The 64,905-nt window shown below is 48.6% G+C and overlaps 1 long non-coding RNA gene and 1 pseudogene across 1 annotated transcript; one reads left to right on the plus strand and one right to left on the minus strand.

The window, feature by feature from the left end:
* Nucleotides 1–30,005: 30,005 nt before the first annotated feature.
* LOC109028203 (suppressor of cytokine signaling 5-like) lies at nucleotides 30,006–47,377 on the plus strand (annotated as a pseudogene).
* A 1,340-nt stretch (nucleotides 47,378–48,717) lies between these two features.
* On the minus strand, nucleotides 48,718–57,248 carry LOC129524684 (uncharacterized). The gene is made up of 2 exons (XR_008668544.2): nucleotides 54,039–57,248; nucleotides 48,718–50,835 (listed from the first exon to the last, which is right to left on the minus strand). It is a non-coding gene; the product is annotated as an uncharacterized lncRNA (long non-coding RNA).
* Between the last annotated feature and the right edge of the window lie 7,657 nt (nucleotides 57,249–64,905).

The following is a 64,905-nucleotide window of genomic DNA, read 5'->3' on the forward strand; positions in this document are numbered from 1 at the left end:
CTTCAGAGCCCAGGGTCTCCCTTCCCTTCCCTGGAGAGCAGCAGGTCCCAAGGATCTCGAAATCTAGCTTCTGAGGTGACTGAGGACTGAAAGGGATGAGGTGGTGAAGGCTGAGCCCAGGTCTGGCGCATCTTAGGTGGGCAACAGATTTTAGCTAAAATTATTCTTATTATCATTATTAATTTCTCTCTGTTCCTCACCTGGGTCTTCCGCCAGACTGAAAGCCTACCCAGGGCAGGCCGAACCTCAGGCACCTTGTAAGTCCAGAGCCCAGTGCTGGTCTGTCCAGAGCCAAGCTCACTGGGTGCACCACAGCCCGGGCTGCAGCTGTGGCAGGCCCTGCCTGCAGCCGCCTGTGGCCTCCATGGACAGACGGCCCTGGTGACCCCCACCTGAAAACCAAACTGAAACCTGGAGGAGGGGCTGCCCGGTGCACCAATTTCAAGGAGCGGTTCTGGAGTCGGCCTCTGGTCACCAGGGGTTGGTGCATTCCTTCCTTCCCCAAGGCACCCATGTGGGAGGTCAGGTGGGAGTCAGGGAATCAGGGAAACACTGTGGGACCCCAAGCCAGCTGAGCCCTGGGAGCACCAACGGGAAATGCCAACAAGCGCTGAGCCCTCCCGGCACGATCCAGGAAACCCTCTCAGCTCCACCAGGCGATGAAACACCACATCTGCGAATCTGCGTTCCAGGGCCTGGGGCTGTCCGACGGAAACACAGCTCAGCCACATTTAAGGAGGCAAAAAAAAAAAAAGCAGCGGAAATTCATCCTGGTAATATATTTTTGTTAAACCCAATATACTCAAATATAAAGAGTTATTAATGAGATTTTTTTGCATTTGTTTTTCTACTAAGTCTTCAAAATAGGACCTGGTCTTTATACCAGAACACCACATCCCAGGGCAGACCAGCCCCATTTCCAGTGCTCATGGGTGGCAATACCCCTCCCACACAGGGTGGATCGATAAAAATAAGAAAACTGTGAAAGCACTTTTTTGTTTTGACAGGGTCTCATTCTGTCACCCAGGCTGGGGTGCAGTGGCACACTCAGCTCACTGCAGCCTCCACTTCCCAAGCTCGGGTGATCTTCCCACCTCAGCCTCCCAAGTAGCTGGGACTGCAGGTCTTCGCCATCACACCCGGCTTATTTATCTATTTATTTATTTATTTATTTATTTATTGAGATGTGGATCTCACTATGTTGCCCAGGCTGGTCCCAAACTCCTGGACACAAGTGACCCTCCCTCCTCGGCCTCCCAAAGCGCTGGGATTAGAGGTGTGAGCCACCGCGTCTGGCCTGACAGAACTTTTTTTTTTTTTTTTTTTTTTGAGATGGAGTCTTGCTAAGTCGCCCAGGCTGGAGTGCAATGGCACAATCTCAGCTCACTGCAACCTCTGCCTCCTGGGTTCAGGCGATTCTCCTGCCTCAGCCTCTCGAGTAGATGGGATTACAGGTGCCCGCCACCACGCCCGACTAATTTTTGTGTTTTTAGTAGAGACGGGTTTTCATCATGTTGGCCAGGATGGTCTCGAACTCCTGACCTCAAGTGATGCACCCACCTCGGCCTCCCAAAGTGCTGGGATTACAGGCGTGAGGCACCGCGCCCGGCCTATGAATGCACTTTTTTTCCAAAAAGAAGCCATAGGTCAGCGCAGATGTTCTCAGTCATTGGTGGGAATTGAACAATGAGAACACACGGACACAGGAAGGGGAACATCACACTCCGGGGACTGTTGTGGGGTGGGGGGAGAGGGGAGGGATAGCTTTAGGAGATATACCTAATGCTAAATGACGAGTTAATGGGTGCAGCACACCAACATGGCACATGTATACATATGTAACAAACCTGCACATTGTACACATGTACCCTAAAACTTAAAGTATAATAATAATAAAATTAAAAAAAAAAAAAAAAAAAAAAAAGAACGGGGAAGCTTCCAGGCCTTCGCGAGCCCAGCGCAGCCTCCCCGGCCGGGTGAGGGGTTTGCAGCTGATTCTCCGCGCGTCTCAGCCTGACCCGCCGGCTCCGCGCCGCTCCGGGAAGCGCGCGCTCGCCCCCTGCTGGACGCTCGCGGCCCTGCGCCCAGCGCGTTCGGTGGAGGGACCCTGGCACCCAGCGGGCGGAGCCGGCATTTCTGCAAGCAGGAGCCAGGTGGACGCCGGAAAACCCAGGCACCAAGATGAAAACACGTAATACACCTGGTGTTCAGATCCGAAGTAATGCAGGAATATCCGCGGGGCACAAAATGTCAGATGCTAAAAGCAGCTCTGAATGGTGGGGTGGGGTCCTTCTCCGCTGTGGGGAAACTGAGGTAATTTGACTGACTCAGCTGCCCGAGGTTCTTTCTGGAAGATTCTTTCTCAGTCAGCGCAGACTGCCACAACAAAACGCCACAGACCAGGGCCTTAAACATTCAGTTCTGACCGTTCTGGAGGCCGGGAGGTCCTAGATGAAGCGGCCAGCTGGTTCCAGGTCTGGTGAGACCCACGATTGCAGACTCACGGCTGCCCCACTGCGTCCTCACGCAGCCTTTCCCGGGATGCTCAGGGGGAGAGCTCTGGCCTCCCCTCCTCTTCTGAGAAGGTCATTAACGCTGTCAGATCGCGGCCAACCCTTACAACCTCACTGAGCTGCATCACCTCCAAAGGCCCTGTCTCCAAATAGCCACACGGGGTCTGGGAGCCAAGGTCTGAACCCGGGGACACAATTCACTCCACAGCACAGGGACCTAAATACATGAAGCCACTGGCGCAGACCTGGTGGTGCAGTCGCTGGCGAGGTGGCTGGTTCCCCAGAACCCCCCCTAGAGCTGCTCAGCAGCCTCCAACCCCACGCAGGTCAGGTCTGCGGCCCAGCTCCAACGCTGCACCGGGACTGCCTGCCTGATCCGAGAGGCCCCTGCGGCGCACGCCAGGCTTCACTGCCTCTCTTAGGGGACAGGCCACAGGGCCACCCGGCGTGGCCACCTCTGGCCCACAGGGTCCAGCCGGATTCGGGGATGACAGTGACCCCTCCCCACGGAGGGCCTTCTGCTTCCAGAAGAAGGGTCCTTGAAGAGGCCCTTGCAGGGCCTCTAAGCTCACGGATGCTTTATCCCCACAACTCCCCATAGAGGGGCCTGCAGTCACCCAGGGGCCAACAGGAGCCACGGGCAGCCTCTGTCCACACCCAGCTGAGGCCCTGCCCCATGGGTTGGAAGATGGACAGGAATCATTGGTTCCTTCCGGCACGTCCAGCCACACAAAACTGATTCCTTTGGAGATTTTGCAAAAGGTTCTAGTCTGTCCTCAAAAAAGTGTGCCGGGGGGTGTGGGGAGGATTCTGTTCCTCTTTCTCTTTTAAACAAGGCAGAGACGTCCCCCTTCATAGCCATCCCCTACGCTGACCAGTGGTTTCTCATTAAAAAATGAAAAGTGCTTTCCCCAAAGAACTGAAAACAGGCATTCCAGCAAAATCCTGCACACACATGTTCCTAGCAGCATTGTTCACAATGCCCCTGCAAATGTCCATCCACAGAGCAATGTGGTCACAGCGTGTGGTCCATCCATACAGTGGGATATTACTCAGCCAGAAAAGAAAGGAAATTCTGGGCCATGAAAACATTACGCTAAATGGAAGAGGCCGGTTACAAGAGGACACACGTGGTGTGATTCCTTTTCCACGACATGTCAGGAGTGAACAAATCCACGGAGACAGAGGGAGCAGAGCTTCCAGGGGCTGTGGGGGCGAGGAGTGGGGAGCCACTGCCTCATAGGGACGGGGATTCGGCCTGGAGGCCTGAAAACGTCCTGAAACTAGATGGAGGTGGTGGTTACGCAACATCGTGAATGTCTAAACGCCCCCAAGCTGTGCACCTGCAAATGATTCATCCAATCATCCACTTTAAATACGTGCGGTTCTCAGACATCTGTTCTACCTCAATAAAGTGGTCTGTAAAAACGGTTAATTTTATGTTATGTGGACTTTACCCCAATTTTTTAAAACAGTGCTTCCATCCCTTGCAGGACTCTGTCTAGCAAGGACCCAGCTGTGAAGCTTGTGGTGGCTTTTAGGGGAGCGCCAGGTTACTTGGGGGTCTTTGAATCCCGACACCCCTCCTAGTGTCCACAGCTGGTCCCTCTCGCCCCCTAGACACAAAGGAAAAAGGTGTGCGAAGCCAGGCGCGGTGGCTCATGCCTGTAATCCCAGCACTTTGGGAGGCCAAGGCAGGCAGATCACCTAAGGTCAGGAGTTCGAGACCAGCCTGGGCAACATGGTGAAACCCCATCTCTACTAAAAATACAAAAAGCTAGCTGGGCGTGGGGGCACACACCTGTAATCCCAGCTACACAGGAGGCTGAGGCAAGAGAATTGCTTGAACCCGGGAGGCAGATGTTGCAGTGAGTCGAGATCGTACCACTGCACTCCAGCCTGGGCGACAGAGTGAGACTGCATCTCAAAAACAAACAAAAACAAATTCAGCCTAGGCAATATAGCGAGACCTCACGTCTAAAAATGATAACATGGCCCCAAGTCCTTGCCCCTCTTCCCATCGAGACGTGGGGTCTCTACCCCCTACCCCCACTGCCCCTCTTCCCACCGAGACGTGGGGTCTCTACCCCCTACCCCCACTGCCCCTCTTCCCACCGAGACGTGGGGTCTCTACCCCCTACCCCCACTGCCCCTCTTCCCATCGAGACGTGGGGTCTGTACCCCCTACCCACACTGCCCCTCTTCCCATCGAGAGGCGGGGTCTCTACCCCTTACCCCCACTGCCAAACCTGGACCAGCTGTGACTGCTTTCAATGGCAGGCAGTGGCAGTGAGGCCAGGTGTGTTTGGAGGCTGGACAGCACAGGCCAGTGGCCTCACCTGACACTCCTAGAACACCACTCCCTGGACACTCCGACTCGAGAAGCTCCCTTTCAGAGCCCGGTCATCATGCTGGGAGAAACCCAAGCCACACAGGAGGCCACGAGCTCGTGCTTTGGTCGACAGTCACCACTGAGCCCGGCTCAGCCCACATATGTGATGATCCAGCTTCAAGTCCCCTTAATGTTGGCACCGTCCCATTTGACCCCAGACAACATGGAACAAAATCAAAGCCACTCCAATGCGTCCTGCGTGAATTCCTGACCTCCAGCTCCGCAAGCATAATAAAATAGCGGCTGCTTCATCTTACCCAATTCAGCTTGCGGTGGTTTGTTACACAGAAGCCAATATTTGACTTTATTTGACTGATGGCTGTCCAAAAGCTTACAATTTGAACAGCCTGACATGGATGCTGTTTTCTGCCTAAAAACTCATATTTTGGAAACTACTGAGTGCAAGTTTACTTTAATGACCTGTGTGAGCTTGGCCGTGTAAAGACTTGCTGAAAGCCAGCCGTATTATCAGAAAGCACGGAGCCAGTTTGCAAGCTCTCGTATTGCTCAGAACTCTTTCAGTGGTAAGGGGCAGAGATGGGACCCACGCTAGCTACCAGCAGAAAGGAAGCTACCGGCAGGGTGGTACCTCCGGCTGGCTCCAGAGGCACATGCACGCACACATGCACGCACAGGCACACACATATGTGCACACACACATACATACACGGGAAGCATTCTATTGCTATATGGTGAAACTTATGGTCATTTTATTTCCTCATGAGCTGCAATTGTGGGTTTATCAGATGTTTCTGCCACTTTCCTTCTCTCTCTCTCTCTTCCTCTCTCTCTGTCTCTCTGCTATCATTTGAATAAACATATCGCTCCAGAATTCATATACTGAAATGTAATGGATTAAGAGATGGGGCCTTGGGCAGGAGACTGAGTCATGAGGGCCTCCCTCATGGATGGGATTAGTGCCCTTATAAAAGGGCTGGAGGAAACTAGCTAGGCCACTTTTGCCCTTCCGCCCCTTCCGCCAAGTGAGGACAGAACGTAGCAACCAGACACCATCTTGGAAGCAGAGAGCATTCTCATCAGTCGCCAGACCTGCTGGTGCTGTGATCTTGAACTTCCAACCTCCAGAATTGTAAGCAATGTATTTGTGCTGTTTATAAATTACCCAGTCTAAGGGATTTTGTTAGCAGCATGAACAGACCAAGACACTCTCTCTCCGTTTCTTGGCTCTCTCTCTGTTGGCCTCATTTTCTCCTGCAAATGAACCTCGTCCATTTGGCCAGCAGGAGGGAGGATGTGGCTGCAGGCCACCAGGCTAACAGCCCCTCAGGTCAGCAACACCCCCATGGAACCTCTTCCTCACTTCAGCATGTGTCATACATGTACACACATGCACGCACACATACACGCGCACATACACGCGCACATACACACACAGGAAGCACTCTATCTTTACATAGTGAAGCTTGTGGTCATCATTTTATTTCCTCGTGAGCTGCAATGGTAAGAATTCCCTGAAAATCCCCCCACTGGCAGGCCACAGCGTGCTTAAACAACATCAAATCCAACGCATCTCACTGTATCACTGAACTATAGTTAGAGGTTTTGTTTTGAAAATTAGTTGACAACTTCAGCGCTTTTGTCATTTTTATGTTCACCAGCACAAAGATGAGCTTTTAGGTGCTCAGGAAGGGCAAGCCAGGTGACCGTCTTCCATGCAGCAGGGACTCTATTTAAATTCAGTGTTTTTCCAAAGCCCCTTTCTACCCCAAAAGCACCCATCTTATAATCAATATGCTGGGAGCACTCAGTTTCTCTCCCGGCACGACCAAGTTAACCAACAGCAGAGGCTGCATTAATCAGCTTTGTTGCAGTAACAAACACGCCCAGAACGTGCCCCAGTGCTGGCATCTCAGGTGGGCTCAGATGGGCTGCAGGTCAGCCACTTGTTTGCTCATTCCTGGAGCAGCAGGAATTCCTGGACCATTCCAGTCCCTCCTGGAGACATGCTGGTGGCAAAGTCTTCCTTACCAAGCTTAAACAAGTGTCATGAAGTCTTTTTTCTTTAACACTGGCCTCTGGTAGCCTCTGCTCAGATGGGCTTTTGTCCTGGCATCCCCCTGACATTGGCCAAAGCTGGTCTCAGACCAAGCCCAGCAATGGGGTCTCGGCACGTGCCTCCAGGAAGAACTGCAAACTGAATGTCGATGATTCGAATGCATAACCCCTGCGGGGCTAGAGGACGCACAGATGCACACAGTTCACCGCAGACCCTCTGAGGGGCCACCCAGACCAGCCGTGTTGGGAAGGACGCTGTTGGAAAGGCTTCCTCCTGGGCTGTGGTTTGAGCCTCTCTGAGGTGTCTCCTGCTCTCTCCAGAATGGAATGGAAGGGAGGTGGGTCTCAGATTTCTGAAGAGCAGCTGCCTAAGCCTGGAGTTTCAGGTGATTGAGTGTGTTGGTGGGTGGGGGGTAGTGAGGAAAGCAAAGGAAAGAAATAAGCTCTTGGCTTGGACTTGAAGGGCTGCCTGGCGCTGTCCTGCTTCGGGGCTGAGGGGAGGAGCTGAGGCAGGTGAAGGCCGTGGTGGCCCTGGACCCACCAGAACCCAACAGCTCTCCATGGCAGCACCCGCCCCAGCCGGACCATGAGCCTTGGCTGAGACCTTGCTTCTGGGAACGAGGTCAGGCCCTGCTGTTCATGGGGGTGCCCCAAGGCTGCTCCTGCCTCCCGCCTAATTCAGCCCTATTTCTTAGAGGGCTCACCGTGACTCAAACACCCCAGCAAGCAAGACACTCACGTTCCCTCCTTCCTTGACCTGCACCGCCAGCCTCTCTCAAGAGAAATGGCCGCCAGTGGATCCAGGGTCCCCAAGGTGTTTGTTTCTGGAAATTTCCGCGGTGGCCAGCCCTCTAAACATGAGGTCAAGATGCCACCTGTCCTGGCTCGTCTCTGATTGCGTTTCCCTGTGGATGAAGCGACCTTCCTTTGATCCAGAGCACAAAAATGCATGGAATATTCTGCAAGGACCACAGGGAGACTTTTAGTTTCTAAATGTCAGCTGGAAAATAATAATATGGGAGGTAGGATAAAACATCCATTGCTGGCCGGATGTAGAGGCTCACGCCTGTAATCCCAGCACTTTGGGAGGCCGATGTGGGTGAATCACTGGAGGTCAGGAGTTTGAGACCAGCCTGGCCAACACGGTGAAACCCCGTCTCTACTAAAAATTAAAAAATTGGCTGGATGTGATGGCACGAGCCTGTAATCCCAGCTACTGGGGAGGCTGGGGCAGGAGAATTGCTTGAACCCAGGAGACAGAGGTTGCAGTGAGCTGAGATCAGGCCATTGCACTCCAGCCTGGGTGACAGGAGTGAAACTTGAAGAGAAGAGAAGAGAAGAGAAGAGAAGAGAAGAGAAGAGAAGAGAAGAGAAAAAAGAAAATCCATTGCCCAGACCGGGCATCAGATTGCTGGCGAGGTGAGATCATCAGACACCCAGGGGCACCACACCTTCCATTCCTTCCTGCCTAAGATGAGCAAGCCCTCAGAGCTGTCCCCGTGAGGGGCCTGGTCCTAGCCCGCCAATCCCGGGAGGGGTCACACACCACCCCTGTGGAGGATGGGCTGAAAACACACCAAGGACCACCCACCACTGCCCTCTCCCTCCTTTGGAGCTCATCACACCATCCTGGAGACTCTGGTGCCCTCGGGGTCACTCCAAGCCAAGGTGTTGGGGAGCAGGTTACAGAACCCCCCAGCCCTCACTACCCTCCACTGCACAGCAAGACCAAGACCCAAGCCTGGGGAGCCACGCTCTCCATCCCTCCCTTCCCCAGCAGGCAGCACAACTCGAATCTAATTCAGGCAAGGAGGGGCTGTCCAGGGCAAGAACATGCTTCCAAAGGAAACCTCCCTGGTGCACAGAGACACACACCAATGTGCACACGTGCACACACCCACGCATGCACAAACATGCATGCACACACACATGCACATACACATGCATGCACACCCCACACACACCTGGCTTGTGACCTTCCACACTACCTGCCCGGCTGCCTTCCTCTCTCTTCTCCCCACCTCAGCCCCGGCTCCCTACTGGCCATCAAGGAGTTTGACAACCCAGGCAGATGGGCTGACAACTCCTCCATCGCCTTCTAAGACACATTCTGTGAGGAAGGCAGGTGGGTTTTTTTTTTGTTTGTTTGTTTGTTTTTTGAGACAGAGTCTCTCTCTGTCACCCAGGCTGGAGTGCAGTGGCGCAATCTCTGCTCACTGCAACCTCCACCTCCCAGGTTCAAGTGATTCTCCTGCCTCAGCCTCCCGAGTAGCTGGGACTACAGGCGCCTGCCACCACGCCTGGCTAATTTTTTGTGTTTTTAGTAGAGACGGGGTTTCACCATGTTGGCCAGGATGGTCTCGATCTCTTGACCTCGTGATCCACCCACCTCGGCCTCCCAAAGTGCTGGGATTACAGGCGTGAGCCACCGCACCTGGCCCCAAGAGGCTAGGCATTCTTAGTCACGGGATGAGATAGGAGATCGGCACAAGATACAGGTCACAAAGACCCTGCTGATACAACAGGATGCAGTAGAGAAGCCGGCCAACACCCACCAAAACCAAGATGGCGATGAAAGTGCCCCCTGGTGGTCCTCACTGCTCGTTATATGCTAATTATAATACATTAGCACGATAGCAGACACTCCCACCCAGGCCATGACAGTTTACAGATGCCATGGCAACGTCGGGAAGTTACCCTATATGGTCTGATAAGGGCAGGAACCCTCAGTTCAGGGAAATCTCCACCCCTTTCCTGGAAAACTCATGAATAACTCACCTCTTGTTTATCATAGAATCAAGAAATACCATCAAATAGCCAACGAGCATTCCATTCTGCTGTTCTGCTATGGAGTGGCCATTCTTTTATTCCTTTACTTTCTTTTTTTTTTTTTTTTTTTTTTTGTTGACAGAGTCTTGCTCTGTCGCCCAGGCTGGAGTACAGTGGTGCGATCCCACTGCACCCTCCAACTCCTGGGTTCAAGTGATTCTCCTGCCTCAGCCTCCCAAGTAGCTGGGATTACAGGCACGTGCCACCATGCCCGGCTAATTTTGTATTTTTAGTAGAGACAGGGTTTCTCCATGTTGACCAGGCTGGTCTCAAACTCCTGATCTCAGGTGATCCGCCCGCCTCAGCCTCCCAAAGTGCTGGGATTACAGGTGTGAGCCACTGAACCCAGCCTATTCCTTTACTTTCTTAATAAACTTGCTTTCACTTTACTCTATGGACTCTCCCCAAATTCTTTCATGAGGTCCAAGAACCATTTATCGGGGTCTGGATCAGGACCCCTTTCTAGTAATAAGACATTTATCCGCATGACTGGCACCCACCCACCAGATGCCAACAGCCCCTCAGGGTGACAACCACAGATGTCCCCAGCCATTGCCACCTGTGCCCTGGGGGCAAGGTCACCTCGTCGAGAGCCACTGATTTAGAGGGACTCAATTTCCTAGGGGTTGGCTGTCTCCTGAGCCTGCTTAGAGAAACGAAGGGTCTCATGCACAGGCTGTGGGAGACGTCTTCGCAAATCACTTGACCAGGAGCGTTTTCTTCAGGGAAAAGCCCCGTGGAAGACGACAGTTTTACCAGGAAATTTCCTGATGGCAAATCTTGACAGTCTTCCTCCCCTCCCCATCCATGCCTCACACTCTCCACAGTTATTAGAAATGCTATTGCAGCTTTCTGTCTTTGACTAGGCTTTGTCATTCCTGACACGTTCTCAGCGGCCTCTTCCACTAAACACGGTTGGAGTGAATTTTCTGAGGGAAATTATAAGGGGAGCCTTTCATCTGGGATCTCACAGGGAAGGGACGTTCCCACCACACAGTCGCAGAAACGACAAACAACTTCCCTAATTGATTCAAAAAGAGAAGGCCCTGGAGGCTGCCTGGGAGCGGGGCTTCCTCTCTGAAACGCTGCCCGGCTTGGCATTTCTTATTTCTGTGAGTTCTTCCTGTCCCTAAGCGCTGGTGCCCAGCTCTGGCCTGGAGGATTCGGCTCACACCCACCCAGCCCAGAGCCAGGACCCAGGCTTCTCGGAGGGTAAATGACCCTCGCAGCCTTTCCTCCTATGAAGGAGCAGAAAGGAGAAATGATTATTTTCCACGCAAGGCTGTTATACAAACAAGTGTCATACCAAGCCGCAGACAATGAAAGAGTAAAGTGCCCAGTTCTTTTTCTTTCAAAGGAAAATGTGGTGAAATTCATCCTATTAAAACCACCTTTGCAGGCCAGGCACAGTGGCTCAACACCTGTAATCCCAGCACTTTGGGAGGCCGAGGCGGGCAGATCACTTGAGGTCAGGAGTTCAAGACCAGCCTAACCAACATGGCGAAATCCCATCTCTATTAAAAATACAAAAAAATAAGCTGGGCATGATGGCACGCGCCTGTAATCCCAAGTACTTGGGAGGCTGAGGCACGAGAATCCCTTGAACAGGGGAGGCGGAAGTTGCAGTGAACCAAGATCGCACTACTGCACTCCAGCCTGGGTGAAAGAGCCAGACTCCGTCTCAAAAAAAAAAAAAAAACCACACACCTTTGCAAAACTTATAACAGTGTAACCTCCAAACTGCCCTTAGTCATCCTTGGGTGTGGTCCATGCTAACTTTGGGAGACATTTAGCTCATAGTTTAAATGATAACAGCCCCTCCCCCAAACTCAACTGCCCTTGTGAAGCTAAAGAAAGACCACCAGCTTAGGAGGATGAGAGGGACCTGAATTCTGCTAAGGTGTAGACATAAATGATTATCAGCCATTGTCCCAGAACTCGTAAGATTTGCGACTTCCCCAATTACTCCTGCAGATAACATTATTGGGGAACTTAAGATTGGCCTTTTGAGATGTCTTTTCATGCTTTCCCATCTCTGTCCACTGACAGTCCCACTCTGACCTTGAGTCAAGAGTCCCAGCTCTTGACTCAGCTGGTCCTGTGTCTTCACCCAGAAGTGAACTCAGCGCCAAAGGACTGTTTTCCATACCCTGTGACTGTATCCCCAGCCAATCAGTGGCACCCATTCCCTGGCCCACCAAATTCTCCTTGAAAAACGCTAGCCTCCAAATTTTAAGGGAGGCTGATTTGAGTAATAGTAAAACTCCGGTCTCCCATTCGGCTGGCTCTACATGCATTAAACTCTTTCTCTATTGCAATCCCGCTGTCGTGATAAATCGGCTCTATCTGGGCAGCAGGCAAAATGAACCCATTGAGTGATTACAGTCAGTTTATTCCACCAAAAAACTTGTTTAAATTATTTGAACTTAATAAATCATCACTATATGCACTTTTTTTCCCTCCAGCTTTATTGAGGGATAGTTGAGAAGTAAAAACATGTATATATTCAGCGGGACATGATGGCTTAAGCCTGTAATCCTTTGCAGGCCAGGCACAGTGGCTCAACACCTGTAATCCCAGCACTTTGGGAGGCCAAGGTGGGCTGATCACCTGAGGTCAGGAGGTTGCAACCAGCCTGGCCAACATGATGAAACCCCGTCTCTACTAAAAATACAAAAATTAGCTGGGTGTGGTGGCGGACGTTTGTAATCCCAGCTACTCGGGAGGCTGAGACAGGAGATTCACTTGAACCCAGGAGACAGAAGTTGCAGTGAGCCGAGATTGCGCCACTTCACTCCAGCCTGAGTGACAGAGCAAGACCAAAAAAAAAAAAAAAGTGTATATATTCAAGGTGTGCAATGTGATGATTTGATCCAGTATACACTGTGAAATGATGACCACAATGAAATGAATACATCCATCGCTACACCAAGTTACCATTCATGTGTGCAGGGGGGGCGGGGGGTATTAAGAGGGTTGAGGATATTTAAGAACTACTCTCTTAGAACATTTCAAGTGTAAACCAAAAATAAAATTCTAACCCTAACCCCAACCATCTGAATGAATTCCTCCGCTCTGCCAAGGGCATTCCAGAGCCAACCTGAAAAACTCACTCCAGCCACAATGGAAGGGTCCAACACGCCCCATGCTACCCTCCAGCATCAACATCAGCACAGACCTTAAGTCTGATAAGAAGCACTTATAATCTATTCTCTCTGAAGCTACTTGGAGGCTTCATCTGCATGATAAAACCTTGGTCTCTACGACCCCTTATCATAACCCAGACATTTTCATTTTCTATTGCCAGTCACAAAACTTTTAAATCTTCCTGTGACCTGGAAGCCATCCCCCACCCCCCGCCCCTCAGCCTCCCACTTCAAGTTGTCCCACCCTTCTATGTATTTTTTTTTTTTTTTTTTTTTTTTTTTTTGAGACAGAGTCTCACTCTGTCACCCAGGCTGGAGTGCAATGGCGTGATCTCGGCTTGTGCAACCTCCGCCTCCCTGTTCAAGCGATTCTCCTGTCTCAGCCTCCCGAGTAGCTGGGATTACAGGCGCGCGCCATCAGGCCCGGCTAATTTTTGTATTTTTAGTACAGACGGGGTTTCACCATGTTGGCCAGGCTGGTCTCGAACTCCTGACCTCAGGAGATCCACCCACCTCGGCCTCCCAAAGTTCTGGGATTACAGGCTTGAGCCACCACACCTGGCCTGTCCCACCCTTCTAGATGAAACCAATGTAAATCTTACACGTATTGACCCCTAACGTGTATAAAAGCAAGCTGGCACCCCGACCACCTTGGGCACATGTCTTCAGGACCTCCTGAGTCTGTGTCACAAGTGTGTCCTTCACCTTGGTGAAATAAACTTTCTACATTGATTGAGCTCTGTCTCAGATACTTTGGGGTTCACACAAGTATACAACACTTTGCCAGTAACCATGGCCCCATCGGTTAGCTCCCTGGCACGTGCTCAACTTAGAACTGAAACTTGGTACCTTTGGCCAACATCTCCCCACTTCTGCCACCCAAAATATGTACTTTTTTAAAAGTTAAAATGCTACAACAGACAATCCTAAAACCAAGATGACCCCTAAAATTTCTTTCAGGAGAAATGACCGTTGGCTTTAGCTGAAAAAATAAATAAATAAATAAACCTCGGCCCAGCATGGTGGCTCAATGCCTGTAATCCCAGCACTTTGGGAGGCCGAGGCGGGCAGATCACTTGAGGTCAGTAGTTCGAGACCAGCCTGGCCAACATGGAGAAACCCTGTCTCTACTAAAAATACAAAAATTCACCGGGCATGGTGGTGCGCGCCTGTGATCCCAGCTACTCAGGAGGCTGAGGCAGGAGAATCACTTGAATCCTGGAGGAGAAAGTTGCAGTGAGCTGAGATCACACCATTGCACTCCAGCCTGGGCGACAAGAGCGAGACTCCATCTCAAAAAAAACCTGAACAATCACCTAAAGGATCATTTTTTTAAAAAAATAAAACCTTTAATATTTACCTGAAAAGCATGAGTGTGGGCCTTCTGCTATGAATATGGCTTTGTAAATCAGAATTTGTATCACCTAGAAATCAGATATTAATAAAACAATAAAGGGAAATTTTTAACTCTATTTATAGTGGATACTACGTGTCAGAAGTGTTTGAACCAGAGCAACTCCATCGTGAATAGGGGCTGGGTAAAACAGAGCTGAGACCTACTGGGCTGCATTCCCAGGAGGTTAGGCGTTCTTAGTCACAGGATAGGATGGGAGGTCAGCACAAGATACAGGTCACAAACACCTTACTGATAAAATGAGATGCGATAAAGAAGCCGGCCAAAACCCAGCAAAACCAAGACAGCGATGAGAGTGGCCTCTGTTCGTCCTCATTGCTCATTCTATGCTAATTATAATGCATTAGCATGCTGAAAGACACTCCCACCCACACCACGACAGTTTACAAATGCCATGGCAACATTAGGAAGTTACTCTATGTGGTCTAAAATGGGGAGGAACCCTCAGTTCTGGGAATCGGCCACCCCTTTCCCAGAAAACTCCGGAATAATCCACCCCTTGTTTAGCATATAGGATAGAGCATAGCCATTCTCCTGCCTCAGCCTCCCAAGTAGCTGGAACTACAAGTGCCCGCCACCACACCTTTTTTTTTTTTTTGGTATTTTTTAGTAGAGACAGGGTTTCACCGTGTTAGCTGGGATGGTCTCGATCTCCTGACCTCATGATCCACCCGCCTTGGCTTCCCAAAGTGCTGGGATTACAAGCGTGACCCACCGTGCCCAGCCATGACCTGATATTTTAAAGTGTGAAAATCTAGCTGGGCGTGATAGCGGGCACCTGTAGTCCCAGCTACTCGGGAGGCTGATGCAGGAGGATCACTTGAACCTGGGAGGCGGAAGTTACAGTGAGCCGAAATTTTGCCACTGCCCACCAGCCTGGGCGACAGAGTGAGACTCTATCTCAAAAAATAAAAATTTTTTTAAAAAGTGTGAAAAATCATTTTTAAAGTGTTGAAAAAGCATTTAACTCTATGATAAAGACCATAAAACAGAAACACAAAACCTCAGGGGGAAAATGGCAATAAGGGAGAAAATGTGAGCTGGCAAAATTCAGGGAAAAATTGAAAAATAAATGAACATCACAGAAATAAAGATGAAAAACAAGAGACAGAATCCTGAAGAAAATACAGAAAGGCTTATGTGAGGACAGAAATTAGGGAAAAAATTAAATAAGATTAGTGACAGCTACTAAAAGGATAAAAAAGTAAGATACAGACATGTGAGACAAAGAAGATCCAATGCCTGCGTTACAGGAGTCCATAAGAAAGAAAAACGAGACAATGGAGCGGACACATTTTAAAGATCTAATTAAAGAACAATTTAAAAAAAGAATCTTTGGAGACAATCAGGCAAAATGATGGAGTCTTTTTTTTTTTTTTTAAATGGTGTAATCTCGGCTCACTACAACCTCTGCCTCACAGATTCAAGCAATTCTCTGGCCTCAGCCTCCCGAGTAGCTGGGATTACAGGCATGTGCCACCACGCCAGGCTAATTTTTATATTTTTAGTAGAGACAGGGTTTCACCATGTTGGCCAGGCTGGTCTCGAACTCCTGACCTCAGGTTATCCACCCACCTCAGCCTCCCAAAGTGCTGGCATTACAGGCATGAGCCACCATGCCCGGCCCAAGTCTCTTAATATAAAAAAGAAAAAATAGGCTAGCCTTAGATTCCTGCACAGCTACCAACAGAGAGAAACAGCCTCAGGAGAGAACTGTGGCTCTGTGATGCTTATGCAGTCAACTTTCTTAAACTCTAAAAGCTGGAAATAAACAGTTTTTAGCATGAATTTAGAGACAAAATACTTTTGAGAACTCTGGGAATGTGGCTTCCATGGGCCCTTCTTGAAGAAACAACTGAAAGATAAATTGCAAACTACCAAGAGATGCCTGGGAAACTTGAAAAAATATTGATGATGAGCATTGAATATATTAATTGCAGAACTCACTGGCAAAAATGAAGTAAATGTTATAGGCCATGAGAGTGTGGAAATTTGGAGGAAAATAGGGAAAGATAGGGGGAGGTAGAGTAAGTTGCTGCCTCATCATAGAAACTTGGAATCAATGAATGTTCTTCCAAAATATCTGATAATAACAGTATAAGACAATTTAACAATTCAAATACTAAGAAGTTTGATGTTGCTGACTAAAGTCAGGTGGTAAAAGAAAAGAGAAGGAGGCCAGGTGTGGTGGCTCATGCCTGTAATCCCAGCACTTTGGGAGACGAGGCAGGCGGATCACGAGGTCAGGAGATCGAGACCATCCTGGCTAACATGGTGAAAACCCGTCTCTACTAAAAATACAAAAAATTAGCCAGGCGTGGTGGTGGGCACCTGTAGTCCCAGCTGCTGGGGAGGCTGAGGCAGGAGAATGGCGTGAACCCGGGAGGCGGAGCTTGTAGTGAGCCGAGATGGTGCCAGTGCACTCCAGCCTGGGCGACAGAGCGAGACACTGTCTCAAAAAAAAAAAAGAAAAGAGGAGGAAATATGCTAATTTTATTCTTGATCCCAGTAAGCTACTAATACTGTCTAAAGAAATAAAAGGCATAAAAATATAGGTTTATTTAAATTTTTTAAATATTATAATAAAGGTTATTATGTTAGGTTGTATTAATAAAGTTGAACACTAGTATAAAATCATAAACCCTCCTAAATAGGAGAATAATTGAACATTTTTTTTAAAAAGGCAAAACAAAGACATCACATTGTGGAAGACATTTTTAAACAACCAAGAGAAAACAAAATATAAAAGAATGTGAAAAACCTAGAAAAAATATCTGTCATATCACTAAATGTAAATGAGCTTCCTGAAAAACATTATGCTAAGTGAGATAAGTCACAGAAAGGCAAATACTGTATGATTACCCTTGTACATGAAATCTCAGAAAGTCAAACTCATAGAAATTGAGAGTAGAACGGTGATTGTGGGGCCTGGGGGGTTAGAGGAACTAGGGTAGTATTCATGAAGGGGTCCAAACTTTCAGATATAAGAGGAACACATTCTGCGGATCCAATTACAGCATGGGTGGTGATGGAAGTATTAATTAACTTCATTATGACAATCATTACACGTATGTCAAATCATGTTGCACACCTTAAATATATACATTTTTGTCAATTACATATTTTTAAATAAAAAAGCTAAAAACTGTAAAATGTGCTTAACTCGTCTATTAAAAGAAACTGATATTCAGATTATATCAAAAAGCAAAATCTGACTGCTGCACACAAGAACTACACCTAGGAAAGTTACTTGAAAAGATTGAAAACAGTCACTGGTCTATCAGGACATGGGAGAAAAAAGCAACTAAAATTAGATGTTAAAGGAGAGGAAGAGCAATTATGCTAATTTTATCATTGCTCACGGTTTCCTACTAGTACATATCCTGTAAAGAAAAGAAGGACTAAATGTAATATATATGATAACGGCAACACTAAACACAAAAATCCTAACCTTCCTAAATAACAAAGCTAAACATGATCTCAAATGGAGGAGGAAAGAATAAAGAAAAATAAAAATGGAAATAGGCAAATATAAATGAACAGTGAATGTATAAAAAGAAAAAATGGAAACTATGGAAGAGAATGTAAAATTCATGGAAGACAAAGTGAGAAAATCTAATGCACATTTCACTGGGGTCCCAGAAGAAGAGGAGAGAGAGAGTGGGGTAGCAATATTTGAAGAGATCATAGTTGAGAAATTTGCAAAACTGATGAAAGTTACTAGTTCATAGATTCAAGAAGACTCATAAATCCGAAGGAGAATAAAAAATAAATCTATAACTAGAATTTTCTATAGGGTAACCTCTTTTAAAAAACTCTACAATAAAAAAATCTTAAGCAGCCAAAGAAATAAACAATAGTTTATCTACAAACCTCAGAATATTGCTGAGTTCTGACAAGAAACAAAGAAGCCAGAATACAATGAAATGATATACTGCAAGTGCTAAAAGAATATAATAGCCAATCGGCCAGTCACAGTGGCTCACGCCTATAATCCTAGCACTTTAAGAGGCTGAGACAGGTGAATCATCTGAGGTCAGGAGTTCGAGACCAGCCTGGTCAACATGATGAAACTCCATCTCTAGTAAAAACACAAAAATTATCCAGGCATGGTGGCGGGAGCCTGTAATCCCAGTTACTTGGGAGGCTGAGGCAGGAGAATTGCTTGAACCCAGGAGGCAGAGGTTGCAATGAGCCGAGACCGTGCCACTTCACTCCAGTCTGGCTGAAAGAGCAAAACTCCATCTCAAAATACAAAAAAAGAATATAATAGCCAATCTAGAATTATCAGGTCGATTGGAGGATGGGGAAACTATATACTCTGTACAGAAAAAATATAAGCCTAAGTGTACTGAGAAATGGAAAGTAACAGAATGGGAACAGATAGCATCCAAACACTAACCAAATGAAAGCTGGCTATGTTAATATTAGAAAAATAAACTTTAAAGCAAAAAGCATGGCTGGCAATAAAGAGAAACACTTCAAATTGATAAAATAATCAATGTATCGGTTGGATACAGCGATTTATGCCTGTAATCCCAGCACTTTGGGAGGCCGAGGTGGTTGGATCACCTGAGGTGAGGAGTTCAAGACCAGCCTGGGCAACATGGTGAAGCCCCATCCCTACTAAAAATACAAAATTAGCCAAGCATGGTGGTGCATGCCTGTAGTCCAAGCTACATGGGAGGCTGAGGCAGGAGAATCGCTTGACCTCAGGAGGCAGAGATTGCAGTGAGCCAAGATTGCACCACTGCATTCCAGCCTGGGAGACAGAGTGAGACTCCATCTCAAAAACAAACAAACAAACAAAAAACCCCACTGAATTGAGTCATATACTTACAACAGATGAATTTTATGGGATATAAATTATTCCTTAATAAAGCTGTTTAAGAGAGAGAGGCACAATGCACAAATAGCCAATAACGGCAATAAAAGTGGCAAGACCACAGACCCTACACACACACAGCAGCTGTGAAAATGGTGTGGAGTGCAGCTCCATGCCAATATGTTTGAAAATAACATTTAACAGACAAATTCTAAGAAAAATACAACTTACCGGGCCAGGCGCAGTGGCTCATGCCTGTAATCCCAGCACTTCGGGAGGCCGAGGTGGGCAGATCACAAGGTCAGGAGATCGAGACCAGTCTGGCAAACATGATGAAACCCTGTCTCTACTGAAAATACAAAAAATTAGCCGGGCGTGGTGGTGCGTGCCTGTACTCCCAGTTACTCAGGAGGCTGAGGCAGGAGAATCGCTTGAACCCAGGAGGCGGAGGCTGAAGTGAGCCGAGATCGTGCCACTGCACTCCAGCCTGGGCGACAGAGTGAGACAATGTCTCAATTAAAAAAAAAAAAAAGAAAAAGAAAAAGAAAATGCAACTTACCAAAATGGATGTGAATACAGTTCCTAAGTATTCCCGTAACTATTTAACTATTTAAGTCCAGCCCAGTAAGTAATACATACAAGGAATAATATGACAATCAAATGTATTCCAGGAATTTCAAGTTGTTGACATTTGAAGATACATCAGTGTCACTCACAACAATGAAAAAAATAAAGATGTTTACAGGTACAATATGCTGAAATTTTAAAAAATAAATAAATGTAAATATCTTTAAAGATGAAAAAATCATTTGAACATCTTAATCGTGAAGAAATTCAACATGTATTCTATAAAATTCAGAATCTATTCATGATTTTTAAGAGTTTGTAGCAACCTACAAACTACAAACTAGGAATAAGATGGAACTAGAAATAAGTAATACAGCAAACACCTCACTTGGTGAAATTCTGGAGAACAGAAATGAGACATGGAAGTCTGCTGCCATCATTTCTGATTAACACTGTACTTCCTAGTTAATGCAGTAAAGTCAGGCAAAGGAAAAAAACATTAACCACCAAGGAAAACATAGGAGAAAATCTTAATGGCTGCATTAGTTCGTTTTCATGCTGCTGATAAAGATAAAGACATACCCAAGACTGGGTAAATTTTTTTTTTTTTTTTTTAAGACAGAGTTTTGCTCTTGTTGCCCAGGCTGGAGTGCAATGGCACGATCTCACAACAATGTCCACCTCCCAGGTTCAAGCGATTCTCCTGCCTCAGCCTCCCAAGTAGCTGGGATTACAGACATGTGCCACCACACCCAGCTAATTTTGTATTTTTAGTAGAGACAGGGTCTCTCCATGTTGGTCAGGCTGGTTGCAAACTCCCGACCATAGGTGACCCGCCCGCCTCGGCCTCCCAAAGTGCTGGGATTACCGGCGTGAGCCACCATACCTGGCCCAAGACTGGGTAATTTATAAACAAAAAGAGGTTTAATGGACTCACAGTTCCACGTGGCTGGGGAGGCCTCACAATCATGGCAGAAGGCAAAAGTCACATCTTTCATGGCAGCAGGCAAGAGAGAACGAGAACCAAGCAAAAGGGGAAGCCCCTTATAAAATCACCAGATCTCATGAGACTTATTTTCTATCACGAGAACACTATGGGGGAAACTGCTCCCATGATTCAATTATCTCCCACCAGGTCCCTCCCACAACATGTGGGAATTATGGCAGCTACAATTCAAGATGAGATTTGGGTGGGGACACAGCCAAACCATATCAATGGCCTTGGGTCAGGCAAAGATTTCTTAGGTATGACTCAAAAGCATGAATCAGAAAAGAAAAATACTATAAAGTATACTTTATTGAAAATTAAAAATGTCTGCTGTGCTAGCACCACTATTAAGAAAACGAAAAAATAAGCCACAGACTGAGAAAAAAAAATTTGCAACACACATATCTGATAAAAGGCATGAATCCAGAATATGAAAGAATTCCACAGTAAGAAAACAAATTTTTTTCTAATTTTAAAATTGGGAGAAAAATATGAATAGACACTTCACTAAAGAAGATACACAGATGGCCAGGCAAGGTGGCTCATGCCTGTAATCCCAGCACTTTGGGAGGCCGAGGTGGGTGGATCACAAGGTCCGGAGATCGAGACCATGCTGGCTAACATGGTGAAACCCTGTCTCTTAGTACTAAATATCCAAAAAAAAAAAAATTAGCCAGGCATGGTGGCGGGCGCCTGTAGTCCCAGCTACTCGGGAGGCTGAGGAAGGAGAATGGCATGAACCCAGGAGGCGAAGCTTGCAGTGAGCCGAAATCATGCCACTGCACTTCAGCCTGGGTGACAGAGCAAGACTCTGTCTCAAAAAAAAAAAAAGAAAGAAGATACACAGATGACATATGAACACCCAAATGATAATGAACATCACTTGTCATTAGGGGAATGTAAATTAAAACCATATGAGATACCACATACCACTTTAAATAACTAAAATTAACACAACACCCTGACAATATGGAGAGCAGACGAGGATATGGAGAAACTGAAACTCTCCTTCATTCCTGGTAGGAATGCAAGCTGCTTTGGAAATGGTACCACTGCTTTGGAAAACAATTTGGCAATTTCACATAAAGTTACCACATGAGCCAGGGCTTTCACACCTTGGTGTTTACCCAAGAGTAAAGGAAATACCTGTCCATAGAAAGATACCATTTATGGCAGCGTGATTTGTAATAGCCAAAACCTGGAAACAATCCAAATATCCATCAGCTGGTGAGTGGATAAACCAGCTATTGTACATCCAACGGAACATAAGCCAACCATTAAAAGGTACAAACTTCTGATAAATGCAGACACGTGGATGAGCTTTTAATGTACTATGATAAGTGAAAGAAGCCAGACCCAAATGACTACATAATTGCCCCAAATTAGTACACTCATCAACTTCTGAATGGATAATGAAGCTAGTGATTGAGTAATTGAAACAGTGTGATTTGAAAACAGAGTATGGAAGCCAGAACCAGATCTTTGCATAAAGGGACACTTGATTTATAACAAAAGTGCTACTGCAGGGCACTGAGGAACGAATGGTTTCCTCAATTTATGGTTCTGGGACAATTAAACTTTTTTTTTTTTTTTTTAAGACAGAGTTTCCTTCTTGTTGCCCAGGCTGGAGTGCAGTGGCAAGATCTCAGCTCACTGAAACCTCCACCTCCCGGGTTCTAAGCAATTCTGCCTCAGCCTCCTGAGTAGCTGGGATTTCAGGTGCCCACCACCACACCCAGCTAATTTTGGTACTTTTAGTAGAGATGGGGTTTCACCATATTGGCCAGGCTGGTCTCGAACTCCTGACCTCAGATGATCCACCCACCTCAGACTCCCAAAGTGCTGGGATTACAGGCCTGAGCCACCACAACCGGCCAGACATTCATAATTTTTAAAACATACATAATAATACCTACTTCACCTTACACACAAAAGCTAGTCCCACATGGACTATAAAGCTAAACAGGAGAAGCAAAACAGTAATGATTTTTAAAAGTAACGAAAGGAAACAACCTTATAACCTCAGAGCAGGCAAAGGAAAAAAAATGTTAACCACAAAGAAAAACTATTGAAATGTTTAACCACATTAAAACTAAGAGCTTCCCCAGGACAGTTCAACACATAAAAAACCGATCCATGGGCCAGGCACGGTGGCTCACATCTGTAATCCCAGCACTTTGGGAGGCTGAGGCGGGTGGATCACGAGGTCAGGAGATCGAGACCATCCTGGCTAACACAGTGAAACCCCGTCTGTACTAAAAATACAAAACTTAGCCGGGCATGGTGGTGGGCACCTGTAATCCCAGCTACTCAGGAGGCTGAGGCAGGAGAATGGCGTGAACCCAGGAGGCGGAGCTTGCGGTGAGCCAAGATCGCGCCACTGCACTCCAGCCTGGGTGACAGAGGAAGACTCCGTCTCAAAAAAAAAAAAAAAAAAAGAACTGATCCAATGTATAAACCATATCAACAAAATGAAGTGAGAAACCACATGATCCTCTCAATAGATGAAAAAAATAAAAAAGCATTTGACAAAATCCAACACATTTTTGTGAAAACAAACAAACAAAAAACCTCTCAACAAACTAGGAAGGGCAGAAAATTACCTCAACATAATAAAAGCCATATATGAAAATCCCACTGTGAACAGTACACTCAATGGCAAAAGACTAAAAGTTTTAGCTCCTCTAAGATCAGGAACAAGACAAGGATGCCTGCTTTTGCCACTCCCATTCAACATAGTTCTGGAAGCTCTAGCCAGAGTAATTAGGCTAGAAGAAGAAAGAAAACGTATCCTATCCAAATTGAAAAGGAAGAAGTAACTAAACTATCTCTGTTCACAGCTGATATAATGTATGTAGAAAACTCCAAGGATGAGCCAGTGTGGTGGCTCATGCCTGTAATCCCAGCTACTCGGAAGGCTGAGGCTGGAAAATTGCTTGAACCCGGGAGGTGGAGGCTGCAGTGAGCCGAGATCTCACCACTACACTCCAGCCTGGGCGACAGAGCGAGACTCCATCTCAAAAAAAAAAAAAAAAAGAAAGAAAGAAAACTCCAAGGATTCCACATACACACAGTATACACGAATTCAGCAAAATTTCAGGATACAAAGTCAGCACATAAAAATCAGTTTCATTTATGTACACTAACAAAGAACAACCAGAAAAGGAAATTATGAAAACAATTCCATCCACAATAGCATCAGAAAGAATGAAATTTTTAGGAATTAACTTAACCAAGAAGGTGAAAGCCTTGTACAAAGAAAACTAAAAAAAAAATTGTTGAAAGAAATAGAAAATATAAATAAACAAAAACACATCCTGTGTTAACAGATTGGAAGTTGTAATATTGTTAAGATGTCAATACTACCCTAAGTGATCTATAGATTCAATGCAATTCCTATCAAAATCCCAATGATGTTTTTGGCCAAAAGAGGAAAACTCATTCTAAAATTCATATGGAATCTCAAGGGACCCCAAATAGCCAAAACAATCTTCAAAAAGATGAACAAAGCTGAAGGACCCACACTTTCTGATTTCAAAACTCACTACAAAGCTACAGTCATCAAAAGAGTGTGGTACTGGCATAAAGACATATAGACCAAAGGAATGGAATAGAGAACCCAGAAATAAACACTTGCATACATGGTCAAATGATTTCTGAGAAGAGTGCCAAGACCATTCAATGTGGAAACAATGGTCTTTTCAACAAATGGTGCTGGGAAAACCAGATATTCACATGCAAAAGAATAAAGTTGGACCCTTGTCTTACGCCATATAGAAAAATTAACTCAAAATGGACCAAAGACCTAAATGTAAGACCTAAAACTATAAAACACAGAGCAAATGCTTCAAAACATTGGATTTGGTGATAATTTCTTGGATGACAGCAAAGACACAGGCAACAAAAGAAAAAATAGACCACTTAGACTTCATGAAAATTTAAAATTTTTATGCATCAAAAGACACTACCAACAAAATTAAAAGGCAACCTACAGAATGGATGAAAATATTTGAAAATCATGTATCTAATAAGGGATTAATATCTAGAATATATAGGGAACTCCTAAGATTTAACAACAACAAAAAAAAACACGATTGTAGTGGCTCACACCTGTAATCTCAGAACTTTGGGAGGCTGAGGCGGGCGGATCACCTGAGGTCAGGAATTCGAGACAAACCTGGGCAACATGGTGAAACCCCATCTCTACTAAAAATACAAAGATTACCATTTTGGCAAGGGCTGACAAATGCGAGATGTAGAAATACCGGCCTAACAACTTTTCCAGTGACTCCTGACCTAGATGGGTGGTTTCCTGCACAGCCAGTACAACTGCAGCTCCTAGCAGCTGTGGCACAGCTACTCTCCCATCTGGTAACTGAATCCATCCTTCCTCCATCACTTGTCCTCCCTCTACCTGGAGAAAGTCCTTTTCTTCTTTAGAATACGTAGGTACAATATCAGGTGCCTGAGGGAGCAGAGGGGCTGTGACTGATGCCCAGAAGGGGGCAGATGCTGCTTTTTGAGCCTCTGAGTCAGTGCGGGGATTCCCCAAACCCACCAAGGTGGAAGCTCGCTGGTGTCCTCTGCAATGCATAACTGCCACCTTGTGGGGTTTCCATATTGTTTCTAATAATTGCAAGATTTCTTGTTGATATTTTATGTATTTTCCCCCAGAGTTCAATAGGCCCTTTTCTTTATATCATGCACCATGCACTTGAAGGGTTAAAAAGGCATACCGAGAATCAGTGTAAATGTTGACAGTCTCACCCTCACTGAGTTCTAAGGCCCGAATGAAAGCAATGAGTTCAGCTTTCTGGGCTGCAGTGGCCTGGGGCAACGATCTGGCTTCAACAACAGTGTCCAGGGTTACCACTGCATACCCTGCTCCTCTCTCTCCTTGTGGGTTAATGAAGCTGCTCCCGTCCACGTATAGTTCCCAGTCTACTGATGCCCAAGGCCAGTCCCAGAGGTCAGGTCTGCTAGAGTCAACTGAATCTAACACTTCTACACAATCATGCTCGACAGGGCTCTCTGATACCGGTGTAATGCCCAAACTCGTTTTTACTAACCCTGTTTTTAGACTCCCTCTTTTCCTTTAATCACGCAGCATTGTTTCCACCTGAATGGGCTCTCCGTTAGCTAAGAGAACCAGACAGACTCCATCTTGGCTCTTTCATTGGCAGCCCCTTCCTCAAGGACTTAACTTGTGCAAGCTGACTCCCAGCACATCCAAGAATGCAATTAACTGATAAGATACTGTGGCAAGCTATATCCGCAGTCCCCAAGAATTCGTCTGATTGATAATGCCCAAAGCCCTGCATCTATCACCTTGTAATAGTCTTAAAGCCCCTGCATCTGGAACTGTTTACTTTCCTGTAACCATTTATCCTTTTAACTTTTTGACTACTTAACTTATGTAAAATTGTTTTAACTAGACCCCCCTACTCCCCTTCCTAAACCAGGGTATGAAAATTAATCAAGTCCCTTCCTCGGGGCCGAGAGAATTTTGAGTGTTAGCCTTCTCTCGGTCGCCGGCTAATAAAGGACTCTTAACTCGTCTCAAAGTGTGGCATTTTTCTAACTCGCTTGGGTACAACACCGGGAGCAAGGTGGCAGGGTTCAAGATGTTACAAACTTCAGTGGTTATACGGGGATTTTCACAGAGAAAACTTTGGTACTTGGTGAGTGTGGCATTCGTTAGCCAATGATGCCCTTTAGTATTCATGAAAGTCACCACAGCACGGGAGGCCTTTCTGCTCAGGTGTTGCCCAAGAGTCAGCTTATTTGCTTCTTGTACTAGCAGGGCAGTTGCTGCCAAGGCCCTCAAACACGGGGGCCATCCTTTAGGAACCCCGTCTAGTTGTTTAGAGAGGTAGGCCACCGGCCTCGGCCAGGGCCCCACAGTTTGGGTTAAAACTCCAACTGCCACCTTTTCTCTCTCTGACACATACAATGTAAAAGGCTTTGTCAGATCGGGCAGCCCCAGGGCTGGGGCTGACATACGTTTTTTCTTTAAGTCAGGCTTGCTGTTGTTGGGATCCCCATTTAAAAGGTTCCCGGTCCCCGCCCCCTTTGTGACCTCATACAAAGGCTTGGCTAATACTGCAAAGTTTGGGATCCACAGTCTACAAAACCCCACAGGTCCTAAGAATTCTCTCACCTGCCTTCTGCTCTTAAGCTCCGCTAGATGGCAAATAACCTGCTTTCTTTCTGATCCCAGGCTGCGCTCCCCCTGTCAGATAGTACATCCCAGTAACATATCTGCTGTCAGCAGATCTGAGCTTTTTTTCTTGGACACCTTATACCCACGGTCCTCCAGGTGCCGGAGTAGGGCAGCAGTTCCCTTGGCGCACCCAACTGCCATGGGGTGTCCCAGCAAAAGGTCATCAACATACTGGAGCAATACGCAGCCTAGGTCTCTGGTGGGAAACTTCTGGAGGTCTCGAGCCAACACCTCCCCGAAGATGGTGGGGGAGTTCTTAAACCCTTGGGGAAGCCGGGTCCAAGTGTACTGAGTAGTGACACCTGACTCCGGATCTTCCCACTGAAAGGCAAACAGCTTCTGGCTCTCAAGGGCTAATCTGATACTAAAGAAAGCGTCTTTCAGGTCCAAGCAGGTGAAGCAGCTGTCCTCAGCTGGCAGCAACCCCAGCAATGTGGACGGGTTAGGTACTGCTGGATGTAAAGTCACTGTAGCTTGATTAACCAAGCACAAATCCTGTACCGGCCTGTAGTCCTTGGTCCCTGGCTTGGGAACAGGCAGGAGAGGAGTGTTCCATGGAGACTGACAAGGAACTATAATTCCTAAAGTTCTTAGGTGTTTGAGGCGAACCTGGATAGCTTTAAGAGCTTCTCCGGGGACTGGGGACTGTTTTTGCCTAACCGGCTGGGCCCCAGGCTTAACTTCCATAAGTACAGGGGCTTGGTTGACTGCCAACCCTGGAGGGTTGTCTTCCGCCCACACTCTTGGCCACCGCTTAGCCAAAGCTGGTCTTATCTCTTGGCCCGGCTCAGTTAAGAAAAGTCTCCATTCCTCCTCTCAGGGGACCATAAGGGTCATAACGACTCCCGTTCCGGGTAACTTTAGCAGCAAAGAGCCATGCTCTGTAAAAGAGACAGTGGCTCTCAGCTTGCTAAGCAAGTCCCTTTCCAACAAGGGCAAGGGACAGTCAGGCATGTACAGAAACTGACGAATCACTTTATGTCCTCCTACAGCACAAGTCCGAGGCAAGCAGAAAGCTTGCTTTGCTGAAACCCCCATGGCTCCAATGATGTCAATAGTCTTTTTGGATAAGGGGGCAACTGGGGCGGTTACTACCGAATGTTCAGCAACGGTATCTACAAGAATATCAATGTCTTTACCCCTGACTGTCATGCTGACCATAGGCTCTTTCGGGGCACTTGAACCTGGTCCCCCTCAGTCCAATAACCCTTCTGCCAGGTTGAACAGGGCCCCTTCCTCCTTGTCTGGGGCCTCCTGCTCTGAGTCACCTTGTTTTCTTTTTAGCTGAGGGCATTTGTTCTTCCAATGTCCTATTTCTTTGCAATAAGCACACTGGTTACGCTGCAAACTCTGACAACCAAGCTGAGTTTCTTTCCCAGGGCCCCCTTCCCTGGCCTCTTTGGGGGCACCCCTCTGATTGCTGCAGCCAACAGGTGGGCCTTTTGCCAGGCCTGACGTTCATTCTCTTTGCGGTTTTCCTTACGGCTTACTGCATCCCTGTTTACAAACACCTGGTTAGCTATTTCTAATAACTGATGTATTCATCCCTGCAAACCCAGTCTGTTTCTGCAGTTTTCTTCTAATGTCTTCTACGCTTTAACTAAAGCCATGTGAATCATGCGCTGATTTTCAGGGCTATCGGGATCAAAGGGAGTATACATGAGATAGGCCTCACACAGTCTCTCAGAGAATTGTGCTGGACTTTCTTCTTTTCCCTGAATGACCTCAGAGACCTTGTTAATGTTTGTGGTCTTCTGAGCTCCCCTCTTTAACCCTTCCAAGACAGCTTCCCTGTCTCCCTTTAGCCTTTGCATATCCTCTCTTTCATTTGGGCCCCCGGGGGTCGGTTCCTGGTAACTGGGTCCTTACATACTCTTGGGGGTTTTGATAATCAGCTGGTGCATGTTCCTCTAGCCCCTTAGTTGCTGCTTGGAGCACTCTCCACCTTACATCTGCGTTAAAGAGGAACATGAGCAGCTGGTGGCAATCAGCCCAAGTGGGGTTATGGGTCTGGATAATAGTTTGCAGCAAATCAATTCGAGCTTGTGGCTTTTCGGTATAGGACGGGGTATTGTTTTTCCAGTTGAGAAGGTCAGCAGAGGTGAAGGGCTGGTACACAAAAACATGCCTCACCACCACGTGACCATCCTCATCTCTCCCAGTATACTGCTGCTCTCTCAGGGGCATTTGTATCCCAGTTTTGAGTCTTAAACGAGCTGCCAAGGGAGGGGTCTCTCCCGAGGCTTCACCTCCTCTCTTGTCTACTCTGGGTGGCCTAGGGATATGCTTGTCTTGCAGAGGTGCAAGCACTGTGGGCTCAAGACTGGGGAGCCTCTCTCCCTGGTAAGGGGAGAGCACCACTGGGATCACTGGTGCCATCTCCTGCAATGGATCTTCTGATGTAGGTCGAACAGAACTTCAGGAGTTGATTTCCCTGGGTGGGTGGAGCGGGATCCTTCCTTGGCTATCTGTCCCTTTGCTACTAGCACTGCTGCTGCCTGCCCTCTTAGCCACTGTCGGGGGTCTAGCACCAGCTGTAACCAAGTGTCTGTGTATGGGAACTGGTCTAGGTATCCTTTACCAGTTACCTTGTGCCACACCTTAGAAACAAGGGACCTGTCCAGGCTTCCTTCTGATGGCCAACCCACTTCTAATGTTGGCCAATCTATTTCACACAAAGTTCTAAGTTTCCCTGGTGTCATAGTAACCCCATAGCCTCCATTAAATCCTTCCTTGAAATTTTTCAACATAGTTCCTAGCGGAGTGGGCTTACTTTGTGTCTGACCCGTTTCCTCGAGACAAAACACCACGCTCACACCACAGGCACACCACAGAACAAAGAGCAGGTAAAAAAGGCACACACACACTTTTTCAGTTTACACCAGACCAGAATCAAAACCAAAATTGGAGTATCCAGAAATCCAAACCAGGTCAAAACCAAAACCAAAGTATCAAGCAATCCAAGTCAAGTCAAAAACAAGAACCAAAGTGCCGGTACAGGCACACCATGGGTGATCAGGCCACGCTTCCACTCAAATGGAGTGGGCAAGTTCCAAAGACCAGTCTTACCAAGTTTCAGATGTCCAGACCAGATGTTCAGTGCCAGTTCCTTCCCGGTGTTCAGCCATTGCGTTGATCCTCCACCGGGGCCTGCCACGTGCTGCTCTGACAAGGCGTTCCACCGGGGCAATTTCCTACGCGGGAGCGCTCTCAGGATCCACGTTGCTGGAGCTGGTCGGAGTCCCCGCAGGGACACTCCACAGGGCAGGCCTAAGCGGCCTAAAGGGCTGCCTCAACGGTCCGTTAATCACCTCGTTTCCCAGTCAGGGAACCAAGAAATGTAACAGGACCAGCGGCAGACAAAACTCCTCGGACACCAGATTAAAGAAGGAAAAGGTTTTTTTATTCGGCCGGGAGCATCGGCCGACTGGCGTCTTAAGAGCCGAGCTCCCTGAAGACAGTTCCTGGCCCTTTTAAGGGCTTACAACTCTAAGTGGTTCCACGTGAAACGGTCGTGATGGATTGAGAGCACCTGTGGTTAGAGTGAGGGGCGGGGCTTAATCTTTTAACCTCAGGCCGGGTCATCAGTGGCACCAGCTGGTCTTGCCACTGACTTCATTCCTGTTGTTTTTCAACTTTTACTTCCTTCTCCTTTTCAGAGACAGGAGACAGTAAGATAAATGGCTTCCTCTCCTCACCACCTCACACCCATTAGGATGGCTACTGCTAAAAAAAAAAAAGTGTTGGTGAAGCTGTAAAGAAATTGAAACATTTGCAGGGCCGTACACGGCGCTGACACCGGTAATTCCAGAACTTTGGGAGGTCAAGACGGGAAATCACTTGAGCCCAAGAGTTTGAGACCAGCCTGGGCAACATAGCAAGACTCTATCTCTACAAAAAAAATACGAAAATTAGCCAGGCATGGTGGTGTGTGCCTGTAGTCCCAGCTACTCAGGAGACTGAGGTGGGAGGATCGCTTGAGCCTTGGAGGTGGAGGTGGCCCCACTGCACTCCAGCCTGGGGGACAGAGCCAGACCCTGTCTCAAAACAAACAAACAAAAACTCATTTGCGTACTGTTGATGAGAATATAAAATGGTACAGCTGCTTGGGGAAATACTATGACATTTCCTCACAAAAGCAAAAAAAGAATAACCAAATGGTCCAGGAATTCTTCCAGGCATATATGCAAAAGAATTGAAAGCAGGGTCTCTAAGAAATATTTTCATACCCGTGTTCCTAACAGCATTACTCACAATCACTGAAACAGAAGCAACCCAAGTGTCCACCCACAGGTGAACGGACAAGCAAAATGCGGTATATACGAACCACGGAATATTATTCAGCCTTAAAAAGGAACACAATTCTGGCCGGGTGCAGTGGCTCACGCCTGTAATCCCAGCACTTTGGGAGGCCGAGGCGGACGGATCACGAGGTCAGGAGATCGAGACCATCCTGGCTAACACAGTGAAACCCCCGTCTCTACTAAAAATACAACAAATTAGCCGGGCATGGTGGCGGGCGCCTGTAGTCCCAGCTATTCCGGAGGCTGAGGCAGGAGAATGGGGTGAACCCGGGAGGTGGAGCTTGCGGTGAGCCGAGATCACGCCACTGCACTCCAGCCTGGGCGACAGAGCGACACTCCGTCGGAAAAAAAAAAAAAAAAAAGGAACACAATTCTGACACATGCTACAGGGCGGACGGATCTTAAGGACACCGTGCTAAGCGACACAAACCAGTCACATAAAGGCAGATGCTTTAGGATTCTACTTACATGAGGGGCCTAGAGCAGTCCAATTCATGGTGACAGAGTGGAAAGGTGGTTGCAGGAGCTGGAAGGGGATCGTGGGAGGTTGTTATTGAATGAGTGTACAGCTTCAGCTTTACAAGGTGGAAAGAGTTCTGAAGATGCTTGGTGGCAATGGCCACACAGTATTATAAATGTACTTAACGCAACTAAGCTTTACACTTAAAAAGGGTCAAGACGGTAAATTTTATGTTATGTCTGTTTTACCACAATTTTTTGTTTGTTTGTTTGAGAAGGAGTCTTGCTTTGTCATCCAGACTGGAGTGCAGTGGCAGGATCTCAGCTCACTGCAACCTCCACCTCCTGGGTTCAAGCATTTATCCTGCCTCAGCCTCCTGGGTTGCTGGGATTACAGGCGTGCGTCACCATGCCGGGCTAATTTTTGTATTTTTAGTAGAGACGGGGTTTCGCCATGTTGGCCAGGCTGGTCTCGAACTCCTGACCTCAAATGATTTGCCCACCTCGGCCTCTCAAAGTGCTGGGATTACAGGCACGAGCCACCATGCCCAGCCTATTTTACCACAGTTTTCAAAATGGGAAGAAGATAAGAGATTCTATTCATCAAAAGATTCCAGGAAGAAAAGGAAAAGGCAAGTTAGAAAGCGGAATAAAATATTTGTAATATATGTAACCAAAAATAGCCATTTTCAGTCATTTCCATTTTATTATTTAAAGAAATTTTATGAAGCAGTGAGAAAAAAGATCATTAACACAATAGGAAAAATAGACAAGAGGCCTGACCCAGCACTTCACCAAAGAATGTATTTAGCCATTCCGGACGGGGGAGGTGGGGAAACAGGTGAATAGGAAGGGCTGTCCGGGGTGGGGGGAGGGGAGGGGAAACAGGTGAATAGGAAGGGCTGGCCGGGGTCGGGGGAGAGGGGGGAAACAGGTGAAGAGGAAGGGCTGGCTGGGGTGGGGGGAGGGGGAGAAACAGGTGAAGAGGAAGGGCTGGCAGGGGTTGGGGGAGGGGAAACAGGTAAAGAGGAAGGGCTGGCAGGGGTTGGGGGAGGGGAAACAGGTAAAGAGGAAGGGCTGGCAGGGGTAGGGGGAGGGGGAGGGGAAACAGGTGAAGAGGAAGGGCTGGCCGGGGTGGGGGGAGAGGGGGGAAACAGGTGAAGAGGAAGGGCTGGCAGGGGTGGGGGGAGGGGGAGGGGAAACAGGTGAAGAGGAAGGGCTGGCCGGGGTGGGGGGAGAGGGGGGCAACAGGTGAAGTGGAAGGGCTGGCCGGGGCAGGGGGACAGGGGGTGGGCTGTGCAGTCGGAAGGGACAGAACACACCAGAGAGCAGGCATCCTCCACCTGTCGGGGAACTGTGCTGTCCGGGCCTGTCCTGCCTGGCCGCAGGTACCCTGCATAAGGCTGTTCCACATGCCCCAGATGATTTTATAGCCAATTGATAGAGTGGGGAAAGTATGGAACGACTTCAAATACAGGTGTCAGAATCGCTTCAGTCACAAGGGAGGAAGCTGTAGGGAAAATATAGACTTGAAAGCCAAGGGCAGTTTGTCTGTCAAAGAGAAAAGCATCCACACAGGGAGACTCATCTCAGCCACAAAGCAGTCCCTTAAGAGAAAAAATATTTTCCCTTACAACTGGGATTAAGCCCTTCCAAGAATTCTTCAAGGAGACACCAAAATGGTGCCACCAAAATCTCTCAGATTATTGAAACAAGCACTGAAAAGGACAATGATTCTTGTGTTACCCCAGGAACAAGACTTCATGAAGAGATTCCTACTCTCCACATGGTCCACAGGTGGGAGGAACAAACATTCCTGTTCCACAAAGACCCAGAGTTCACTGGATACTGATAAAATGTTTACTAGAGGCCGGCGCGGTGGCTCACACCTGTAATCCCGACGTGGTGGCTCACACATGTAATCCCAGCACTTTGCAAGGCCAGGTGGAGGGATCACTTGAGCTCAGGAGTTCATGACTGGCCTGAGCAACATAGTGAGATGCCGTCTGCAAAAATACAAAAATTAGGCCAGGTGTGGTGGCTCACACCTGTAAACCCAGCACTTTGGGAGGCTGAGGCGGGTGGATTACCTGAGGTCGGGAGTTCGAAACCAGCCTGACCAACATGGAGAAGCCCCGTCTCTACTAAAAATACAAAATTAGCTGGGTGTGGTGGCGCATGCCTATAATCCCAGCTACTCAGGAGGCTGAGGCAGAAGAATCGCTTGAACCCAGGAGGCGGAGGTTGCAGTGAGCCGAGATCACACCATTGCACTCCAGCCTGGGCAACAAGAGTGAAACTCTGTCTCAAAAAATGGAAAAAAAAATTAGCCGGGCATGGTGGGTGCATACCTGTAGTCCTAGCTACTTGGGAGGTTGAGGCAGGAGGATAGCTTGAGCCCAGAAGCGGAGGTTGCAGTGAGCTCAGGTTTAGCCCCAAAATGGCATCTGACTAAAGAGCATACAGCTCCTGTGAGCCCACATTCAACATTTCTGACACATTTGATCCATCTTTGGTTTCTACAGAAGACAAAGAAGATAGGCTTAGAGGGAGAAGATGGCTTGGTATTGAAGAAGGGGTAGATCCCCCTCCCAATGTACAAATAAATACATTTGAAGCTACTGCACAGGTTAATCCCTTAAAGAAACTGGGACCAAGGTTAGCTCTTGGAGTTGCTGAAATAAGTGGGGACAGTTCTGCAATTCCACAAGCTGACTGTGACTCAGAAGAGAATCCAAGCACGGTGTTTGCAGTCACGGAGGCAGAAGTAGCATCAGTATCTGGAGACAGCCTTGCCCATGTTAGCAGACGGGGAGCTTGGAAAGTCCACACACAGACTGATTGCACACACTGCCTCATGCCCGATTTGCTTCCGATTACAGGGAATCGCTGTGACGGGGGAGTGAGGGACTGTTAGGAAGCAGAAGCCCTTCTGGAAAGGAAACTCGAAGGCCCTTTTTTGCTCAGGGACTCTGTGCAAGAGGACACCTCCTCTCTGCGAGCTTCCGCCGCTGCACCCGGTCCCTGCATGCACAGGTTGAGCAGTGGAGTCACAGCGTGTGTTTTGATGGCCATGGCCCATGTGTATTTCACTCCTCCGCTGTAACAGGTCTTTTATTTTTATTTTTGTTTTTTTGTTGTTGTTGTTTCTTTTTGTTATCGTTTTTGTTTTTGAGAGGGAGTCTCCCTCTGTCACCTAGGCTGGAGTGCAGTGGCGCGATCTTGGCTCACTGCAACCTCTGCCTCCTGTAACAGATCTTTTAGAACATGATCAAAATCCCAGTTCCTGCTTGTTTTTGTTTGTGACAGAGTCTCACTCTGTCACTCAGGCTGGAGTGCAATAGCATGATCTCTGCTCAGTGCAACCTCCACCTCCCAGGTTCAAGTGATTCTCCTGCCTCAGCCTCCCAACAGGCGTGTGCCACCAAGCCCAGTTAATTTTTTTTTTTTTTTTTTTTTTTTTTTAGTAGAGACGGGGTTTCACCATGTTGGCCAGGCTGGTCTCAAGCTCCTGACCTCAGGCGATCCGCCTGCCTCAGCCTCTCAAAGTGCTGGGATGACAGGCGTGAGCAACTGCATCCGGCCTCATTCATGTTTTTTGAACCACTGCTTAATGTATCTCTAAATAGGACCTTTCCTTTCAGCCTGTGGCATCTGTCTGCAGGAGTCTGCAGGTGCACTGCGTATGATGCAATCAATGGGCTCCCTTTATCATCAACGTGGCAGAATTTTTTAAAGGACTATCATTATAGGCCAGGCACGGTGGGTCATGCCTGTAATCCCAGCACTTTGGGAGGCCAAGCGGGGGCAGATCACGAGGTCAGGAGTTCGAGACAAGCCTGACCAACATGGTAAACCCCGTCTCTACTAAAAATACAAAAAATTAGCTGGGTGTGGTGGTGCGGGCCTGTAACCCCAGTTACTCAGGAGGCTGAGGCAGGAGAATTGCTTGAACCTGGGAGGCGGAGGTTGCAGTGAGCCGAGATGGCGCCACTGCACTCCAGCCCGGGTCACAGAGCGAGACTCCGTCTTGAGAAAAAAAAAAAAAAGGGTATCATTATAAACAAAAAGTTAGGGTTTGCTAATTAGAAAGAGAACCAGTCAGGGCAAAGCAAACTCTCCTGTCCCCAAAGGGTGTTAACTCAGTTCACTTTTGTGTGCATCAGACAGTGCCCCAGAACAAGCACACACATCACTGCTGGGTTTTTTCATGCCATCTTTGACCTTAGTGCTGGTATCTGTTAGGTGCAACCTGCTGTTATTTATCCAGATGAACGTGGTGCCTGATGGAGCAACAGGAGACACCACTCCAGGTGTTCAGTAAGCCTACCAAAACATGTGGCCGATGTAGCTAACAGATGGGTTTGTAATGGCTGTAGTCATTGAGTGAGGCAGGTCAGGGGCATCTGCTCTGACGAATTCAATTTCTTACTGAAGAACAAATAATTAATATTGGATGAGTATTGCACTGTCTGACTAATGCCTAAAATTATTTTTTCTAAGAGTTTTTCTATCATCTTCCAAAAGTAGTGACGTTTGAAGTTACTATAAATCAAGCTTTAGAAGTCAAAAAAAAAATGAAAGACTGCCTTCCTTTTAGGAAAAGAAATGCAGTTTTCTGGCCACAAGGGCATAGTGCAGTTCACTTAAGTGTTGATGTATTTTATAGTCAGATTCTTTTTCTCTTCTCCAAAAGCTACTGTTAGGTAAACCAGCTTTTCTAAATAGTCATTCTTAAAATTTCAGACTTATAAAGTTAGTAGTAGAATTTCGTCTAAAGGTCCTAGGTATTAATATTTTTAATGAGTGTTTTAACTTAAAACAGGTATGTGGAATCACTTCTGCAATATAGTCTTTTTTTCTTTTTCTCTTTTTTTTTTTTTTTTGAGATGGAATCTCATTCTGTCACCCAGGCTGGAGTGCAGGAGCATGATCTCAGCTCACCGCAGCCTTCACTTTCTGGGTTCAAGCAATCCTCATGCCTCAGCCTCCCAAGTAGCTGGGATTACAGGTGCCTGCCACCACACTGGGCTAATTTTTGTACTTTTAGTAGAAACGGGGTTTCACCATGTTGGCCAGGGGGGGTCTCGAACTCCTGACCTCAAGTGCCTTGGCCTCCCAAAGTGCTGGGATTACAAGGGTGAGCCACCATGCCCGGCCTCTGCAATATAGTCTGGCATGTAATTTTTTAAAGTTGATGTGCGGTCTAATCATTGTTTCATGAAAGTTGGATCTTTCCCTATGCCCATGATGATTTCATGAACCATGAAGAACACGAGACTAGAAGGTGCCCCATCAAGTCAGACAGTAATAACTGCAATGGTTGCTGATGTTGAGTTTATTGTTAAACTGTAATTAATAATTTGGATAGCAGTAGTTACCTCTTTGTTGTAAATTCTCATAGCTGAGGCCGGGCACAGTGGCTCATGCCTGTAATCCCAGCACTTTGGGAGGCCAAGGCAGGCGGATCACGAGGTCAGGGGATCAAGACCATCCTGGCTAACACAGTGAAACCCCGTCTCTACTAAAAGTACAAAAAAATTAGCCAGGCGTGGTGGTGGGCGCCTGTAGTCCCAGCTACTCGGGAGGCTGAGGCAGGAGAATGGTGTGAACCTGGGAGGCGGAGCTTGCAGTGAGCTGAGATCGCACCACTGCACTCCAGCCTGGGCGACAAAGTGAGACTCCGTCTCAAAAAAAAAAAAATTCTCATAGCTGAACTGCTTAAGTATAATGTATCGAATTTCAGGGCAGTTCATTCACAATGGAAAATCTGAAACCTAAATTGCAAATTTAAAAGGTGCTGTACAACCGTTGTATCTGTAAACGACTTTACTTAGCAACTTTTTGTCACTTGGAATACTATGTAATACGACTTTACTTAGCAACTTTTTGTCACTTGGAATACTATGTAATACTATTTGAGTGGGCTCTTTTGGAAGTTACATCAGGTTCTAGTGTCTGCTTCTTAGAATCTGAACTGAATGTGTACAGTTCTGTCCTAGACATTTTGCACTAAAGCAGTCTAATCTGTCCTTGTATCTTTTTGTTAATGTGCTCTGTGCCACTGCAGACTGCTTCCTGGTTTCCTTCCATGCTGCTGCAGAATGTCATTTTACACTCCCATGGCTATCGCCAAGGCTACAGGGAAGAAAAGATACATATATATATATATATATATATTCGAGACAGAGTCTCGCTCTGTTGCCCAGGCTGGAATGCAGTGGTGCAATCTCGGATCACTGCAACCTTTGCCTCTTGGGTTCAAGCAATTCTCCTGCCTCAGCCTCCTGAGTAGCTGGGATTATAGGCGCATGCCACCACGCCCAGCTAATTTTTGTATTTTTAGTAGAGACAGGGTTTCACCATGTTGGTCAGGCTGGTCTCAAACTCCTGATCTTGTGATCCGCCTGCCTCGGCCTCCCAAAGTGCTGGGATTACAGGCATGAGCCACCGGGCCCAGCCAGAAAAGCTGTATTTGTATGCAACACTAACCCTTGGACTGGGAATGTATGTTTCTTCTTGCTGTGCCTTGTTACAGCTGCTTTTTTGTGCTAATAAAGTATGTTTGGTGTTCTCCTTGTTTTTTGTTGTTGTTGTTGTTTTTGTTGTTGTTTGTTCATTTTTTTAAGAGTATATTTAAATGAGAAACAACCACATTAAAAAATGCTTCTTTGGTAATCACAGAAGTGAAAATTAAAGCTATAATGAAATAACACCTCACATCCATCAGAACAGCTGAAAATAAAAAGACTAACAATGATAAACCTTGGCAAAAATACAGGACAGCTTGGACTCCCATGCCCTGCCGGTAGGAGCGTGAACAGCACAATCTCTTTGGAAAACTCGCAGTGCCTTCTAACAACAGTGAAGAAACGCCCACCCTATGACCCCCTAATTCTACTCCTATATATACTCCTATATATAGTATACACTCCTATGTATATACCCAAAAGACATGTGTGCACATGTTTACTGGGAAACAGGCATGAGAATGTTCACAGCTGCCTTATTCATAATTGTCAATCAAGAACGGATAACTTGTGATGTTCATAAAATGGGATTTGACAAAATTCAACAACCAGTCCTTAAATGCAGAACAAAACAAAAACGTGGATAAAAAGAATAGTTGGATACTTCATATCTATCTCTGTCCAAACTCCAGCATCATGCTTAATGGAAAACACTAGAGAATTTTCCACTAAAGGCAGGGACAACTGTAATCCTAGTGCTTTGGGAGGCCAAGGTGGACGGATCACTTAAGGTCAGGAGTTTGAGACCAGCCTGGCCAATACTGTGAAACCCTGTCTCTACTAACAATACAAAAATTAGCTGGAAATCACTTGAACCCAGGAGGCAGAGGTTGCAGTGAGTGGAGATCATGCCGCTGCACTCCAGACTGGGCAACAGAGTGAGACTCTGTCTCAAATAAATAAATAAATAAATAGTCAGAGACAAAATGGGTTGCCGAGAGTCATAGGTTGGTTTTTCCAAAATTAGACCTAAGACTAGGACTGGAATGGGAGAAATGTATTTGAGGGTGATCCCAGGAAGCACAAGTGAGAGAATGGAGAAGGTGAGACAAGGGAATGGAAAAAACAAGACAAGTGATATTTTTTTTTTGAGACAGAATCTCACTCTATGTCCCAGGCTGGAGTGCAGTGGTGCAATCTTGGCTCACTGCAAGCTCTGCCTCCCCGGTTCATGCCATTCTCCTGCCTCAGGCTCCCGAGTAGCTGGGACTACAGGTGCACACCACCACGCCTGGCTAATTTTTTTGTATTTTTAGTAAAGACGGGGTTTCACCATGTTAGCCAGGATGGTCTCGACCTCCTGACCCTGTGATCCACCAGCCTCAACCTCCCAAAGTGCTGGGATTACAAGCGTGAGCCACCATGCCCAGCCGACATGTGATTTATAAGTAGGACAGGGCTGCAGCCCACTTTCCTCCGAGCTCTGCCCTCAGAGGAGTCCTTCATTTCCATAAGGAAAGGCCCCTGTGGGCAACTGATTTGCTTTCTCACTCTAGTTCTTCCACAGTGAAAGTTAGGCACCCAGAAGCCCGTGTGCAACTTGAACTATCTCCGTTTGCACTGTGGGGCTTTCACCAATAGAATTCCCTTTAAAACTCTGTGAATTACTTATGAATGTGAGGCAAGTCCTCTTCATCCAACAGCGTCATGCCCACAGATCTTTTTTAGACAGTCCTTTCTTCGACTTGGGTGGGATGTGAGGGTGCTATGGGACAACACCCTTAAGATTCTTAGAAGTGTGTTTGTTTCCCTGGGAGGCTGTACTGGCCACTGCCTGAAGTCTTTCTGAGGTTTTAACAAAGGACTTAAGCTACATGTTTGATTTGATCTTTACCCTGTGACCACTTCTTTGAAACAGTTTTATTCCAGTCCAGCAATCTGGGCTCCTCTCTACTTCCTCTAGATTTCTCTTGCAAACTCGATGGTTCTCATTTCGACTCACCTCTCTACCTCTCTCTCTCTCTCTCTCTCTCTCTCTCTCTCTCTCTCTCTCTCTGGATCTCACACAGTGAAATGAAACTACCTGTCAATTTCAACATTCTACTGAGAAATCTTCTTGGCAGGATCCCACAAGTTTGTCAGGTGCATTTTCTATCTTGTAGGTTACAGCAGATAACATTTTGCCAGAGGTTGGGCTACCATGTAACACCATTTTTCCAGTAGCTATAGCATTTTTTACACCTTTCCAGACTCCACTAACAGTTTTCCATTTTCTCAGCCCTTGCTAATAGTTTCCTTGCCACTTTTCCATTTTCTGCCCACTGTTTGGTCCCAAACCTATGGCACATGGTTTAGGTTTTTGTACAGCAGCACCCCACTTCTGGATTCCAATTTCTGTTTCAGTCAGCTTTTGCTGTATGATAAACACCCCCAAAACTAGTGGCTTAAGGCAACAGCCATTTCATTTGTCATCATTCTCTCGGTCAACAGCTTGGGCTGTGCTCAGCTGGGCCATTCTTCTGCTGGTCTCAGCTGCTCTCCTGCATCTGTGGTCGGTTGGTGAGTTGGCTAGTGGCTGGGTGATCAAGGTGAGGACCTCCACTAGGACAGCTCACTGCTGTCCTGGAGGTTTGTCATTCTCAGCCCATCCCACAACCCTGAGCACAGCCAATTACAGCAGATACCTGACCCAAGGACACAAACCCACAAGTCGGTGTGTCAGCTGTGACTTGGGAGCCCAGCTCAGAAAGGTGACCCTAGCCAGACTCCTCGGAACTGAGCTCAAGCATTAGACACAGAGCTGCTGTTGTGGAGGTCCCTGTAGCCAAGTATCTGGGGTGTAGCAAAGGCTGGTAGCTGTGTTCCGCCGTGCTGGCTGTGGGCCCTCGAGAGAAGCTGGCCACCTGGAGCAGAGGCCTGGGAGGCTGCCCAGAGAGGCGGCAAGATCCACCTTAGGATAAAAGCTCCTGCCAACCTCTGCTCCCTGTGCTGCACAGCCAGCCCCCGGGTTCCCTCGAACAGCAAACTCCCCGTCATTTGAGTCTGGGTGGACAGCTTCTCCTTCATGCTCCCAGACCAGCGAGCCCCCTCCGGTCCACTTCCACCCAGGTCTCTCTCCTGCCTGCCCGCCCTCTCCATACCCAACTGGGACACCTCCACTTCTCCCGAATGACCACGGTCCCCAGCCTCCCAACTGTCTTGTAGTTGTTCCCGTCGCCACAAACTTAAAGTCCACGGCGGCCAGCTGGCCTTTCTAGACACAAACAAGAACATGTTGCTTCTGCCCAAAATACTCCCCAGTCACAGCCCCTCTGAAGCAGCTCCCCTCCTGCTGGAGGTCCCGGCTCTGATGAGGAGTCCACGTCCCTCCTTCCCCACTCTGCATCCTCCCAGGTCCCCGGCCTCTGACCTCTAGTTGGGATCCACTCATGGGGGCCCTGGCAGGAGATCAGAGGGTGGGAAGGAGGAAGCTGGTGGTTCCTCCCCATCCTTGCAGAGCCTGGCGCACATTCCCTCCCCTCGCCCCTCAGAGGAGATGCTCCCAGCTCCCATTCTTAACCCGGCCCCATCGATTGGTAAATTGTCCCTCATTAAATCAACTTATAAACACATGCCTGAGAATTTAAAGCTGTTATTGTTATTTTGTATCAAAGGAATAAAAGTGGAATTTTTTAGCAATAAAAATACGATTTTGAGGAAATCAATTGTAAGGCATAAAAATGTGATGTGGGGAAAACACTTCTTACGCATCTTCGTCCTCCCTCCTCCTCCTCCCCACGTCGCTAAGATGACTTCAGGTCTACTTATCTGTAAGCACTGGAACCCCTGGGGGCCTTGGGGCTGGGAGAATCAGGACCAAGAAGGCAGGACCAAGAGGCCTGGCTGTGCAGATGGTCAACTGGCTGAAGGATGGAGACAGAGGTGAAAGCAGGGATGGAGGTGAGGGGAGGGATGGAGGTAGTGGGGATGGAGGTGAGGGCGGGGATGGAGGTGGGGGAGGGATGGAGGGGAGGGTGGGGATGGAGGGGAGGGTGGGGATGGAGGGGAGGGTGGAGATGGAGGTGAGGGGAAGGGAGGGAGGTGAGGGGAGGGAGGGAGGGGAGCGGAGGGATGGAGGGGAGGGATGGAGGGGAGGGGGAGGGAGGGAGGTGAGGGGAGGGAGGGAGGTAAGGGGAGGGAGGGAGGTGAGGGGAGGGAGGGAGGTGAGAGGAGGGATGGAGGTGGGGGAGGGATGGAGGGGAGGGGAGAGATGAGGGGAGAGATGGAGTTACAGGGTGGGGGATTGGGCTACCTCCACCAGGAGAAGGTGTTTCAGAAAGGCGAAGCCGCCGTCCCCAGGATCAGCCGTGAAAATCCCAACAGGGGCACTGAAGCCTGCAGTGGTCCTCAGAATGTTCACAGCTTCCTCCAGGATGTGAGAAATGTCGGTGCACTTACCCCTCCACCATGTCTACCAGAGAGGAGAGGACGCGGTCACCTGCTTGTGCTGCTCTCGCGCCTCTCCCGCGGGCTTCCCCTGCAGTGGTAGTGGGAGAGAAATGGGTGGAGAGAAGGTCGTGGTTCGGGGTTTTCAGAGCAGTTTAAAGAAAACAGTCCGTCATCTGAAGCTGAAAAGCCAGTGCGGTAATATCTGATTGTCACTGGGTATTGTCTGGCCTAGGAATGAAAGTGACTGGGCTGAAAAGGCCTTTTTAGCACCATCTGTCTCCTGGAGTCCTGGTCGCTCACTGTGCTTTACCAAAAAAAAAACAATTAATTAGTTCATAGGCTGGCGAGGAGTCTCCTCTGGTTTGGGGCCAAGAAGCCACCTGCCCCGCTGGGCTCTGTCTTTTTCCTGGAACTCTTCCTGCTTCTTTGTTCAGCCTCCCACGGGACAGCGAACTTCAGTGGCAGCACTGGTCTTGCTGACCCACCCTCCCCGACGTGGACAGGGCCTGCCTGGCATGGCAGGTGCTGTGAAGGAAGCCACAGGATGGAAACCCTGATGCCCTGCAGACAGAAACAGCTGCCGGGCTTGGGGACCTGGCTGGATGTCTTCCCCCTGTGCCTCTGTTTCTCCATCTGTACAGTGGGATGGCTGGCAGGGCCCAGGCCCCTCCCACCATCCATTCCAGGGCTGCTGCTCTCTGAAAATACATCCAAGAGCACAGACAGGTACCTGGACCTGGTATTCCTGGATGGTTCTCAGCACGTGTTCCAGCAGGGCAAGAAGGGCCCAATCCAAGAGATCGCAGCAGCCCTGGAAAGCCAGTGTTTAGAGTGGATAAGGACCACAAAAGAACAAGAAGGAACATCCCTCCAGGTGGGCTGGTCTACCAGGCTTCGTGGGGAAGGGTCTCAGAGGTCCTGTTTGAGGCAACCTGGGCTGGGGGCAGGGGGAGGTACACCAGGGGAAGGAAAGGAAGAAGCCATGGGGAAGGCTTTTCTGATGGGTTTGGTGACTGGGGATGAGGGGTGGGTGGCAGGTAGAGGAGCCAGGGGCCCTGGTAGGCAGGACAGGAGGTGCCCAGTTACAACTTTGGGGACCATGGGGCTGGAGGAAGATGAGGCAAAGAAGCAGTTGGGGTGGGAAGAAGCAGCTCAGCTAAGGCCCGGAGGGGCGCAGAGGCTCGGGGAGAGCCAGCCCTCTGATGGCAGGCCCTACTGCAGCAGGAGCCGTATGAGTGCCACTGAGACTGGGAAGGGCGGAGAGTGAAGGATGCCACTGATAGAAGGTCTACTGTGTATGAGGTCCCCATAACCTCGGTGGTGGAGACATGGCCTCCACTGTGCCTGTAGGGAAACTGAGGCAATTTCCCAGGGTTCCTCAGCCACTGTAAGACATGGCCAGGACTTTTTTTTCTTTTCCTTTTTCTTTTTCTTTTTTCTTTCTTTTTTGAGGCAGAGTCTTGCTCTGTCTCCCAGGCTGGAGTACAATGGCATGATCTCGGCTCACTGAAACCTTCGCCTCTCGGGTTCAAGCGATTCTCCTGCCTCAGCCTCCCGAGTAGCTGGGACTACAGGTGCCCGCCACCATGCCTGACTAATTTTTTGTATTTTTAGTAGAGACCGGGTTTCACTGTGTTAGCCAGGATGGTCTCGATCTCCTGACCTTGTGATCCGCCCGCCTCGGCCTCCCAAAGTGCTGGGATTACAGGCATGAGCCATCGCGCCCGGCCCAGGACTTTTCTTTAATGTCACTTTTATTTGAAGTTCGGGGTACACGTGCAGGTTTATTACATAGGTAAACTTGAGTCATGGGGGACTGTTGTAGATTATTTCATCATCCAGGTATTAAGCCTAGTACCCCCTCATTATTTTTCTTGATCCTCTCCTTCCTCCCACCCTCTACCCTTTGATGGGCCCCAGTGTGTGTGTCTTCCTCTCTATGCGTCCATGTGTTCTCATCATTCAGGTTCCCCTTATAAGTGAGAACATGCAGTATTTGGTTTTCTGTTCCTGCATTAGTTTGCTAAGGATAATGTCTTCCAGCTCCACCCATGTTCCTGCAAAGGACACGGTCTCATTATTTTTTATGGCTGCATAGTATTCCATGGTGTGTATGTACCACATTTTCTTTATCCAGTCTGTCACTGATGGGCATTTAGGTTGATTCCATGTCTTTGCTATTGTGAACAGTGCTGCAATGAACATACACATGCATGCGTCTTTATGGTACAACAATTTCTATTCCTTCGGGTAGATAATGAGTAACGGGATTGCTGGGTTCAATAGTATTTCCATCTTTAGGTCTTTGAGGAATCACCACACTGTCTTCCACGATGGTTAAACTAATTTACACTCCCACAGATAGTATATAAGTGTTCCTTTTTCTCCACAACCTTGCTAGCATCTGTTATTTTCTGACTTTTTTTTTTTTTTTTTTGGAGACAGAATCTTGCTCTGTCGCCCAGACTAGAGTGCAGTGGCAGATCTCAGCTCACTGCAACATCCGCCTCCCGGGTTCGAGCGATTCTCCTGCCTCAGCCTCTTGAGTAGCTGGGATTACACATGCACACCACCACACCCAGCTAATTTTTGTATTTTTAGCAGAGACACGGTTTTGCCACATTGGCCTGGCTAGTCTCAAACTCCTGACCTCCAGTGATCTGCCCGCCTCAGCCTCCCAAAATGCTGGGATTACAGGAGTGAGCCACTGCGCCCAGCCCATTTTCTGATTTTTTAATAAGAGCCATTCTGACTGGTGTGAAATGATATCTCATCATGGTTTTGACTGACATTTCTCCTTCCTTCCTTCCTTCCTTCCTTCCTTCCTTCCTTCCCTCCCTCCCTCTTTCCCTCCCTCCCTTCTTTCTCTTTCTTTCTTTCTCTCTCTTTCTTTTTCTTAGACGGACTTTTTCTCCTGTTGCCCAGGCTGGAGTGCAATGGCATGATCTCAGCTCACCGCAACCTCTGCCTCCCAGGTTCAAGCGATTCTCCTGCCTCAGACTCCTGAGTAGCTGGGATTACAGGCATGCACCACCACGCTGGGCTAATTTTGTATTTTTAGTGGAGACGGGGTTTCTCCATGTTGGTCAGGCTGGTCTCGAACTCCCGACCTCAGGTGATCCTCCCACCTCGGCCTCCCAAAGTGCTGGGATTATAGGCATAAGCCACTGCGCCCAGCTGACTGGCATTTCTTTAATAATCAATGATGTTGAACTCTTTTTCATATGCTTGTTGACTGCATGTATGTCTTAAGACATGTATGTATGTATGTATGTCAGCCAACAAACATAAAAACAAGCAATGTCTCCCATTGTTTGCTTTTGTCAGCTCTGTCGAAGATCAGGTAGTTGTAGGTATGCAGCATGGCCGGGATTTGAACTCAGACCTGGCTGGCTGGGAAGCCCAGGCCAGTCCCAGGAACATCCCTGCACTGTATCCCTACAACCGGGCTCTGTCCTGGGTGTCTTTCCCTCTCTCCTTAGAGGCCAAAATGCAGGACCTCCCAGCTCCAAGGGAGCCCCTGGGAAGGAGGGACCCCAACATCTCTCCCCAAGTGCCCATTCAAGGCTCCACGCCCAAAGGAGACCCCTAGGCCTGCCCCAGCCCCGAGGGCACAAGGCTTGGTGCTACCCCTGGGGCAGGGGGCCTTGAAGACTTCCCTGGCAATCAGCTTAGGACACTGCCTGCCACCTCCAGGTGTGGTCCAGGTGCAGGGAGACAGGTGGGGTGACGTCCCCAGTGCCCCCCTGGATGTGGCAATAAACAGCCCACCTCCTTTTCCACTAGTGGGACCACCACCTACCCTGAGCCAGATCCAGACCCCAGGGGCCCCCTTTACCCTTCTTTTCCCACCTCGCATCCAACCACTCAACAAGTCTGGTCAACTCTCCACCGAAATAAATCCCAACTCTGACCCCACACCGTCAACCTGCTTCCACTCTGCCCTGTGGTCTGCGATCCCCACAAGAACCTGAGAAATGGTTTTTGCTTTCTCAGAGTCAGGTTATGAAGGTCTAATTACACACGGAGTAAAACTGACCAGTTCAGAAGTAAAGCTCCACGTGCTTTGCATTGTGCGCTGTGTGTGGCCACCCCACAGCCGTGATTAGAGCATTTTCATCACCTCAAAACCTCTGACCTGCTGCTTTTTAATCAAACTCCTCCTTACCCTCCCAGCCCCAGTTCCAAACACCCACTGATCTGCTTTCTGTTCTTAGAGTTTTGCAAGTTATAGGATTTTGTATAAATAGAACCACACAGTTTATTCTCTGCTCCTTTCAGCTAGGGTCATGTTTCTGAGATTCTCCCATGCTGTGTGTGTCTGTAGTTAATTCCTCTTCTGAGTTGAGGCTGTTTCACTGAAGGGAAATACGACCATCTTTTGGACCCATTCTGCAGTTTATAGACATCGGGGTTGTTTTCTGTCTGGGGCTCTAATGAATAAAGCCCCTCTGCGCATCGGCGTGGAAGGTTTTGTGAAGATGTGTTCTTTTAAATGCTCTTAGGTGAATATGTGGGAGTAGAATCCCTGGGTCACATGACGGGTGTGTGTTTAACTTTATAAGAAACTGCTAAACTGTTCTCAGGATTGCCTGCCCCAGGATTGTCCATTTCCACCAGCGGTGTACGAGCATTGCCACAGCTCTGCATCCTCCTCGACGCTCAGCATGGCTGACGTTTCCAATTTCAACGACTCTGGTATGTGAGTAGTGGCACTCGCTGTGGTTTACAGGATTCTCTCAAAACCTAAATCTGACTGTGACACTCCCGTCTGCAAACTCTCCCACATCAGGGACAATTTGAACAACAAACTAAAGAATGATAGTAAATAAATTATAATCCATAAATAATAGTCCACGAGTCCACACTTACATACACACATACACACACACATAAGAAGGGTTAGCCGGGTGCAGTGGTTCACGCCTGTAATCCCAGCACTTTGGAAGGCCGAGGCGGGTGGATCACCTGAGGTCGGGAGTTCGAGACCAGCCTGATCAACATGGAGAAACCCCGTCTCTACTAAAAATACAAAATTAGCCAGGCGTGGTGGTGCATGCCTATAATCCCAGTTACTCAGGAGGCTGAGGCAGGAGAATTGCTTGAAACCAGGAGGCGGAGGTTGCAGTGAACCGAGGTCACACCATTGCATTCCAGCCTGGGCAACAAGAGCAAAACTCCATCTCAAAAAAAAGGGAGAGAGGAAAGTCTTATTTACATAGAATGCCAACTGATAACTGCAGGAGAAAAGATGGTGTTGGAAAAACCATTTGGCAAGTATCATAGTAATAATGTTTTCAGGCAAGACTCATCATTGGATCTAAAAGTAGTGAAAAAATAATGAAAGAATGAAAATAACAGATATAAATGTGATTGAATGTGAACATTTGGGTAATCTGGGTTAAGGAGAGAAGGGAAATATTTGTACTATGTTTGCACCTTTTCTGTGTGCCTGAAATTATTTTGAAATAACGGGTTTGTAAAATCCCCCAGTCCTGCCTCGCCTCACTGGAGCACCTGCCCGCGCTGCAGTGGCAGAGTCCCACCGCACTGACTCCTTGTTCACCTGCAGCTCTGGGAGGGCACGGCTGAGCCCTCACTTTTTCTGCATTCCCAAGGCTGGCTCCTAGAAGGCTCCAAACCGTTTCCAGGGTTCACTTTTGTTTTCTGTTGGCATCTGCTGTGGTCCGACTCCAAGTCTTTGCCAGGTGCTGGGCCAATCCCACGCTCAGGAGCCTCCACTCAGGTGAACATCAGGTGAGCATGCAGCGTTCTGTGGCTGTCATTTCCACACGAGCCATGAAGGAAGAGTCCCAGCCGGGTGGAGACTGGCGGGTCAGAGAAGGCTTCTCCCAGACAGGACCTCACAGATACCCAAGCCCACAGTGAAGCCACATTCCTGCAGCCCCAGTACCCTTCTCTGCTCCTCAGAGAGACGCAGGTGCCTTCTCTGCAGGCACTCCACACTCTCACACACTGCTGGAGAAGGCCTGTGGAGACCTTGGCCGACCCCACGTGTTCCAGATTGGAGAAACTGAGGGCCAGGGTGCAGAAAGGTCTTGCCCAGGGCCTACAGCAAGTGCAGCTAGAGTGAACAACCGCATCCCCCCGGCTCCAGCCCAGGGACTTCACTTATTTACTTATTTATTTTTCAAATAACAGCTTTATTGGGATATGTTTCACACACCATACAATTCACCCATTTAAAGTGTACAATTCAATAACTTATATATTCACCAAGTTGCACAACTATCACCACAGTCCATTTTAAGACAATTGCATCACCACAAAGAAGAATCTTTTAACCATCACCTCCCCAGGCCCCTCACCTTCCCATTCCCAGCCTCCGGCAGCCAATAATATCCTCTCTGTCTCTACAGAGTTCCCTCCTCTGGACATTTCACAGAGACGATTGGCTTCTTTTGCTTATTTTTATTTGGCTTTTAAAAGAGGGCTAAAACTTAAAGTATAATAAAATAAAATAAAATAAAGAGGGCTCCGGCTCTGCCATGGTCCCTCTGGGGTCTCCTGGGTGGAGGTGGAGAAGGTCCCCTCTGAGTTGCACATCCCCTTCCAGGGGCCCCACCCAGAGCACCAGGTCTTAATTTCAGTTTAGGGCAGAGGGGAGCTGGCGCCGCTGGGATGTCTCCTCCAATGACTCATAACTATTGCTCATCAGCTCAACCTTGGAAGTCCCTGCAGGGGACAGGATGGCTTAAAGAAATGGGAGCTTAGTCCAGCCTGGTTCCACAGGACAGAATGGTCATGACTTAGGAACTTTGTAATGACACTGAGGACATCTGCAATTCTGGTGAAAATGGTGCAGATTTTGCCTGAGGAGTCAGCTGATCAGACGCAGGGCACCACGCACCAATGCACAGCTGCTGCTGGGTCCCAGGGAGCTCGGGGCTCAGGCTGGATAAGCCTGATTGCTTGTGATCTAAAGTAAGGAAATTTCACCCTCTTAGATGTCAGACCTTTTTGACTTTTTCTTCTTTACTTTTACTACTTTTAAAGAAAACCCAATTATTTCCCAACTTGGTCAACATGTGAATATGTCCCAATTTTGTGAACTGTAAGTCACAATTTTGTGGCTAGTGGCCATGACTCTGAATGTGAAGGGCACTGTGGTTGTGGGCACGGGCTTGGAGTGAGCACACCTGTTCACTTTGACTTTATGTCCTTTTTAAGAGGAGGGGGCTTCCCAGATGGTTTGTGATGACATTTCCAATATTTAAGACTCCTCTTGAGTCCACCAGCCTGCCCCAGACTTTGACTCTGGTGGGCACTCCCAGCTGGCTTCCTTTTGCAGACTTTTCCACTGGCTGCGAGTCTGGGATGGGAGGGGCAGGTGCACACACTGGACTCCAGGTATGCAGCCAAATTATCTATCAGGTCTCAGCGTAGAATAGAAACATTTTGGGCATGAGACTGTAGTCAAATATCTCAGCCTTGAGAAGAATTTTAAAGTTTTTCTTCCCTTCCCTCCTAGTCTCAGAATGCAGCCTTGAAACATACTTTAAACCTGTTTCCCTCCCTTTCCCACCAGCCACAGTGCTCACTTATCTCATTCTGTGCCTGCTTAGAAATGCCAGGGGCTCATTTTTAAATAAACCAGGCATAGAACCCAGCTGTGGAATCCTCCTGTCTAGGGGAGTTATGAACAATGAGTCCACCACCGCCGGACCAAGGTCAAGATGATGCCAACTAGACCTCCGGATGGCAATTACTAAAGACTCCTGCACCACTGCCCCACTCCCACATGTCTCCCACACCAAGTTCTCCTTCCTAAAGCCCTTCACTCAGTCCAAAAAGCTGAGATGGTTCCTTGGAGCCTTGAGCCTGGCCACTCTCCCACCTGCTAGCATGTGAATAAAAGTTGCTTTCCTTTCACCACACCTCACTTCTCCTGCGGCAAGCAGCCAAACTTGAGTCAGTTACAAGATATCTCTACCTCCCCTGATCCCGCAGCTACAGGAGGACGCGCACCAGAAGGGAAATGTGGCCGGCCACAGTAGCTCACGCCTGTAATCCCAGCACTTTGGGAGGCCGAGGCGGGCAGATCACTTGAGGTCAGGAGTTCGAGACCAGCCTGGCCAACATGGTGAAACCTCATCTCTACTAAAAATACAAAAATTAGCCGGGCGTGGTGGTGCACACCTGTAATCTTAGCTACTCAGGAAGCTAAGGCACAAGAATCTCTTGAACCCAGGAGGTGGAAGATGCAGTCAGCCAAGATCGTGCCACTAGTGAGCCTCTGTCTAAAAAAAGAAAGAAAGAAAACGTTAACCAAGAAATGGGAAGGCAGTGGGGGTGGGAAACTGGGGAACCCACTCGGGGGGGAACAAGGGGGCCCTGTGGGGGCAGCAGGCTCCTCTCTGACATCTCTTCACTCCCTCTGCACCCCGCAGGCCCCTGCGGCCTGTGGGCCTCACCCCACACGTTTCCAGCTCCAGGCTGGTTTAGCTGGCTTATCTCTCTTTCTCCTTCTCTGTGCTTCCATTTGGATCATTTCTCTCAGTCAATCTCAGCATTGGTCCCTGAGTCTCTCCTCAGCTGTATCCAGGGGCTTTTATGTGAAGTGCACTCCAGCAAATCTGCGATTCCGACGCGGCCTGTCCATCCTTTCCCGAGGGCTCCATTGCCCTGTCAAAGCCTCCATCTTCTCATTCGTTTTATCCACCTTTTCCACCGCCCTTGGTGCTTCGCCCAAAGCAAACAGTAAACAGGTCACTGCAGCAACCACCATCTGGCCGGGGGAAGGTCCCTGGGGTGGAAGCCTCAGCCATGACATCGGACACCCCAGCCAGCAAGTGACCCAGACCAGCAGGAGCACGGGGTGAGGGGCTCTAGAATGAGGGTCGGCCGTGGCGCCAAGGCCACGGTGGTGGTGGTGGGAACTGGCATGTGTGCCACCAGCCCTCCCAGAAATCGTCACTTGAAGAATCAGCGACAGGACGGGATGGACTCCACGCAGGGCAGGAGGGAATGAGAGATGCTGCCGTACCCCAGAGGTCACCTCAGACGGTTTTGTCTCTACCCCTGGCTTCCCGTGTCTCGCGGGAGGACATTCACCTGCTGCCGGAGCTGCCGGACCTGGCAGGGGCTCACGGCCCAGGGGTGGACATCAGCCACTGAGGAATGGGAGTCGATGGGCGATCCCGGCTCCCTCAGCCCTCAGAGGGAAGTTCCGAGGCACGTTCCCCACGGCCCCCAGGAGCCTGAGCCCAGCTGCCCATGGCCGTCACCCTTCTGCTGGCTTTCCTCCCCGGATGTCTCACACCCTTCCCTCACTGGGCCTCCTGGGGTCCCTGGTCCCCAGGTCCTCATCTCAGGGCCTGGGGGGGTCCCAGCAGTAAGTACTAAATAACCCACTGCAGGAAATATGACTGCTTCTCTCTGGGAGAAAGGAGATGGAGGCAGGTCTCCTGCAAACTGTGGGTGCAACGTTGCCTGCAGTGGGGAAAGCAGTGGATGCACCCACCCCCCGGGGAGGCAGAAGAGGGAGAATGTGAGGGATGAGCTCTTGAAGGTAGGTGGGTGGGCTATGGGGGTTTCCGGCTCCATTCAAACCACACTAGGAAACCATCAGAGACTTTTTTTTTTTTTTTAGCTTAATGAAATCTTTTTTTTTTCCTTTTTTTTTGAGACAGAGTATCACTTTGTCGCCAGGCTAGAGTGCAGTGGCGCGATCTCCATTCACTGCAACCTCTGCCTCCCTGGTTCAAGCGATTCTCCTGCCTCAGCCTCCCAAGTAGCTGGGATTACAGGCACGCACCACCACGCCCAGCTAATTTTTGTATTTTTAGTACAGACAGGGTTTCACCATGTTGGCCGGGTGATCTCCTGACCTCGTGATCTGCCCGCCTCAGCCTCCCAAAGTGCTGGGATTACAGGCGTGAACCACTGCGCCCGGCCTTTTTTTTTTTTTTTTTTTTTTAAGACAGTGTCTTGCTCTATTGCCCAGGCTGGAGTGCAGTGGAACAATCACAGCTCACCGCAGCCTCGACCTCCTGGGCTCAAGCGATCCTCCTGTCTCAGCCTCCAGAGTAGCTGAGACTACAGGTGCACAGCACCATGCCCTGCTGATTTTTAAATCTTTTGTAGAGATGAGGTCTCAACTATGTTGCTCAGGCTGGTCTCAAACTCCTGGGCTCAAGCGATCCTCCCACTTTGGCCTCCCAAAGCCTGGTATTACAGGCATGAGCAACCGTGCCCGGCCAAGCTTCATGGACTTTGATAGGGCAGACACTTTTTGTCACCACCACGCAAGCCAAGAGCTTTGCCAGCCACTCCAGGCCCCCTCCACAGCACCCTCATGGCCACAGCCCTCTCCCAGCCAAAGTCATCACCGTCCTGACAGGATCTTCCCTCCCTTGTGCTTCTCTACACTTTCATTTAGGTCAAATTATTTAATATCTCTATCTTTAAACATGACAGTTTAGTCTGAGCCACTTTTTTATCTGATGTGTCTTTTAAATCTCTTTCCCCTACAGGTTCCACGCCATCCCTTTCTTTTCCTTACAGTTGATCTGGTGAATACCTGGGGCTGTCCTCTGCCAAGATCCCCACAGTAAGAGTGTTGCTGGCTGCCCCTCACAGATCAACACCTCCTCCCTTGTCCAGTGGGTTTCCTGCAAGGAGGCAGCTGGAGCCAGGGGCTGGGGCCAGGGGCCCGATCACACCCAGGCCCTGCATCTCTCTTCTTTTTTTTTTTTTTTTTTGAGACGGAGTCTCACTCTGTCGCCCAGGCTGGAGTGCAGTGGCATGGTCTCGGCTCACTGCAACCTCTGCCTCCTGGGTTCATGCCATTCTCCTGCCTCAGCAGCCTCCCTTAGTAGCTGGAACTACAGGCACCCGCCACCACCCCTGGCTATTTTTTTTGTATTTTTAGTAGAGATGGGGTTTCACCGTGTTAGCCAGGATGGTCTCGATCTCATGACCTCGTGATCCGCCCACCTCGGCCTCCCAGAGTGCTGGGATTACAGGCGTGAGCAACCGTGCCTGGCCATCCCCTGCAGCTCTTTATCAAGGGCACAGAAGCTGGATGCTCCCCCTTTTCGAGGGGTCAGTGGCTGCATTACCTACACTCATTCATTCACCAGGGGTTGCAAAATGGTGATATTCTAATTCTACCATTCTTTTTTTTTTTTTAATTTTTTTTGAGACACAGTCTCGCTCTGTCTCAGCTCACTGCAACCTCCACCTCCCAGGTTCAAGCAATGCTCCTGCCTCAGCCTCCCGAGTAGCTGGGATTACAGGTACGTGCCACCACGCCTGGCTAATTTTTGTATTTTTAGTACAGATGGGGCTTCACCATATTGGTCAGGCTGGTCTCAAACTCCTGACCTTATGATCCGCCCGCCTTGGCCTCCCAATCTTCTTCATTTATTAGTTGGATAGCTTAAAAAAAAAAAAAAAGACTCCCCGATATGGGCAGGAACAATGCTGAATTTTTACTTACCTGTCTCTAGATAATGAATTGATTGTTAGCCTCCAAAGATGATCAATTTGTTTTTGTTTTTGTTTTTGTTTTAAGATTACGGTGAACTCATGGACTTAAACTTCTTTATGGGTTTTGAGCCACTGCAATTATCCTCACCAAATCTCAAGCTGTCCCACCTCTGGCACGTGGGGCCTCTTCAAGTTTTCCTCATTCATATTTGTTTGTCTGTTTGTTTGTTTTTGGGTGGCCAGCAGGAGAGCATCCACAGTCTGTCTCTCCAGCCAAGCAGGAAAGTGACAAGACCTCCGTCAAGGTGAGATCCAGGTCGGCAGCCTCTGGTTCCCCTGCAGTTAGGCTGGAAAGTGAGCCCTCTGAGCCGGCCCCTGGGGAGGGGGCACCAACTCCAGAATACACTTTAAGCCTGTCCCCGCAAATCAAGGTCTCAGGTTCCGTGTTATTCTGTCCGTCTGAGGTCTTCAATTAAGTCTCGACCCCAGTGGGTAAGAAAACTAAAAGGTATTGTCAGGGTAGAGATGAAACCGCCGTTGCAAAATTATGAGCCAGTGAAAGAGATGAACCAACTCCACTTGCTTCTAAGCTCCAAGCTGTCCTTGTTCATTCCTGGGTGTAGGCTGAACTCCCCTTGGGAGGAATTTAGTTTATATTAATAGTTTATAGTTTGATACAAAGAGAATAACAGCCCTTTCCCAAAACAAAACCCCTTCTTGCCTGGGGACTAGATGCCTTTGTAGGACTAACAAATTAGCCACAAGATTAGAAATTACGGTTAGGTGTCATGTAGCTGGAGGCTGCAAGATTCTGACTCTCCCTAAACTGCTCCCGGAGATAAAACCACGATTGTAAAACCCAAGACCAGGGCTCGGGATATTTTGCAGACCCTGTACTTGATGGATCAGCCGGCAACACCCAGATCGATAAACTGGCTCATCTGATCTCATGGGCCCCACCCAGGAGCTGACTCAGCGCAAGAAGACAGCTATGACTCCCTATTTCATTTCCGACCAGTCAGCACTCCCGGCTCACTGGCTTCCCCCCACCCACCACGCTGTCCTTAAAAACTCTCATCCCCGAATGCTCGGGGAGACTGATTTGAGTAACGATAAAACTCCGGTCTCCTGCACAGCCGGCTCCGCATGAATTATTCTTTCTCCACTGCAATTCCTCTGTCTTGATAAAATGGCGCTATCTACACAGCAGGCAAGGTGAACTCTTTGGGCGGTTACAGAGATTGCAATGTATCCATCACATTGTTACAAGTTTTACTAAGACAGGATAAGAGTCTCAGGTTTGGAGCAGGGCATTTTGAATGGAGCTTTCTCTGCCATCTGCCCGGCCATATGACCCAGGGTCTCTGGACTCCCAGGGACACAGGCAGCCCAAAGGCAGTTCTGTCTTATCTCAAGCCCAGGAAGATAAGATAATGTGCTGGGATAATCCCTGAGAAGTTTCCTTCTCCTCCAGCTTAAAGAGGTAAAAGGAAAATAAAAATCTCAGGACCCCAAACTCACTATGCCAAAAAGAAGAGTTAAGCTTGGGAACTGGGTCACCCAAAACTACCTCCCAGTGTCTTCCTAAATAGACAGATGCAAAGACAGAAGGCCACTCCCCTCCCCAGGGGGCCCCCCTCACTGTTTGCTCACAAGGAAATACATTGTGGTCCCCAAGATCTTTTTTTTTTTTTTTTTTTTTTTTGAGATGGGGTTTCACTCTTGTTGCCCAGGCTAGAGTGCAGTGGCATGGTCTGGGCTCACTGCAGCCTCCACCTCCCGGGTTCAAGTGATTCTCCTGCCTCAGCCTCCCAAGTAGCTGGGACTACAGGTGCGTGCCACCACACCTGGCTAATTTTTGTATTTTTAGTAGAGATGGGGTTTCACCATGTTGGCCAGGCTGGTCTCGAACTCCTGACAGGTGATCTGCCTGCCTCGGCCTCCCAAAGTGCTGGGATTACAGGCAACACATCTTTTTTTTTTCTTTCTTTTCCAAGAACTTTGTCCTAAAACAGAGTTCTGCTGAATTTCACCCTGAAAATGTAAATTAACAGCTTATCTGCACAGGTATGGGACAAAGACAGGACTAGAAGTCTTCCCTCCACTCACGGGAGACAAACGCATCTTTGACTCCCTCCTCTACTGTTCTTCTTCCATAAAGATGCAGGTTCACTGAGCACAGGATGAATGCACAGTTTACTGTTCCTCTTCTGCCTTTCACATGTAAAATGGGGATTCAGGGAAGGCTCATCAACGCCTCAAAAGAATGCAACAGCTGGCCTCTTTTATCCACCCTCCCGTTTTTTTCTTTCCATTTTTCCCTACTGTCTGCTCTTTCCTCTTTGAATACTGAAGTTCTCAAACCCTCTTTGGAAATCGTGCAGGCCACAGGTCCTACTGTGCTCCTTCGGACCCGCCTAGCCCGCGGAGCCCATCCTTCTCCTGAAGCTGCAGATCTGGCTTGCCGACACTTTCCCCTGGGCACGTCCTCAACCCCGGCAAAATAAACCTCTCGATAGATTGAGACTCCTCAGTCATTTTCTTTGGTGTACAAAGCACAGGCTCGTCTTCCTGTGTCCATCCCGGGGTTTCGGGGCAGCAGAGCTCCGCCTGCACAAGTGTTCAGGATCTATTCAGATGGTTCAGCCTCAGGGCCAGGCTGGGTCCTCTGCACGTCTATGGCAATGACCCAGATAGGGCCGGTTCTCAGATGGCTCTGAAGAAATGTTTAGGGGTGTCTGGGGACGGTGCAATACCTTTCTCCACACTCACATTACAGAGTTCTCCCTTGACCGTGGACCACTTCCTGGACACAGCTGCAGACAGTTGTCACCTCCCTAAGCTGAGCCTTAAAGACCAAGGTCCCACTTTCCCAGTCTGCTCTTGATCCTTTAGAATTTTCACAAAGTTGGCCTGGGCACAGTGGCTCACACCTGTAATCCCAGCACTTTGGGAGGCCGAGGAGGGAGGATCACCTGAGGTCAGGAAACCAGCCTGGCCAACATGGGGAAACTCCGCCTCTACTAAAAATACAAAAATTAGCCTGCATGGTGGCCAGCACCTGTAATCCCAGCTACTCAGGAGGCTGACGTAGGAGAATCACTTGAATCCTGGAGGCAGAGGTTGCAGTGAGCCAAGATCGCACCACTGCACTCCAGCCTGGGGACAGAGCAAGACTCCATCTCAAAAAAAAAAAAAAAAATTCACAAAGCAGCCCCCTCCTTTCTCAATTAAAAATATTCTGTGCTGGCCGGGCGCGATGGGTCACGCCTGTAATCCCAAGACTTTGGGAGGCTGAGGCGAGTGGATCATGAGGTCAGGAGTTCAAGACCAGCTTGGCCAACATGGTGAAACCCTGTATCTACTAAAAATACAAAAATTAGCCTGGCGTGGTGGCCAGCACCTGTAATCCCAGCTACTCAGGAGGCTGATGTAGGAGAATCACTTGAATCCTGGAGGCAGAGGTTGCAGTGAGCCAAGATCGCACCACTGCATGCCAGCCTGGGGACAGAGCCAGACTCCTCTCAAAAAAAAAAAAAAAAAATTCTGTGCTGGTTTCCTTTTCTTCCTCCACGCCAGAGCCCGGAGGCTGTGGTCTACAGCTGCCGGCCATGCCCCTGCCTCCATGGAGACCTGGGATTGTGTCAGACGTCCTGCTGCAGCCTTTAAGAGCAGGAGTGGCTTTGTCACCAAGGGTATGCACGGCTTTTCCATCCCCTTTCATCCTGGGTGACAGAGGCTGCAGATAATAATCATAGCCTGGGATTCGAGGGAGCCTGACTAGTCGCCGCCTCTCTCCCCTGACTCGGATGATCTGCTTCTGAGCCTGTCTTCTGTTGTGAAACTTACTCCCGAATGCCTTCACCTGATCCCGAGCAAAACGTCACAGTCTCTACCGTGTTGCAATGCGGTAGCTGTAAGTAGACAGCACAGAGCACAACAATAGGTCACTTCTGCCCAACTGTTAACCAGGCAGCTGGTCACCCAGCTCAGTTACCTGCATAAAAGCCTCGGCGATCCCCGTGGCCACACTGGAAGTTCTCCTGTGGCTTCCACACTAAGAACTACATCTAGGGTTTACATCATTTTCATTGGCCAACCTCCTTTTGCCTTTCAGGAGTGTGACTGAGCAACCTCTTTGGTTGTAACCAGAGACGCTGGTTTTGGAACGCAGGTGGAAAGGTCGGAAAGGTCTGCAGCTGCTGCCACGGAAACAAGAAGGGGTCTCCGGGCAACGGGCTTGGTCTGGAAGTGCTTTCACCTCTGTCCCCCAGCTCTCCCCTCTGGGCAATGGGCTTGGAATGGGAGTGCTTTACCGCCACACCCGCAGCTGTCTCCATGCATGCACCCCCTCCGCAGGGGCCTGGTGGGGCAGCTCACCTGTGCTTTGCTCCCATCCTGGGCACTGAGGTGAGTCAGATGTGGGGGCAACCACACAGTAGCACCCCGCTCATCGGTCCCACTTGGGGCAGTGAAACAAGACACTGCTGATAAAAAACTTAAAAAGGAAAAGAGAAAAATTAAAAGCCCAGACTCCCAGGGAAACGCTGCATCTGAACTTCTGATTCAAGGGAGGAAAAAAACCCAAAGCAGCTGCCCTCGTCAGGCTGTGCCCACCCCCAATCTGTGCTCACCCTCGGTTCCCGGCCATCTCTGCAAGGGAGACCCTTGGAAACGGGGACTCCCTCCTCACTGGAGCCACCATCACAGATGGGACCTTCTGAAGGCCATAGGTGGCAAAGGGAGCCCACCCTAAGGTCCAACTTTGTGTGTGGCCACAAATAGACCCCAGGCCATCTCCCTTCCCTTTCTAACATGAGCTCGGGGTGTCATGATCCATCAAAGCAGACCTTACCATCTCCCTTCATGACCACCAGGCTGAGAGAAAAGTGGGCAGATGTTTCTCCCCGGGAAATACTGCTGCACTGTGGCAGGAGTGGTTTTGAAGGCTGTCTTAGGTTGAAGCTAGGCAGAGTCTTCTGGGGCACAGAGGGGCCTGGGACACCTGCCTCTTCCCGATGCTCAGCCCTCAATGCCTTCTGGCCTTGGATGGTCCTGGGCTGGTGAAAGGTACAGCTTCCATGCAGCCCTACTTTTCTGTACAGTGCCAAACTGCTACATACAAAAACAACTATAGATATATATTGCAGACAGGGTCTTGCTCTGTCGCCCAGGCTGCAGCACAGTGGCACGATCACAGCTCACTGCAGCCTCAATTTCCTGGGCTCAAGCGATCCTCCCACCTCAGCCTCCCGAGTAGCTGGATCTACAAACGTAGATATAAATATACATATACATATTTTTTTTCCTTTTCTTTAGAGACAGAGTCTCGCTATGTTGCCCAGGCTGGTCTCAAACTTCTGGGCCCAAGCAGTCTGCCTGCCTCAGCCTTCCAAAGTGCTGAGATTACATGTGTGAGCCACTGTGCCCGGCCAGAAACTACAAATCTGTATCAAGACTTGCGGAGGCTCCTTACCCTCCCCTACCTCAGAATAAAGTGATTCAGGACATCATGAGTAGGTTTTTATACAAAAATATCAAACGTTCTGTATTGCCTTTCCAAAACTCATAGAACGTGCGGCAGAGTCCCTCTTCTTCTGCCAAAGGAAAACTGAAATAGAATCATTTCCATGGATCTAGGGGAAATTTTTGAGACTCAAGAAAACCGTGACCTTTCTCATTTTTACTCTGCACCGCCTTCATTTAACAAGAGTGCAGAAACTTCCTCGTGAGAGGTTTTACCAGAATCTGTTTCCCTCATCACATTCGCCATTGTTTTAACCTTCATTGCCAACATTCTATTTCAGAGTTGTACAGCTAAGTCTTATCAGCTTATCATTTCTGATACGGCTTCAGCAGCCTCTTCCACTGAACATGGTTGAGATAACATTTCTTAGAGAGACAAGTGAACTAACTCTTTGCCTAAGAGAGAAAGTGAGCTCCTAGCAGAGTTTCTGAAGTAAAAGATTCCAGTTGCTGCTTCCCCAGGAAGGAGGGTCCTGGGGAACTTGGGGTGACACAGGGCAGCTGTCTGGGCCCCCTTCAGGGCAGGAGCACTCCATGGTCCCCGGCTGCCCAGCCCAAATGACAGTCCTGGGCTGAGGTTCCCCAGGGGCAGCCCACGTCCAGTGGCCGTGCAGGGGGTTTAGAGGTGTAAAGGTCCAGCCAATTTCCTTGACAGGGGCCATCTGAGGGGCTGCCATGCTCCAGGGCCCCCTGAGAATCAGCCGAAGCCTCCATCGTGGCCGTGTGACCGCTCGGCTGCCCCCTGCCCCATCCTGTCCTGGGGGTGCCCCTGGCCAAACCCTCACACGTAGGCTTCTCAAGTCCATGCAGCTCCCCCGCCCTGGGCAGGCTCCTGTCCGAGAGGTCGTCTGGGTCAGAGATGCCCACTTCCTCTGGCCTTTGTCACCTCTGCCTTTTACTCTGCAAGGTTTTCCTGCCTTTGAGGAGGGGGTCACCTGTCCCGCCGCACTCCTGCTGGCCCCTCCAGGCCCTCCTGTTTGAGGAGAGGAGCAAACGTAGAAACAGTGTCTAGTAAGAATAAGGGCCCTCGCCCAATGTATTTTCTGCAAGGAATCAGAGCGAGAAAGTCATTTTCCTCCCAGATCCTGAATTGGAGGCACCCTGCTCTTGAATAAATCCAAGGTGACATGTCCTCGTTTCCCCCTGACGATGCACGTGGGGTCTCCTGAATAATTCTGTCTCGGGGGGTGCTGTGTCCTTGTTTCCCACTGACAATGCACGCGGGGTCTCCTGAATAATTCTGTCTCGGGGGCTTATTTTCCGTTTCAGCTTAAAACGCTCCCTCATAAACAGATCATCATCAAGTCACGTTGTCCCCTGACATTATAAGTAATAAACGGGGTAAAATTCACGCCAGGAAAATTCTAAGAACATAACGATCAAGAAATGAACCCAAATAAAGCCATGCAGAGTCACTTCTGGGGTAAACGGTTTCGAAAATTCTTTTGCGGAAATAGAATTTCTAAAGATTGAATCCAGTGGGCTCCCTGGACCCGGGTGGGAAGGGACTGGCCCCCTTTCTGCGGGCTCCGGGTCCGGATGGAGAGTGCCAGCTGCCCCACCTGGTGGCGGGTCTCCATGGACAGGCGAGCGTGCGCAGGGCTGTGCTCACAGTCATGAATATTCATGTCCTTCTGTTAAACAGCCTATGTCAGTCGGTTTACGTACATAGGAGAGCAGTGCCTACCATTTTATTTTTTATTTTATTTATTATTCATTTATTTATTTTGAGATGGAGTTTTGCTCTTGCTGCCCAGGCTGGAGTACAATGGTGCAACCTCGGCTCACTGCAACCTCTGCCTCCTGGGCTCAAGCAATTCTCCTGTCTCAGCCTCCAAAGTAGCTGGGATTACAGGCACCCACCAACACGTCTGGCTAATCTTTTTTTTTTTTTTTTTTTTTTGTATTTTTAGTAGAGACGGGGTTTCACCACGTTGGCCAGGCTGGTCTCGAACTCCTGACCTCAACTGATCCACCTGCCTCCATCTCCCAAAGTGCTGGGATTACAGGCGTGAGACCGGTATGCTCACCGTTTTGAAAATTTAAATGATATAAAAGAAGACAACACCAAAAGACAACACCAAAACCTCCCCTCCCCCTTGCTGGCCTTCCACTCAGGCCGCTCACATGGGTCCTGACATCTTCGTGCGTGTTCTGCCAGGTGACGCGCCAGCCCACCCTGATTCTGAAAATGCACGGGGGTGACACTTTACATCATTCTGCTGCAAGCGTTTTCCACTTTCTTATGCTCCCTGGACTCCTTCTGCACTGGGGCACACGGACCCGCCTCCCTTCCAGCAGAGGCCCAGAGGTGCAGGAGGTTCCCAGGGTTCATTTCACTCTCCCCATCTGGTCACTTACGGAGGTCTGCTTTGACAAGGTTGGAGCAGTCCTTGTCGGCGCGTGCCTGGACAAACTGCACGTAACTCCAGGATGAAGGGCTAAGCAACACTCAAATATGACCTGCAATTTATAGTTAACAGACACAGCAGGCTGACCTCCCAACAGACACTGTGTCCTCCTGCCAGCAGGGTCTGGGGCGCCTGCATCCTTGGGTCCTCCCAGGGGACTGTGGAGCTTCCTTGTGTTGGGGGGAAATGTTGCCTTCTTTCACATGAGTTTCTTTGTTTTTGTTTTGAGACAGAGTCTGCCATCCCAGGTTCAAGCGATTCTCCTGCCTCAGCCTCCTGATAGCTGGGATTCCAGGTGTGCACCACCACACCCAGCTAATTTTTTTTTTTTTTTTTTTTAAAGTAGAGACAGGGTTTCGCCAGGCTGGCCAGGCTGGTCTTGAACTCCTGATCTCAGGCAATCCGCCCTCCTCGGCCTCCCAAAGTGCTGGGTTTACAGGCATGAGCCACCGAGCCCAGCCCTTGAGTTTTCTTTAATTATGACAATGTAACTAATTCTGTAAAGGAAAAGAGCAACAGAGGAACTGCTGGCTTTTCTTTATGAGCTCAGACTTTGGTCCCCAGCAGGCCCTCAGCCATCTCTCCCAGGCGGTCTCTCCACTCCACATGGAGAGTGACCTTCATGTGGTCCCACTGGACTCTTTGTGCCCTTCACAGAAGGACAAGCAGAGGCCCAGAGGTGAGCAACAGCCACACAGGGACCCAAGAGCCCACCAGAGCCCCTCAGGTGAGACGTGCAGCCCACTGCACCTGTCCCTGCTGCCACCGCCCATCCACCCATGGACAGCAGAGCCCCGGGCTGGGTAGAAAGATGCCAGGAGTCCTCATTTCCTCCATGGCGGATAATGAAGGTGACCCTGCGTGCTGATCCCCGGAGGCACAGACTGCACAGTGAGGAGCCTGACTAGGGGGTCCCAAGGCCAAGGCCAGAGACTCTCACAACAGGAGAGTCTGACAATGACAGATGCCCCTCCTGTTCCTCCAATGAAGGCCTCACAAGGCACTGTTGAGGCCTCCTAAGAATTTAATAAAAAAAATAAAAAGCACCAACCAACCAATCTCTGAACATCGGTATCTTCAAAAAAGGAGTACCAGTGTTCCCTGTTTTGAGAAACTGTTTATTACGTGCCACACACTCTGGCCCATGAATCCCCCAAAAGCCCTAGGTCACACCCCTCCATGCCCTCCACTGCTCTCTTACTTTGGAATACAGGGATTAAACTGGTGAATGATTATGAAATCTTAGAGTGGTAAAAGCTATTCCAGGCCTTACCCCAAAGCCAGAAACCACAAAAGAAAACTTGATTGATTTAGCTACAGAAGAACTTCATACTTGTGTGTAGTAAAAAAATAAAAAGGCAGGACACAGTAGCTCCCATCTGTAATCCCAGCACTGTGGGAAGCCAAGGAGGGTGGATCACTCAAGCCCAGGAGTTCAAGACCAGCCTAGGGAACATGGCAAAACCCCATCTCTACAAAAAATACAAAAACTAGCCAGGCGTGGTGACGTGCACCTGTAGTCCCGGCTACTGGGGAGGCTGAGGTGGCAGGATAACCTGAGCCTGGGGAGGTTGAGGCTGCAGTGCCATGATCACGCCACTACACTCCAGCCTGGGTGTACACAGAGTAAGACCCTGTCTCAAAAAAAAAAAAAAAAAAAAAAAAAGGTTGAACAAACAAAAAACCAAAATCCAAAGTCAAAAGAAAAATGACAGAAAAATAAATGCAAGGTACAAGAAAGAGTATATTGTACTACTGTACAATATTCTGTGTTATTGTACTGTTGTACAATACACTTTTTTTCTGAGACAGAGTCTCGCTCTGTCGCCCAGGCTGGAGTGCTGTGGCACCATCTCGGTTCACTGCAACCTCCACCTCCTGGGTTCAAGCAATTCTCCTGCCTCAGCCTCCCGATTATCTGGGATTACAAGCACCCGCTACCACACCCGGTTAATTTTTGTATTTTTTAGTAGAGACGAGGTTTCATCATGTTAGCCAGGCTGGTCTCAAACTCCTGACTTCAGGTGATCTGCCCAACTTGGCCTCCCAAAGTGCTGGGATTACAGGTGTGAGCCGCCACGCCCGACCATACATTGCATTTACGCTCTTGTACAGAGTAGCATATGGCACAGAGAAGAGCTAAATTCCTTACGGTAACAAGCTCTTAGAATCCCTAAGAAAAAGACACACAGCCCAACAGAAAAATAAAAAATGGGCAAAGAACACAGACAGGCAATATTCCAAATGGCCAATAATAAAATGAAAAGATGTTCAACATCACAAGCCGTCAAAGAAATTAGGATTAGAGTGATGAAAAGGGCTGTTTCGCCTATCAGACTGCCAAAGACATAACGCAATGACATATCTCAGGGCTGGCAAGAGGACAGGCAAGCGGGCATGCCCGCTCACCAGTGGGTGGACGGCAGGCTGGCCCTGCATTTCTGGAGGGCATTTTGGCAAAATGCAGCATAGTCTTTGGCCCGCCAGCCTCTTCTAGGGATTTGCCCGCAGGAAATGCTCAGAGCCGCTCTAAGGAGGCATCATGAAAGCTGTTCACCACAGCACTGTTTTAAAAACTGTGAAGCAGCATGCCAAAACCTTAACAGCCCATGTCTCTGGGAAGTCACCTTATTAATTAGATCATCTCCCCAAAGTTTGGTAATGAAAGAGTATTATTTCATGAGAAAAAAAAATTGCTTTTTGAAAAAATTCACGAAGGCATTAAAACAATTCTTTAATGGGTTTCCTGACCCAAAACTGGCCCTCCAGCTTCCCAGGCTGGCATGACTAGAAGCACCCCTCCAAGGCACGCCTCTGATTTGGATCCTATCAAATCTCTGACACTTTCTAGACAGGAACCGAACCCACAAATTCATCTCCCAGACACGTGTGGATCAGGACCCAGGGGGCTTACAGAAGCAGCGCGGTGCCCCTGCGCAC

This window comes from Gorilla gorilla, chromosome 13, assembly GCF_029281585.2.
Source record: "Gorilla gorilla gorilla isolate KB3781 chromosome 13, NHGRI_mGorGor1-v2.1_pri, whole genome shotgun sequence".
Taxonomy (NCBI): Eukaryota; Metazoa; Chordata; class Mammalia; order Primates; family Hominidae; genus Gorilla; species Gorilla gorilla.